Source organism: Rhinolophus hipposideros (assembly GCF_964194185.1).
Source record: "Rhinolophus hipposideros genome assembly, chromosome: 9".
NCBI lineage: Eukaryota > Metazoa > Chordata > Mammalia > Chiroptera > Rhinolophidae > Rhinolophus > Rhinolophus hipposideros.
The window spans coordinates 83214712-83286800 of NC_138055.1; the positions used below are offsets into that span (position 1 = coordinate 83214712).

The window sequence follows — 72089 nt, forward strand, 5'->3', positions numbered from 1 at the left end:
CTCCCCTGTCCCATAGTCATACACAAACACACCAATTTTTAAACATTTTATAATGGCCAAAGAAGGGGTTTACATGGATGTTAATTAATGGAACTCACTTTTTAATTCGTTTTTTTTTTTTTTTTTAAATAAGCTGTTAATCCAGTTCAGCCTCAAATCAGTTCCATCCCATTCCTCAATCCTTTTCCTGAGGTCTAAAAGTTAATGTCCATAAGGAGAGCTTCCTGTGGCACTTCAGGAATTATCTGACTGGGGCTAAAAAAAGAACAGTTCATAAAGTTCTCTCCCTCTTCTTCAGCCTCCACTAGGAATGATAAAGGTATTTGCAGAGGCAAATCATCCTCTTCCTCTCTCTGCTCATGCTCCTCCAGCCCCTCCTCTTCCGCTTCTATTTCCTCTTCTCCTTCCTCTTCCCCTTCCTCTTCCTCCTCCCCAGAGCCAGACTCCTCCACTTCCTCTTCATCCTGGGCCTCGGCCTCTTCATTTTCCTCCTCGCTCTCCTCCTCCTTCCCATCACACTCCTCTTGCTCACACTCATCATTTTTCTCCTCTTCCTCCACCAGCTGTTGGCAGGGAGACTGGTACTCCGCCTGGGGGGCAGGCCCGCCGCTGCCGGAAGCGTTCCGCACGCAGCTAAACAAAAATTCCGGAAGCTCGGCGTCTTCCTCCCCACCGACGGGCGGCGCGTCATTTCCGGAGGAGGAGCCCGCCGGGGAGGCGGGGCCCCCTGCCTGGGCCCGCTGTGCCCGCAGCGCCTCCTGCTGGCGCTCCAGCTCCTCTTGCTGCCGCATGTCCTCGTAGACCTGGTTCATGATGAACTGGGTGGTGTTGCGCGGCGCACGCATGCCGGGCGCCCGCCACCCGTACCGGTTGACCGGCCGCAGCGGCGTGCTCAGATCCACGGGCGGGTTTCTGGGGAAGGAACGGCGAGGGTGGCGGCGCAGGCCGCGGCCCCTGCGGCCCCAGCGCTTCTTCCTGCCAGGGGGTCTCGTCCAGCCGGGGTTCCAGGGCTCTTGCCAGCAGGAGCAGAAGCAGAGGCACAGCCGGTACATGCCACACAGGCGGATCGCTCGCAGCCGGCCGGGGAGCTTCCAGCATGCCGCCCGAGGAGGGCGCCACGGCCATCCCCAGCGCCGCCGGTTGGAGTGCACGGCCCTGTAGGGACTTCGCGGGGGTTGGAGCCATGGGCCCTGGCCGTGCTGTTGCTTCGGCTGTTTCCTCGGGGGCTCAAAGGCGGCGTTGGGGCCATAGCGGGGCCGCCGCCGCCGGTACCTCGGAGCGCCCCTGCGCCTTCGGTGGCTGGAAGACCAGGTGCGAAACGGGGCGGAGGATGACCAGCCGCCGCCCAGGTTAAGAGGGTCGATCCTTTTGTTGAGGGTCTGGGTCATCGTTCACGGAGCTTCGAGAGGTCTAAATGGAAGCGTCCCAGAAGCTGTCTTCAAACTTGGCCAGATGCCGCAGTCTAAAGGGTCTCGTCACCCTGTGTCTCTCCTCGCAGCGCCACGTGCCTGTCGCTGAGGCTGAGATCCCGCCTTTCCGCACCAGGGGGACCCCTCTTCTCCTCTCGCTACTAACGCGCTTTTCTGTCGTAATCTCTGGCCCTTCGCACCCGGGTCGTCTCGCCCAAGTGGGCCGGCTGGGACTGAGGCTGGATAAAGATGCTAGGGGGGGGGAAGATGTCGATGGGCTACGCGCAGCGAGGGCCGCACCCGGGTCCCATCGGCACCCGCCTCGCAGAGGCTCGGGCTGGGGACGGGAAGGCTGGGCGGCTCGGTCTCAACCCAAGTGCTTCACGGTGGCCGTCCTGGTGGGACTGCGGGGCGCAGGCAGGCAGCCTTTAAATACCGGCCGGAGCCCCCGCGTGCCCACTGCGTCCTTGGTCGCCCTGGGTGACAGCCAATTAGGGTCGATGGCTGTCGCTGTGCGTGGAGGTGGGGGTTCCAGCTGGAACGACGTGCCCTGTGAACATTCGCGCGGGGCTTGTGACGCAGATTTTAAGGGAGGCAAAGCGAGGCTGGGCTGTGCTTGTGGTGCCCCAGTCTGTTGGCTTGCGTCTGTTTGTTTGAACCCTTTGTACCACCTCCAGGCTTAGGGGTACAGAAGACGGCCCTTCAGCTAAAGTCACGGGTTGGGGTTGGAGGGGAGGTGCGACAATTGAGAAAGACATCCTACACCTTTGGGGGTCAGGGGGGGAGGCGTAAGAATAAAGAGAAAGCTCTTCCAGTCAGAAAACTGGGCCACAGCCTTACCTCATGGCCAGTGCCTACTTTTCTAACTCCTGGGAGCTGCAGTTCGCGCTACCCTAAACAAGACCGCAATCATTTATTGTGTTGCTGGTTGTGTGCAGGTGGACCCATGGCACATAATCGTCATGCCTACCCTGTGAGGTAGGCATTGTTGCCACTCTCACACATAAGGGAATTGTGAGGTTAATTTGCCCAAGGTCGTGGGGCTAATGAACTTCAGGGCTGGTATGTAAGCCTGGCTTACATACTTAAGGACATCGCTGCCCTGTAACTACACACACACCTTAAATAGGACTCTTGTGATGAGCAAATGGAATAGGTCTGAGAGAGCACTTTGCTGATTGTGATAGACCATGAAAATCTCCGTTGATTAAGCAAACGTTACCAAGATGTATATACCATGGGTTGTTGAGAATCCAAATATGTCAGTATGTCTTTCCTTTTGTCCCTTTATTTGCCAGACAACACATACATTGGGAGCCTTTACAGTATTATGGTTCAGAATATCACTTTGATTTGATTTTTTGATTTGATTTGATCACTTTGATTTTTCAGAATATCACTACCTACTCTGATAATACTGTATGGTGGATACATGTCATTACACATTTATCCGTAGAATGCACAACACCAAGAGTGAACACTAATGTAAGCTGTGGGTTTTGGGTGATAATGACGTGTCAATGTAGGTCATCAACTGGAACAAATGTACCACTCTGGTGGCGGATGTTTATAATGGGGGAGGCTATGCATCAGTGAGGGTAAGGGAAGATACAGGAAATGTCTGTACCTTCTGCTCAATTTTGCTGTGAACCTAAAACTACTCTAAAAAATAAAGGCTATTAAAAAATAGACATGCTTCAAGTTCAGTTCACCAATTATTAACCTCCAGTTTCTTACCCATGGCATGTTCCAGTACCTCATTTCATAGAGTTGTGTTAAAGATTAAATAAGGTACCGCATTAAAGCACTTAGTGCAGATGCCCAGTAAGCACTTAGTTGTCCCGTCCCTCGCAACAAGGGCAGTGAGGAGGCAAGAAGGGGCGGTTTGGGTTAAGTTTTTAAGCAAGAAACAACCAGAGACTTAGTGCAGTTAAATCTCTCCGAAGGCCAGGGGTCTCTCAGTCTCAGAGGACTGGAGCCCAGAATAAAGCTGGCTGGAGGTTTTTATTGAGAGGTCTACAACTACAAGAAAGCAACATTGTTTCTTACACGGTCTGTGAGGCTCAGACTTCCTAACAGAAAAATGTTTATTCCAATTACCCTTTGTCTGTTAACAGTCGAAACACAAGGTCCCAGGATGTTTTTACCTAAAGTATGTACCTTTTCAGGATCAAGTCTTTCACATTGTAACAACTCTGTTGAGAGAAGTGGAACCAGGTGCAAGGGGAAAGCCAGAGCCGGCAATAGACCTTCCCAAGCAGGGGGAAGGGGAGGCAAGGCCCCTTCCCATACCTGTCCAAGGCAGCTCGATTGGGGTCCCCACTCGGTTCCGCCTGGCTTAGGTTGTATCTCCTGTGAGATATCTTACCCATCTTTGTCTGCAAACAATCTTTTGGGGACCAGACAGAGAGACATAAGGTGTAAACAAAGGATGGAACAGAATCCCAGAAAGGCACAATTTCACAAACTCTTCTTTCCTTAAGGAAAGACATGAAGGGACATTTGGCTAGGCTGTTGTGCGGCAACACTTAGTAACCATTGAATATCATCATTATCATATTCAAACACTTCGGGACTTTTTAAAAATTAGTTTCAATATACAAAACAACATAGTGATTAGATAGTTATATACCTCATGAAGTAATAACCCCAATGCATCTGTTACCCATCTAAGACTGTACATAGTTATTGGAATATTACTATATTCCCTATGTTGCTATATATCCCTATGACTTTTTAAAAATTATAGTTGACATTCAATATTACTTTATATTAGTTTCACGTGTACATCATAGTGGTTAGACATGACTTATGAAGTGATTCCCTGACAAGTTTAGTACCCATCTGACACTATACGTAGTTTTTACAACATTATTGACTATATTCCCCATACTGTTCTATACATCCCCATGACTCTTTTGTAACTACCAATTTGTACTTCTTAATTCCTTCACCTTTCTCACCCATCCCCCCAACCTCCTATCTAGTAACCATCAATTTGTACTCTGTATCTATGGCTCTGTTCTTCTGTTTGTTCAACTATTTTGTTCTTTAGATTCCACATATAAGTGAGATCATACGGTATCTGTCTTTCTCAGTCTGACTTATTTTACTTAGCATAATACCCTTTATGTCCCTCTAGGTCCATCTATGTTATAGAACCTTTATGAATTTTAAAGCAATGGATACATTACATGTAAAGATAACTAACCCTGTGCCTGATGCAAAAATAGGCATCCCTGCCCTTGTGTCCTTTTCTTCTCCCACGTTTTGGAAGCATCAAGCAGTGCTACCAGGCTTGATCCTGGAGAAAACTGTCCCAGAGTATATCCCCTTATTACCTTACCATGGTGGATGAAACTGTGCAAAATGAAACAGTGCTCACTGGGAAACTGAGTCTATACATGCCTCCATTAAATGACATAGAAGCAAAATGTGGGAAATCCATGAAGCTTGCAAAGGTCATTTATGCATTCCTGTTGAAGACTGAGAACAGCATGGGGGTTCCTGGAGCAGGACTCCAACCATTGCTGTGGGACCTGTAGATGCTACAGGCTTCATTCAATGTTATGTGCTCTGTGGTTTGCTGAAGACAAACTTGCTTGACTCGAGTGTTTAATACTGACAATTTTAGCCTCCAGTGTACCTCTTTGGATATAGACTCACACATTTGGAAGTCGACCTCCCCCTGCACTGCTTATCTCAGAATGGAATGGTTATATTCCAGATTTATTTTTAGGATAAATACAACATTGAGTTTTCATTGAGAGCTTTAGAAATTGACCATGTTGCTATCGTGGAATTCCCATCCATTTTTTTCTTGTTTTAAAATAAAAAAATAGATAATTAAGGATATCATTTTTTTTGATCAGTTGGTGTGAACTTTATACCAATAATACTGGCTTTATATACTTTTTCCATGGTGAGGGCTACATCTTTCATATTCATCCTCCCTATTAGAAATATTAATGCTGTATTGTCTTGCCCCACTCTTCCTCTTAGTAGGAGAAGCTGCAAGTTACAATTTATGATTTTTAGTTTTTTCAACACATTGACATTATAATACAAATTGTTCATTTACTGGTAAATCATCCAATAAAATTAGCACCAGAATATGTTAAACACATCCATCAGTAATTCAATTAAGGAATATTTTTAAAGACATATTTTAATTCATCCATATTCTTTAAATACTGAAACATGAAATGTTCTTATTCAATATTGAAATATGACACATTTACCATATGTTTATATATGAGGCCTGACAATTAAGTTCACAAATTTGTTGCAATGATGTTGCTAACCTTTTTTGATATCAGGGGGATTACCATTATGAATTTGTACCAACTGGACAAACAGGTAACTAAGTTTACTATTTGGAAGTGTTGAAAAGACTGTGTAAAAAAGTTAGACAACCTGAACTTTTCATCAACAATTCATGGCTCTTGCATCACAACAATGCACCAGCTCACACGCACTGTCTGTGAGGGAGTGTTTAACTAGTAAACAAATAACTGTATTGGAATACCCTCCCTACTCACCCAATTTGGCCCCCAGTGACTTCTTTCTTTGTCCTAAGATAAAGGAAATATTGAAAGGAAGACATTTGGATGACGTTCAGGACATCAAGTGTAATACGACGACAACTCTGATGGCCATTCCAGAAAACGAGTTCCAAAATTGCTTTGAAGGGTGGACTAGGTGCTGGCATCAGTGCATAGCTTCCCAAGGGGAGTACTTCAAAGGTGACCATAGAGATATTCAGCAATGAGGTATGTAGCACTTTTTCTAGGATGAGTTCTCAAACTTAGTTGTCAGACCTCATTTTGTATCAGTTTTCTATTACTGCATAAAAGTTTCCCACCAACTTAGTTACTTAAAGCAATGTATATGTGTTATCTCAGACTTTCCAAGTGTCAGGGATCTAGGACCAGCTTAGCTGGGTCCTCTCTTCTGGGATCTCAGCAGGCTGTGATCAAGGCAGCTGGCGGTTTGGGTTCTCAGTCTGGGGCTCACTTCAGAAAAATCTGCTACCAAGATTTTTCATGTTATGGGCAGAATTTGTTTTTTTGTGGCTGAGTAACTGAGAGCCCCACCTTTTCGCTGTTTGAAGGATGCTTTTAATTGGCTGAAGGATGCCTTCAGGTTTAGAGGCCACCCACAAGTCCTAGAGGACAAAAGCAGTTCCCAGAAGCTGCTCACTGATCCTGTCCAGGTGTTTCCTCAACCTCACTTCATTAAGCCAGCAAAGAGGGTCTCCCGAGTGCTTCCTAGCATGATAAGTATATGCGCGCGCGCACACACATGTGGATCACAATCATGGGCTTGGCAATTTTGTTATTTGTGACAGCATTCAAAGAGAGAGGATTAAATAAAGGGATGAAAACCCAGAGATGGGAAATCACTGGGGGTGACATTAGAGTCTGTTTGCAACATATATCAAGTCAGTTTATCAAAATATGTCCTTTATATTAACTAGTTACAACTTTATTTAGGAGATTTTAATGAGAGTGTTGCATTTTGAAATTCTGATAAGAGCCATATGGTAGCATGGTTTTGCTATGCTTTATGTCATGCAGACCATGATGTTACATGGAAAACTCAGTAAAATACTGTGTATCCCCAAAAATAAGACCTAGCTGGACAATGAGCGCTAATGCGTCTTTTGGAGCAAAAATTAATATAAGATCTATATTATATTATATTATATTATAGCCAGTATTATATATTTTTATATTATATTATGTTATATTATATTATATTATATTATATTATATTATAAGACCTGGTCTTATATTATAGTAAAATAAGACCAGGTCTTATGTTAATTTTTGCTCCAAAAGACACATTAGAGCTGATTGTCCAGCAAGGTCTTATTTTGGGGGAAAAACGGTATTGCTATTGATTTTGTGCATTTGTGGGACTTGAATGCATTCTAACACTTGGTGGCAGTAGTCACTCATTCAAAACTCTGCCAGTAGGAGTCCCTATACGAAACAAACTGAGAAGTTAGGCACTTTGCTTTTATATTTTGTCATGAATACGATACTTAAACTATTCCAGGTTGCCAATATTAATTGTTCTTTATTCTGATGCAGTGGAATTAAGTATATTTATTAGATTTTAACATATTTCAATCAGCTAATTAAACATAAATAAAATTCTTTAGAGAGAAGTTGGATACACCTGATATATTTGATCAGGAAAATAAAATACAACAAATATTTTTAGTCCTATCTTTGTATCCAATGCAATGCTATTGGATTCAAAATAATAATAATAATAATAATAATAATAATAATAATAATAATAAACATAGAACGCATTTTATGCACTCTCAAAGGCTTACCTTTATCTTATTCACCCATACTAGTAATTGAAAACAAAAATGTCGGCGCCATCTAGTGGTCACAGAGACTAAGCACAAAGTATTAAGTCTTTCAAGCTTTCCAAAGTGAGATAAAGGGATTTAACAAGGGGATTAAAAATTACCCATTGCTTTCTCTTTATAATTTGGGAAGTTGTTGGATTAGTGAGACATATTGTGCATCTGGAAATATCATTGTGGTAGTTTTTCATTTATGAATCTTTATATTATTTAAGCAAATTATAAAAGTTAACTTTGCAATGAGATAACTACAAAGACAATGTTTCTACAGATTTCAAGAGAAATAGGATGTAAATTTTACACTCATAATAGTACTATGTGTAGATATTATTCACTATCATCCTTTGAAAATATTATTAATCCTATAACAACTCAGGATTTCCAGATGATTACCAACATATTACAGTCATGTCATCTGAAAACCATGTGTACTCCAAGCAAAGATTACTTAGAAATTTTAGTATGTAAATGTTTGCTTATTAATAGTTTTAAAGTACATTCTGTTATGGGTCAAAAGAATGCAGTGTCCTTTCCCATGGAAAATGACCTGTAATATTTAGAAAAAAAATAAATATTTGTATCAAATGAATATATGTAGAAAAAAAGTTATGTTATTTAAAAGGTACCGCATTTAATCAGGGGTTGGTTTTAGAATTAGAGAGTTCAGTTAAGAATGTGAGGATTTGTAATGGATATTTAAATAGGATACATTGAGAAGGAATACTAAAATCTTATCCTCACATTTGCCGGGTTACAGTAATCACTTTCTCCTTCTAGAGTTCATGGTGAATTACATCTGCAAAGCAGCCTTGTGAGTAGGCAGGCATAATGCCTGTGAGAATGTCAATTTGCCCTATAATGTTTGTATAATAATGGTCTTTTTATCCCTGTATTTTTTCATTCCTTTTCTTTCTGTTTTTTTTTTTTTTTTTTTTTTTTTTTGCTCAACTCCTGACACCACTTTCCATGATTTTATAATAATGGTGCACTGAGAGGCTGTGAGGACAGAGAGGTACTCTGTGCTATTTGCTGGGGAATCTGAGATCATCAGTAATGTTCCTCTGGGCAGGGCATTATGGCTTTCATGGGCCCTTTCCTCTATTAAAAAAAATAATAAAAATATAATTGATGTCTTAAACTATAGAGATTAATATATTGTAGGCAATATTCTCTACTGCATGCTTATTATTATATTATTATCATGTTTTCTTTTTATTTTAAAATAAAAACATTTGCATAGGTCCCTAAAATTGTCATGAGCCCCGGGCACTGTGCCTACTGTGAATAATGAGTAAGTCAGCCCTGCCTGCTTGGATTCTTCCTGTACCCTCAGGGCCCTGTGCATCGCATTCCATCCTTCTGCAGATCTTCCAGAGGCTGGGTATCTGGAGGGCTACTTTCCACCCCAGAAATGTTTCTTCAAATGTGACTCAAAGGCCCTTGGCCATTTGGAAGTCATTGTGACATACAAAAAGGTAATACTGAGCTTGGTATCTATATTAATCTGTTCAAGCTGCCATAAAAATATACCAATGACTGGTGGCTTAAACAATAGAATTTTATTTCTTACAGTTCTGAAGGTTGGGTCATTTCAGATCAAGGTCTCAATTGATTTGGTCCCTGGTGGGAGTTCTCTTCCTGGTTTGTGGGTGGCTGACTTCTTGTTATGTCCTCATATGGACTTTCTTTAGTACACACACACACACACACACACACACACACACACACACACCTATTTTTATTCTTCTCCTTATCATAAGAACTCCATCATAAAAACTCCATCTTCATCAGGTCATCTAACCTTAATTAAACTACCAAAGGCTCCATATCTACATACAGTCACATTGGGGGTAGGCCTTCAATATATGAACTTTGGGGAGACACAACATTCAGTCCATAGCAGCTTCTCTGTCCAGTCTGTACGCCATTTTCTTGCATTACAAAACAGGGGAAAGCCATGTCTGTGGTTTTTGAGGCAGAACAGTGGAGTGGAACAGAACTCCACGGGACCGTGACATCAGCCCTTAACTGACAGCAAGTTACTCTCTCTCTGATGTGTAACTTGGAATAGCCATACTTATTCCCAACTCCTAGGATGTTGTGAATTAATATATGTGAGTTAATATTAGGTTGGTGCAAAAATAATTGTGAGTTAAAAATAATTGCAAAATCCGCAATTACTTTTATACCAATCTAATACATGTGAATCAATAAACCTTAGTACATGCCTGGTACATTGTTTACCCCCAAGTATTGGTTGCTGTTATAACAATGTGTGTATATTTATGGACTAACTTTAAAACAAATTTATAGTATGCTTCAAAGTTAACCTCTCAGCCTAAAAATGATTTTCTGGCACTACTGGCTGAGGTATACACTCTTATGGTTTCTTGTATTTTATCATCTTTATAGCAATGGTGTCCTGTAGCTCTTAATATTTTAAATAAATTAACATTGTGTAAAGTTGTCTAATATCTCTATGGACATTCTGGGAATTATCAGTTTGTCTACTGTCAGTGTTAATAATTGAATCTCTTTAAAATGCATATGGTGATATCTAGTGGATGATTTTTCTTTCCTCCTTATTGCTTCCCCTCCATATTTTCCACAAATGCAAATAAAAGTAACACTAGAAGATAGTTTTGACTAAAACTACATATCTATATTAAAAATAATTTAGCAATGTGTTAGCAATGAGAATTTCACTAAAACTTCGAATTTTGGTAAAGATGGATGCAATTCTTTTTCTTGAACTATAACAAAAGAATCAAAACCAAATCATCAATTTGGCTGCCTCATTGGCATACAGAACTGGAAAAGTTAGGGCCACTCTTAGTCTGTTTCTTTGTCCAAAAAGAGGATAACTATTTTTATTTTAGAAATATAATAGTAAAATGACTTCACTAAATATTACAAATATTTCATTATTGTTATCAATGTCACCACCAATATTTTCTATATATTTCTAAGAAGATTTAAGCGTAGAGAAAAAAAGGTGATAATCTATGGGGAGTCACCGTTTGCTTAATCCTACCAGGATTTGCAGAAGGTGGTAGGTAGAATTTTAAAGACCATTCTCCAAGATGTCTGATCTCTGGTTATTCAACATTTATCTAGGTACTGCTGCTAAATTTTTTTGCAGATGTCATTAAAGTCTCAGATCAGTTGACTTTAAAATATAGATTACCGAGGTGGGTATGACCCTATCAACTGAATGCTTTAATAGCAGAGAGTTTTCTTGGGATAGCAGCACAAGAGCAAAGCAATAAGATCAGAAGTATCTTAACATAACGTAAGATCTAACATGCCATTGCTGGCTTTGAATATGGAAAGGGCCATATATTGAATGTGGGCCTCCTCTAGAATGTGAGAGGGGCCCACAGCGAACATCCAGGGACTGGGGACCTCGGTTGCACAATCCCCTAAAAATAAAGTCTTCCAACAAACTGAATGAGCTAGTTGAAGTGGGTCAGTTTGCATGTCTTCTGTGAAACTCGCAGAGGGCAGCGCTTTGACTTCAGTCTCATGAAATCCTAAGCAGAGAACCCAGATGAGTCATGAAGGACTTCGGACCTACACAGACTATGAGATAAAAATGGGTATTGTTTAAGCTGCTAATTTTGTAGCAATATGTTTTAAGCGGCCATAGAAAACTAATATAGAGATATAATGTTAGGATTAAATTCTACTTTTAGTCTTATTCACAATAATGTAGTTGTGAGGGAGTGTATCTAAAAATTCACAACCCAAACTTTTACAATTTCTACCTATATCAGATTGTAGTGCTTGATGGTTTTCCTATTGTAAGCTTTTAAACAAATTATGATTAAATGCATGACTAGTTTTTCTCCATAGTTCTCAAGCAAATTGACATATACTTTTCTTATTAAATATATATTTGTGTTCATACTTTTTAACTGAAATGAGGAAATGCATATGCAGTTCAAGTGCAGAGATATTAGAACAATTCTCTTTAATTGTTACACTACAGAAATTCTACATTTAGCTATATTGTTTACAAACAATGGCATATGATGAATGATATGGAGCAATGAGAAAAAGTTTAGCTATTTGAGATGAAGAAATATATTTGCCTAAAAGAGATAGTTGAAAATAAAACTATATATTATGTTTTTAAATGTTGGAGATGTAATACCAAATAATTGTCTCACTTTTTACTTTAATATATAAGTTCAAAAATAGATAATGCAGTGAAGAAAAAGCTTGATATTAAATCATCTTATTGCGGTTGTAGAGAACCATGCACTCCCCACACTTTTGGTGAAAATGTAAGTGGGTGTAACATGTGTGAAAGGCAATTAAGTAACGTTTATTAAAATTTAAAACAATACACTCTTTGATCCAGAATTTCGCTCCTATGAATTTATTCATAGATGTATTCTCACATGTACACAAAGGATATCCTTTGCGATTTTAGTGTAAAAACAAAAATAAAATGTACATCCTTATAATGGGCTGATATGTGATTTCCAGAATCAATAAAGCTGTATTCGTATGTGCTGATATGGAAAAATCACCAAGAATAATTTTTCAGATGAAACAAGCAGACTAAGAATAATGATTATCTTTCGTATTTAGAAATCCATGTTTACATGGATAGATAAATACTGAATGGTGATATGTGTACACATATAGTGCATGCCCATATATATTTGTGTAAAAAGGGGGAAATTATCTATGTGCAAGTTTTTGTCTCTCATGGAAAACTTTATAATGGTATGCAACAAGCCATTGACTAGTTATTTCTTGTGAGTGGAACTTGGGGTGTGCAGCTATTAGTAGAAGGAAACTCAACTTTCATTGTGTATTTTTTGTTATCTTTCAGCTTTTAACCATATGCCTGTATTACAATCATACATTTCAGAAAGAGCAACTTTACTTAGAAGACATTCCTGAACTACTTCCCTAGAATGGTTATCATACTATCATCTATATTTTCCAATTTTGTATTTTATTTTTTTCACAGGCACAGAAACACACCAACTAACTAGTCAGTTTAGCAAAGGTCTCAAACGAGTTGACAGGTCTTTAAGATGACAAAATATTACTATTCAAAAACTGAAGCTGTGTATTATTGTTATGGTTATTTGCATGTTGTAATTATAATGAATATTTTCCCACAAGACCATTGTAATTTTCAAATACTTTTATTATTTTCTTCATTTTCTTTAATGAATTTGGAAATAGAAACATGCTTTAATAAAAAAAGGAAATAGAAAAGTTTAATTAAAAAAATCTAAATTCATAATAAACTAAAGTGTTCATTTTTAATTTTTCTTTATTATATGATCAATTTGAAATTATATAAAATATGAATCCCTAAAACTTGCAAATTACATGTGATTTATAAGAATATTTGTGAAATATTCACTATAATTTAGTTTTGCTCTTTCTGTACATCTTTCTAGTTTATTCCTGACTCATCTCGTGTTTTCTAAGAATAATTAACTGCCATCACATCTTAAAACTTTGAGTTGTATTTTATGTTATGATATCATTTTTCAGAACAGAATGTGAAAGTATCATGCTGACGTTTGTTTGAGAAGAGAGCAGTAAGAATTATTTTGTTATAGTAAGCATGATAATGCTAATCATTATCTGATTTAGACAAGACTCCCAATAGGCAAACGAGGTAGGCACATATATGCTTGAGGAGTTTTGCTGAGATTGATAGGGTTTCCGTCCAATCGAATATCTTCTAGTGCTTTACGAATATAAGTCAAGTTTTTAGCATCGCAGAAGGTATTTTCATGCAGCTCCCAAATGTTGTTATTCTAAAAAAGATGAAAATAAATTATGAGACAAGATATAACACATTTTTGGTATTGATTAGTAACATAGTCCATTTTACTCGGCCCCCCATTTTTACCCTTTTTGTTCTTTCCCTCATTCCAAAATGTACTGTCTGTAATTATTATACATCAAAAACCTTCTAGGCAATGGGGATAAACCAATTAACAACAGAGACATGTGCTTGCCCTTGTAGGGCTTTTATTTCAGTAATGGGAATATAAAATAAGGATGTGAAAAGATAAATTTACAAAAAATAAATTATTTCCAAACACAATAAGACCTATGAAGAAAGGATGGTGGCTATGAAAAGTTATCTTAAAGGGTAGCAATGGAGCTGCGAATGGAATGACAGGAAGATATGGGCAATGAAAGAGCCAAAGTAAGAATATCCCAGGTAGCGAGAATACCAAGTTCAAATTCTAAGTAGCATGGAATGCTCTATAATAAGAAAAGAGTCAACATGGTTGAAGAGAAATGAAGGAGAGAGTGAGCAAATATCAAGAAGACAGCAGGGCCCAGAACTAGATTTTTTAAAAAGTAGCTTTATTGAATATATTTCACAAATCATAAAATTTACCCAACTTAAGTATAAAATCCACTTGCTTTCAATATATTTACAGACTTGTGTAAGCATCACCACAATTTAATTTAAGAACATTTTAAACACCTCCCTAAGACACTCCATAAATATTAGCAACAACTTCCCATTTTTCCCTACCTCTAGCCCTGGCAACTTCTAAACTACTTTCTGTTCTATGGATTTTTCTAATCTGGACATTTCATATAAATGAAATCATATGATGTATCATCTTTTGTGACTGGGTCCTTCCACTGTAAATTGCATTTGCAAGGTTCATACGTGTTATAGCATGTATCAGTACTTTTTTTTCTTTTTTTATTGCCCAATAATAGTTCATTGTGTGGATATACCATAACTTGGTTTATTCATTCATAAATTAATGGGAATTTGGATTGTTTCCACTTGTTGGCTCTTCAGTGAACATTTGTGTACAAATTTTGTGTGAACATATGTTTTCAATTCTGTTGGATATAAGTTTAAATTTAAACTTGCAATTTAAAAAGCCTTAAAAATAAAGACATCCTGCCATTGGCAATGATATGAATGAGCCTAGAGAACATTAGTCTATGTGAAATAAGCCAACACAGAAAAACAAATATAGTATAATTTCACTTATATGTGGAATCTAAAAGTGTCAAATTCATAGAAACAGAGAGTAAAATAATGGTAGCCAGGGCCTGGGGAGTGGCTGATATGGTAAAATGTTGGTCAAAGTGTATAAAATTTATTATTCAGGATGAATAAGTTCTGGAGATGTGATGGACACCATGATAACTATAGTTAATAACACTGTGCTGTATACTTGAAATTTGTTGAGAGTGGATCTCAAGTGTTCTCACCACACACACACGCACACAAAGTAATTATGTGAGGTGATGAAAATGTTAATTAGCTTGATTTTGCTGGTCATATACTAACTCTATGTTTAACATTTTGAGGAACTGCCAAACTGTTTTTCAAAGTAGTTGCACCATTTTACACTTCTACTAACAATGTTTGGGAGTTCCAATTTTCTCTGCATCCTAAACAACACTTGTGATTGTCAAACTCTTATTTTAGCCAACTAGGTAGGTGTGACATGGTATCCCATTGTGGTTTAGTTCATTACTAGTGTATAGAAGTACAATGATATTTTACACTGATTTTATAACTTGCCATATTGCTGAGCTCATTTATTAATTCAAATAGTTTAATGGATTGCTTATGCCTTTCTATATAAAAGATCTGTAGATCTGTTTTGGGAGTATTTTTTTCTTAATATTAAGTGTTCCAAACCACAAATGTGATGTCTTTCCTCATTTAGATCTCTTTCACCCTAGCTTTATTGAGGTATAATCGACACTTAAACTTGTATATACAGAGGGTGCCAAAAAATGTATATGCATTTTAATTTAAGAAAGGAAAAAAAAACATATTAAAATTGTAATACAATGAATGGTGCTAGCATTCATTGGATTAATGCCATCTTTTGAGCGAACGTCATACTACACATTGCGACTGTAATTCAATTCAACTTCGAAAAATAATACATAGATAACATCTCTTAAAATGTGCACATTTTGTGGTACTACTGGTATTTAAGGTGTATAGCATAATGTTTTGATATATGTGTACATTGCAAAATGACTATCACAACCGAGCTAATTAACATTTTCATCACCTCACATAATTACCTTGTGTGCGTGTGTGTGCATGTGCGTGTGTGTGGTGAGAACACTTGAGATCCACTCTCAACAAATTTCAAGTATACAGCACAGTGTTATTAACTATAGTTATCATGGTGTCCATCACATCTCCAGAACTTATTCATCCTGAATAACAAATTTTATACCCTTTGACCAACATTTTACCATATCAGCCACTCCCCTTTCCCCCAGGTCCTGGCAACCATTATTTTACTCTCTGCTTCTATGAATTTGACACTTTTAGATTCCACATATGAGTGAGATTATACAATCTTTGTTTCTCTGTGTTGGCTTATTTCAGTTAGAATAATTCTAACTGAATTCATCCACATCCTTGCCAATGGCAGGATGTCTTTATTTTTAAGGATTTTTAAATTATATTTTTATTATATTGCATTATACACATATACCACAATTTCTTTATTGATTCATCTATTGACAGACATGTAAGCCATTCCCATATCTTGGCGACTGTTAATAATGCTGCTATGACCACGGGAGTACAGATACCTCTTCAAGATACTGATTTCATTTCCCTTAGACCCATAAATGGGATTGTTGGATCATATGTAGTTCTGCTTTTAATTTTTTGAAGAACCTCCATACTCTTTTTTATAATGACTGTACCACTTTGCATTCCTACCAACAATATACAAAGGTTTCCCTTGCTCTACATACTCACCAACACTAATTATCTTTGGTCTTTTTGATAATAGCCATTCTAAAAGGTGTGAGGTAATATCTCAGTGTAGTTTTGGTTTGCATTTCCCTGATGAGTATTGATGTAGAACACCTTTACAATATACCTGTTGGCCATTTGTATGTCTGCCTTCAAGGAATGTCTATTCAGGTTTTTTTACCAATATTTTAATTGAGTTATTTGTTTTTTTCTATTGAGTGCTTGAGTTCTATATACAGGGATGCGAAAAAAGGTATACACATGACTTGTATTCATCTTTTGTTATCAGTATATACTGAGTATTACAATTTTAATACAGTGTTTTTCTTTCTTAAAATGTGTATACATTTCTCTAGCACCCTTGTATATTTTGGATATTAACCCGTCATCAAGTGTATGGTTGCCAAATATTTTCTCCCATTCTTTAGGTTATCACTTCTCTCTGTTGATTGTTTCCTTTGCCTTGCCAAAGTCTTTTAATATGTTGTAGCTTTCAGTATACAAATCTGTGCTTCTTTTGTTAAAAATTATTCTTAGGTATTTTATTATTTTTGTGACTTATAAATAAAATTGTTTTCTTAATTTTATTTTAAATCCTTCATTTCTAGTGAATACATATACAATTAATACTTGTGTATGATGTTATACGCAAATATAAATGCCACATTGATGAACTCATTGATTAGATTTCTTCTTTGACCCATTGCTTATTAAGGAAAGGGCTGTTAAATATCTATATATTGGTGAATTTTTCAATTTTTCTTTGTTGTTGACTTCTACTTTAGTTTCACTGTAATCTGAAAACTATTTTGTATAATTTCAACTCTTTTCAATTTTTGAAGCCTGTTTTGTGGTTTAATATATGGTATATCCTGGGATATGTTCTTTGTACACTTGAGAATAAGGCATATTTTGCTGTTTGGGGGTGGAACGTTTTGTAGATGACTATTAGGCCTAATTGATTTGTACTGTTGTTCAAGTCTTCTCTTTTCCAGTTGACCTTATAGTTAGTTGTTCTACCCATTGTTAAAAATGCAGTTTTGAAGTATCCAACTATTGTTGAATTGTCTACTTTTCCCTTCAATTTTAAACAGTTTATTCTTCACACATTTTGAGACTCTGTTGTTAAGCGCATATATGTTTTTATATTCCTGATGAATTGACTCTCTTATCATTACAGAGTATTCATGAGGAATAATGCAGATTTAGTGCTAAAGCACTATATTGTTCCCTTTGATAAGTAATATAATAGATACACATTGTTAATAATAACTGTGCCTCACAAATAAGTATTTATCATGTTCCTGTAACTGTACTACCCACTTTATAAACTAAACCTGAGATGCAGGGAGGTTCAGGTACTTGTCTAATCATTAAATAGTGTTGGAGTTGAATTTCAGCCTAGGAAATTTGGCTTTGCCAAAGCCATCAACCTTGATTACTATACTAATGTTGGCAAACATTTTAAAAAATAAATATAAATTGAAGACAATGTAAATGACAAGCAGTTTTATATTAGATATTGGTGAAAAAGAAATATTTTAAAAGGTATATGTAGTGCCTTTTTAAACCATAAAATAGGAAACAAAAAGCCAGTAACTTTAAAAAAAAAAAAAACTCATATTGTATATATATGAGCACATCATGTTTAAATATAACATGGGCGACCTGATTACTTTTTGGAGTCAATACCATCACAGACAATAGTATTATAATTTAATTTACAACTGCAAAATACATTCCAAGATTTCGTTGAGGATTACCTTGAAATCCTTCTTCCAGTCATAGATAAGGCAAGAAATCGTCATATACATAAAAATTCACCCCCAGAAAAAAAGACCAACAGAGAGCCATCCAAAAACAAGATGAAGACTAGAAGGGATATACATGGAACATTAAGAAAGTAAACACAGGCAGAAAAATTCTCAACAGAGACGTATATCCAAGACTCAGAAACAGATATATGTAAAAGGACACCAGAAAAGTGTGGAAATATATATGTTAATAGGAATAAGAGAAAAGACAGAGAGGTAAATATTTACAGAATCCACAGAGAAAAACACAGGAATCAGAGACCTGCTCTCATATAGCAAAATCATTTCTTGTGATGGTTTACATTTTTTCTGTAAAAGATTGTAATGTTACACTATGATATTGTTTCTTTGAACACACAATGGATGTATTCTCTACAGATTGATTCCACAGAACAGATGAAATTATTGCAGAAAGTTGATTATAGCTGTAGACCAAAAGTTACTCACATCCAAAAGAAAAATGATTTTTCTTTGTTTGAACAGCCACAAATGTTGTTTTGAGCATATTTTTAATATATTTAGATGAATTATATTAATATTCAGAAAATATTAGATCAAAACAATGTGTTTTCACTCGTAACTTCAAAGCTTAATGGGATTTAAAATAACATAAATTTTTAAATGTTTTGGTTTAGGAAAAACTGCATATTCTTAATTCACAGAGATGGAAGTGTGTCATCTCTCAGCAGATAGGAATGCCCTAGGATTGAATTTAATTCACTATATAAAAGCTAAAATTAAAAAGCTAAAGTTAAAATTAAAAACTGAAATTGACACTTTTCCTCTGGAAGCTAGAAATCAAATTAGATTTTTATTTCTCTCTTTTTCTCTTCCTTTTCTAATCCTCACACACGTCTTTAGCAGACAAAGCTTTCAACTGTTTTCCAAAAAAAGCTTTGTGTGCTCACAAATGCATTATGCTTTGGCAAATAATGAAAATAACCACTAAGATTACCATAAGTAAATCAACATACGGTCACGAATGTACAAATACCTTGCACTCAGACTGAGAGATAGGAGCCAGAGAAAAGAAAATTGTCACCGTGTGTCCTCATGCCGTTATAGACAGCTTCTTATGTCCCAACTTACTCCTGTTTGTTTCTGTTTTCCATGGAGCTAGTGGGCATATCTTACTACATAGAAGAAGCTTACCTGGAGATGAAGGGCCCGTAAGTTTGGTGGCAGTGGCAGAGGGATGTGGTCCAAGTTGTTATCAGTGAGGTAGAGATGACGGAGATCATACATGTCCTGTAAACATTCCAAACGTAGGGAGTTAATACAAATCAATGGTGCCACAGTTGTATTTCCCATTACGTGTCCATGCAACTAATTATAAAATAACACATGCCTTTCCAAATCTTGCTTTGTAAAGTTGAGGTAAATTCGTTTTCTGAGTCAGTAGACAATCCAAATGAATTTTGGAAGAATTGAGGGCAAACAGATATCTCTTGTGAAAATGAAACATGTTTCTCAATCTCTGAGAAGAAACTTGCTTTGTCCACTTTAACTTTCTCAATTGAAGTAAGGTAGGGAGTTCTCATTCTCTATTCTGCAATAGAATTTTGAGGATATTGGAGAGGCATAGCAAGAATTTTCTACGTGTGATAGAGATGGAGAAATCAGAATTTCTCCCCAACCAAAGCCCGCTCTTTCTAGCCTGAGTTCCAGGGAAAGGACAGCCTAGCAAGACAGAAAAGTTTAGACAATAGCAGGTGCACTGTAGCCAAATGCCACAGAACAAACTGTGACTCACCACACCCATGACAACAAAAGATGAGTGAAGAGACTAGACTCTAATGAATCTTGCCAGGCTCTAATGAGGTGCCCTAATTCTCTGCCCAACAGGGTGCTGTCACAGAAGGGCTAGTGGAGAGACAAGATTTTCATCATGGCCCAGTGCTAATGGGTTCACATGACTCCCCGGAAGTAATGGGATATCCCTTCTCAGTATTTTTAATTACTTGTTCACCATATATTTAGAGAAGCATCTTGAACAGAGTGAGGATGGGTAAGAAAGCCAGTTGGTTACTCTTCTCCGACCCTATGTTCTTATTCCAAGCAAGTCACTCTAGCCCCAAACTTGCTTCCTGCACTCAGAAAACAAAATTTGTAAGATGAACTGAATCCATCCTTCTATAAGGTAATTTAGAAGCCTTCTATCCTCAAGGCACCAAACCACACCCTGTACATGTAGTTATCCATTTAGCCACATTAAATACTCTCCTTGAGTGGAATACATTTTTGTTGTTGTTGTTGTTGTTGTTGTTGTTTCGTTTTTATTAAGGAGGGCGCAGCTCACAGTGGCCCACGCAGAGACCAAACGGGCGGCCTTGGTGCCACCAACACCACTCTCTAACCAACTGAGCTAACCAGCCACACCCTCCTTGAGTGGAATTCTTGGTAAATACAAATTATCTGGCTTACACCATTTACAGGTACAATTTATAGATTGGTGATGCAGACAGAGACCCACTTATTTCGGTTCTGCTTTCGGTTCTTTGTTCTTGACTAGCCTCAAAACATACCAGAACACAGTATTTCCTCAAAGCATGGTAAGTAATGTCATAAAGTTTATTTTAGTAGTTAAAAGTCTCATCAAAGTGAATTTCTTTATAGAAATAAAAAGACTAGTCATTGACCACAAATGGGATGGGTAGAGGAAAGTCTTTCATATGAAAATTTAAACTCACTTTAAATGCTTCTTGCTTTATTCCTTTCCTTCCAAGTCTGTTGTTGCTAATATCAATGAATGTCAAAGTGTTTGGCAACTCGGGGAGTTGCCTTATTTTGTTGTCACTTAGGACAAGCTCTCGGAGTTGAGGCAGCTTTCTGAATGCATCTTCATCGATCTCAGATATTAAATTTGATGTCAGATCAATTCTTCTTAAATCATCTTGGAGAAAAAAAATGAAGGAAGTAGTTAAATATTCTTGAAAGATTTTTGTTCACATCAAAATATGAATGTCAGTTTCCCACATACAAGCCAATATAAACATGAATTTAACTAGCAATGAACAGCTAATGAAATAATTATTTCTAACTACTTAATAAAAATGTAATTGTTTCCTCCCACTACCGTTCATATTTATGTATTAACCTTTTATGTAACTCAAGCAAAGAAACTGGTACAGTATATTCAAAATAACTAGACTTTTTCCTATATTCTAAATAAACTTAATCTGGATTTTACTATTTAAAACGTTTTCCTCAGTGATGACAGATTGTCGTGTTTTCCAGTAGTCAAAGATACGTTAGCATTGAAATACAACGGCATTAAAAAGGAATTTCCAGTGATTAAAACACTTTATAAAGACAGGTACAGAAGTTCTTCTAAGTTAGCAACAAATATAAAGTCAGAATGTAAGCTTGCGTTCATCAATCATAAAGTTATCGTACTTTAATGGAAGTCTCTTCAAACAAGCCAAATCCTAATAAATATACAACCATGACATTTTACTTTCAATGTTATAACATAAAATACAATTATTTACGATTTCTATTTAGTTGAAAATAGTTTATTTGAAAATATCAACTATATAGTTTCAAAATGACCTTTAATTATTCATCATTTTTTTCTGATCATAATTAAAGCAAACTTTCAAATAGTTAAATAAGAAAAAATAATTGATTAACAAGGCATATTTTATATTCAGCTATCATTTTTAGTACCAACATTTTATAGCATAAAAATTTTAGGAAAGTCTAAAGAAGAGAAGAACATTGGAGCTGTCATCCATACTTAGGTTTGCAAAATCATTTTTGTTGATCTTTTTAATTCTGTTAAAGCGGGAATAGAAATAAGCTACGTTCTTGGGCAGTGGAGGAATAGCATCAAGTTCATGGTCATCACAGTATACAGTGGTACTTATACAAGTACACAGGAGGCAGGTTGGAAAATCTGAAAGATAGAGGCAAATAATTATAAGCAATAAAAGCAATGTCTAACAAATAATGTGATTAGCAATGTCTGTTAAACAAGATTAGAGTTTCAGACAGATCATCCTAGTATATTTCATATTTTCCTATAGAGCTTTCTGTAAATTAGTCAAATATACCAATTAAAGATGGCTCTATAATTAGTATAGTCTTTGTAATGTTTTAAAAGTTTATTTTAAATCACTGAGTTAATACTGCACAGTTGTTGCTTTTATACTAATTAGAAATTCTATCTTCAAATGTGAATATTAAGATCCTGGTTTCTATAAATTTAACACATCGCATATTATGTTTTTATTATGTCTTTGGTTCAATATTTAAATACCCCACTGAAGCAAAATCTACCTCAAGAAAAATACAGGGCAACAATCATTAATATTAATTCACTCAGTATGTATTTACTGAATCCTTTCTATGTAAATGGCACTACGCTAGCTGGTGAAACATTGGTGGGCACAGAGAGACAGAGTTCTATTTTATGATCTGTTAAATGAGATACATGGTAATCACCCAAATAAATAAAATGATGATTGTAGTAAATGTCATGAAATACCATATAAGCATAAAACAAGGACATTTGATCCAGTCTGAGAGTCCTGGTTTTCTGAGGAAGTGATAATTGAGTTGAGATAGAGAAGGAGTTGATTACACTGGTGGAAGGAAAGTATATTCAGGCAGAGAAGCAGCACGTGCTGAGTTTCTTCACTTTGGAGAGACTGAAAGATGGTCCGTGTAGCTAGAGCATAGAGAAAGGGAATATACAGGACATAACATGCACACCCTTTAAGCTGTGTTACAGGTTTTGTTCCTTACCCAAAGGATAGGTAGGGGTATAATGCAATTGAATTTGCGTGTGAAGATATCACTTAGCTTGAAGGTGTGGTAGAAGACTGAGGGAGGCCAGTGGGCAGAGTGGAGATGAGTTGTCTGGAGATGATGGTTGCGAAGGTAATGGTGATAGAAAAGGCAATAGATCCAAGAGATACAGATTAAGCTAGATTATATCTCAACATATTAATCTAATTTTCACCATCTATTACACACACACAAACACACAGACACACACACACACACACACACACACACACACACACACACACACACCCCTATTCCTCCTTACTCTCTGTTTAGTGGTCATGCAGAAGACAATAAGCTTCTAAGGGAGACAGAGAAATAATGACCAAAGAAAAGGAGGAAATATGATGGAGCAATATTATGGAGCCCACTCCTTCTGTTCTTGCAGATCTTAACTCAATTATCACTTCCTCAGAGACCCATGACTCTCAGACTAGAGAAAGAGTTTGAAAGGACAGAAAATGGAAAACAATCTAAAGCTGCCGAGATGTCAAGTAAGTTCAGGACTGAAAAAATGTCTCCTGGATAAGTTATCGTGGTGGTTATAGGAGCCTTCAGTAAGAGCTGTGGAGTGATGAGGTTGGAAGCCAGATTACAGTCAATTAAGGAAAACGTTGGAGGTGAGGAAATAGTTACAGCAAATACAGACAATGCTATTGAGATACTTGACTGTGAAGGAAGAAAGAGACAGTTGTAACTCTAAGATGTATTTGTGGTGCGTATAATGAGGGATATTGATTAACGTGGGAGAGGTTGGCAGAAAAGGATCCAAAGGAGGAAAGGTTGAAGTTAAAAATGATCCTGAGAAGACAGTAGGAAATGAAGCTCAAAGTCCAATGGGAAGAATGCCCGTCCCCCAAGTGGAAGGACAGACAGTTCCTCTGCTGCACTAGGAGGGGAGGGAGAGACGGTCAATGGATGCGGAACTAGGTCAATTATATGTCTGAAACAGACAAAAGAGCGGCCAATTGGAAGTTTGTATTTTCCTGTGAAGCAGGAGGCTAAGCTCTCTGAAAAGCTTGAGGAGTAAAGGGAGGAGGAAAAGAAGGGTTTTGAGAGGTGAGATGAATGGAGAAAGTGCAATAAGCTATGAGAAATATAGAAGAAAGTGATGGAAGCATATTCTCGGGATTGCTGAAGTGATCAATTCATCACTGCTGAGCTGAGGCTTTCCTGGCTCTAGCATTGCAAGTGCCCTGTCTCAGGAGCCCCTCACACTCAGGCAAACCAGGACACTTGGCTACCTCAGTTGAAAGATCCATTTGTGGTTTGTGATCTAGAGCTAGTAATGCACTGACTATGGTCTTACTGCTAGCATTAAAGAAGAAAATCATTTACAGTAACAACTTCAGGAATCAAAACTAGTTCAGGAATGGAAATCTAGGAAAAAATTTAGGGGGGAGGGAACTGTAAAATATTTAATGTTTATTACTTTCTCCTGTCACTATAAATTAACACTTGTCATTTATCATAACATTTTTAAAAAATAAGGTATTTGATTCTTCTATATATTCATGGCGGTGTTAATTTAGCAATAATTGCTCAGGCTAATTATATATATTCACGCTGGTTATAATTTAATTCTAGTGATTCCACTTAAAAACTCAAGCCTACTTTATATGGCTTCAGAATATTATTTTTAGAAATTTGTATTAATTGCAAAAATGCATTTGGCTTTTTAATGTTCTAAATTTTTCTAAACTATTTAACTGATGAATTTATAAGATTGAACTATAATTTTAAAGTTTAGAATTTTTAGTGATGCTTCTTCTCTGGAAATTAAAATGTGATTAAAATTTAATTTTATTACTCACACTCAGACTACTTTAGAGACAAAATGTTTTGAAACGTCATAGATTTTTTTTTTTAATATTGCTTCACAACTGACATTATTGAGCCATAATTTTGACTAAATCTTATAAAAATATTGGTCATTCTGCATTTCTGTTGTTTCTGGCTCAGTTGAAAGGCTCAAATTCAGGCAATGATGCCAGAACAGTCAACTTTTGAAGGTTCTGGAATTACTTAAAAGTAAGTAATGTTCCTGGGATATTTAATTTCCCTATTTTGAGGGCTTTCTGCTGGGTACTTACATTTCCTTGTTATTGTGTGCATTTCCGTGGTTCTGTTTGTAGAATATTCTACTACTCCATAGTTAGCCATGTGTAAAAATTATGATGTATTCATTAGAGACTTAGGACGTAGTAGTCTCTGTTTGCACCCCAGCACCACAATGTACTACCTCTAGGATCTTGGACAACTTTATAGTATGTTGGGTTTTAGTTTTCCTATTTATAAAGCAGAGATAACAACACTGAGTACCGAGTGTTGTTGTGACTCTTCAAAGAGTGAATGTACATAAAACAATTTAGTGGCTGGCATATAGGTGGCATTTCACACACACGCACACAAAAACAACTTTTTACATAAATAATTGGTGAACAGTTAAAAACTCAGAATCAGAGAGTTGTTGGGTGGTTACCAGGGGCTGGTGAGGGGAGGTAAATCAACAGTTATTGTTCAACAGGTATAAAGTTTTAGTTATGCAAAAATGGGTCAGTTCTAGGGGTCTGCTATACAACATTGTGTTTATAGTTAACAGCACTGTGTTGTACCCTGAAAAATTTATTGAAAGTGACAGAAGAGATAAACTTTTATCAAAAATAGAATAATGAGAATAAATAACACATTATGTTTACTATGGGTCAGGCATTAAATTTATTCATTTAATCCTTACAAATCTGTATAAGGTAAGATCTATTATTAATTATCCCATTTTTTTAGATGAGGAAATTAAGGCAAGAAAAATATCAAGTGCTTTGGTCAAGACTGTATATCCAGCAGGTCACAGCATCAGATCTGAATGCTGTCTTCTTTCTTGTGTTCTCTTACTATATTCTGTACAAACTTTTCTCATATTACCTGTAACACATTATGACCTCGAAATTTGTTCACGTTTGTCTTCCTGTATTAGATAGGAATATTCATGAGAAGAGTAGTCATTTTAAGAAAAGTTTTGTATCTCCAGAATTTAGAATACAGATACTTACTTAACGCTAACTAAACCTTTGCGGTGGGAACCCTACTCAATTTTTCTAACCCACCTCACCACGCCATTCCCCATGTGTGTTTGTGTGTATGTGTGTGTAAATATTTGAGTGTAAATCCACTTGAATACCCCCAAGGCTGACACTGATAAATTCTAACAAAAAATATAGGCAAATCACAGAATCACATTTAGCACCAGGAATTTCTTCTCATTAACTAGAATGCTTTGATTTAGATCACCTTCAGGTCATACAAGATGGAGTCCAATGTAATGGAACGCTTTCCTCTCTTTTCCTCTCTCTGCTGCTTCCTAGGACTGAGAAGACGCCTGCTTTCCAACACATATACAGACAAGAATCAGAACAAGCTCACTTCAAACACAAGCTACTAGTGTGTGAAACTAGTAGCTACAAGTTCTGACCTTTTGAGCTAGTTTCCTCCATAATAATGAAAAGATTAATAATAACACTTTTACAGAGAAACTGTAATGGTCAAATGAGATAATGTGAAGTGCTAAGCCTTATAGCCCACAGATATTATGTACCCAATCAATGCAAAATATTATTAGTACTCTTACCACCACCATCACCACCATCATCATCATCCATCACCTTGTCAACTTGAACTGCTGTGGCCTGATCTTTCTGATATAAGTAGATTCTGATTTTGTGAATAGTGTATTCCTTATTCTAGAATGCATTCCACTGGAAAAGTTTTGCATAATGATGCCAGACTAATATTCCCAATCTCTGGTTATGTGAAAATTTCCATCGTGCCGGAGCTGAATTATCGAAACTACATTATACTTGACTACAAAATACATGTAGTCCTATACAAATACAAATACATTCAACCTAGCCAAGTGCAAAACTTTCTCCTTGGGTCATGTGGGTTCCCCGTGGAGGTGGAGCTTGTTAGTTTTGAGGGATGACCAAGTGGACTTAATTACAGTTCAGCTTTGATGGACCTGACCTTCATTGGTGTTTGGACCCAGAACCCCAGTGAATTCGGGCTCCTGTGGGGAAGAGCCGTCGATCAGCCTGGGTGTAGACTCCTCCTCCTCCTCTTCAGCCTCCTCGGGCTGGCGGGGCGGGGTGAGGAGCTCTCTGTTCCCTGAAGGCATCACTGTCGCTATTTCAATCTGAAAAAGAAGCAGAATTTTATCAGGCCACCTCCTCAATCGCCCTGTGTGCCCGGGACACGAATATAAGCTGTATCCATCTTTGCCACAAGAGGTCGCTCGTGTTCTGAAGTTCAACACAGCGAGACTGGTCCGCTTCCCTGGGCGAGCCCATGAGGTTCCGGTTACTGCTAACGTTATTCTTAATTAGTTTGGATTCTCAAATCTTAGTAATAGTGTCCAATGCCCACCTCCCTTTTTTGGTCTTCTCGCTCTTTTAAACATCTTTATATGTTTGTTCATTTCATAGGCTTAAAAAAAAACCTCATTGTTTTCTAAATGCATAGCATTGTAAGAATGCATTATTGTTGTGAAAGATTCAAATTAACTCGGAAGTGTGAAAAGTGAAATTCAAAAATCCCCTTCCCCCTACAGCCCTAATTCTAGATAATAAGTAGTAAGAAATCGAGTGCATGTTCCAATCCTTTCTAATCCTTGGTGTCTTAGATTCAAACATTCTGTTCCTTTATAACTTATACTTCCCCCAACTGTATTTTACTGAAAAGTATCATTTCTACTAAAATAAAATATATGGGGACATGAAAACTACATGGTTTGATTATGATATGCCATTTCTCAATAATTTTCAATATTATTTTGAATAACAAAGTATTACCAACAATCTCTGGGTATGTTAACATTGACCTTTTTGAGAGCTTTGACAATAGGAGGCATTTACAAAATTGAAAAAATGCTCAAATAATTTTTCAGTGATCATATTTTACATCACATTTGCTTTTCTCTTCTTACTTGCATAGTTTAAGTAATGAGTTATTGCTTCTAAGACCACTGTATGCATTTAAAATAATCCCTTACTCTCAGTTCCCTTCTTTTGTCTCAGTGTCTATCCCTTTGTATTACTTGATAAACATCTCCCTGCCTGATGACCTTGTGACATCATGAAATCTGCCAAGACAATTGGTTGACAACATGCAAGACCCACCCATTGGGGCCTACTTTTCTTGTAGCATCTTCAGAAATCTCAAATTCCCCCTTTATCATCCTGATATGGCCTTTCTATGCTTTTCACCTTTTTTCTTTATTTGCTTTCATTAAACAAGCAAAAAAACACACAAATGACTTTCTAACATTTAATATCAAAATGATATACAAGCTATTATTTTCATGTGTAAAATAATTAGGCCAGATATTTCTGGATATTTCAGATACATGTTTTAGATAACCATAACATTTTAAAGATACATATTATTTAACATCACTTAGATAAACTTGAATACATTGCTTCACCAATGAAAATTATCCTTAAAAACAAAACAAAACAAAACCCTAAACTTGCTTTTGTCAGTTCACAGCTCTGAATTGTGTCTCCTTCCATAGTTCTGTAGAGTTTCTCTTTCAGGCCTTCCTACACTGTATTGTATTGGTTCTATCCCTTTCTGCCTATCCACGCCTGGTAAACTCTCTCAGTCATGTCATATATTTTTGTACCTCAAGGCTGTAGCATAATAGATGATCATCAAGTACTTATTGATTATAATACAAACACTTTGCTCGTCCAAAATATATCTAATTCACAGCTCTATGCTTCATTTTAGAGATTTTGCTGAGAAGGATCAATGAATGTGTTAATGCTTACTTTAACACATTTAAAACATGAAATCAAACCAAAAGTAAATTATACTGTATTTGGTGCATTAGGAAGCCATACATGAAGATATTATGGCCAGAAATCTCCACTTGAGAAGAATGGGCACACTTCCTTAAACAGACATATGGTTTCCATCTGCAGGGTCAGAATGAGGCAGATTCAGAAAGAATGGATTTGCAGAGACCAAAAGGAGGCTCCAGAAAGAGCGGAAATTGAGACAGATGTTTCATGGAATGAAGGCAGCTTAAAGGGAGAAACACATTCCAGACACGTTGCCTTGAATCTTTAGCTTTAAAGGAAACATGTTTGCCCATATTTTTTGCACATAATTGTTTTTCCACTGATTTGATGCGAAGCTGTAAGATCTCACTTGTCATCCAATATAATGAGGCAGAACAGCTTTTGTGTTTATCAGAAACTGTTTTGTTCATGCTTACTTATTATTAAAATGGGAATGTTAAACGACTTTTAAGATCAAGGAAAAGGAATGCCTTTCAGTTCAGTAGACTTGCAGAATTGTAACCTCAAAGGACTGTGCCTGGAGAGCCTTTTGCATTGTAGACACATTTATTCTCACTAGTGAATAGAAGTGAGTTAGGCTCCAGTCTTTTTTCCTCTCTTACCAATTTTCATACTGTGGTATGAAGTTGTGAGGCAATGCATGCAAAGAAATGAGGCCAGGGAAACATGAACAGCTGGCTCTCTGTGTGGAAGACTTTTGTGCCTATGCTGCAGAAACCAAACTTTGGGGATAAACACTAATGGCCAGAAAACATGGCTGCTCTTTTTTCTCAAGCTACAATTGGTAACACGCAAATGCAAATATATAACTGAGCCTCTGATATAAATATCCATCTTTTCCCCCCATTTTTTTCACCTCTTTGTTTTACTCTGACTTGCTTCTTATTGAATTGACTTTTAAATTTGATCATTGTAGTTCCCTAACGTTTAAAAACACAGTACGAAAGTTTACTTCTATATAAGACGTTAGCTTAGTCATTACAGTACTTCCATATGTTCTTGACCTAGTACCAGCAGGGTACGTGTTTGAGTTGATTGGTTTGTGGTAAGTTGTCGGTTTCTATTCTCATGTTTACCTGGTCTGAGAACTGTAGATAATTTTGTCATGGTACATTGTGCTTAGGTGTACATTCCATGTCTATGAAAGGTTCTGTATATAACAGAGATGACAGATACTTAGCCCACATAGACTGGCCTGGGTAGGATGAGATCCCACCTCTCAGTGAAGTCCATGTCAGCCTGGAGAGATAATAGTGCCAAGAAAAGAGTCCTTTGGCCTGCCTCAGTCTGCCAGTACCTCAATATAGTCTCAGGGTAAAGGGGACTGAAGTGACCCTGAAGTGTCTCAGAGTTTCTCTTCCTGGAGAAATAAGGACTCTCAGTAGAAAATATTTCAGTTACATTCCTTGTACCCGATTAAGTGTACTGAGACTTTTACCATTAATATTTATAGTTTTATTAATACTACTGCAAAAGATTTGAGACTTTCATTTTCCCATAATTGGCAGAGTTATCCATAGTCCATAGAAAAATCTTTCTGTACAGGTACTCAGTACCATTTTAAGTGACAATCACATTTTGGTTGAAAATAATTTTAACCAAAAACAATTTTAACCAAATCCATTCGTCTTTTAGCAAAAAGCACATGTAAATGATCTATATAGCCTTATTGCTAACATTAAGTCTACCTAATTTGTCTTAATTTCAGAATAAAAACATGGAAAAATAGTGTGTTCAGAAACAGCAGTCACAATCACAATCTTCCTGATTGCCCCATTCACCACTGAACCCCTTCAGCACCAGATTCTCATCAAGCATGCTGATCCCTCTTGTTTAGAATGGTCACAAACCATTTGCTCCTGTTAAGCACTGTGTGTGAACTAATAAAACTTAATATGTTTTCTTTCTTGATATATGTATTTTAAATCTCAGCACTTAATCTGCAGCTAAGTTTCCAATGAGAAACTTCATGACAATGTAATAAATATGTGATAGAAAGAATGCTATGAAAGAAGAATTCAGGTTACTCAGGTTTGATTATTACCTTCATGAAGGAATGAAAAGATCATTGAATGAGTGAATTGTAAATGATGAGAGGTTTGGCACACTTTATAATTATTGAATCAACCAAGTCTATTCCAAGCATTACACTTAAGTTATGATTAAATGTTCATTTAACCTGTCAATATGATTTTCTAAACATCACCAGTACCATTATTTTCCCTCTCTGTCTACTAACATTGCCATAATCTAAGTTACTACCCACTCTTGCCTGAAATACAAGAGTCTACTTACAGGAAGTTTGAATCTCCTGCATTATATATATACATATATATGTATATGTATATAGATATATATACATGTATGTATGTATGTATGTATGTATGTGTATATATATATATATATATACATATATATATATATATATATATATTCACCCTTCAGTGAGAATAAACTATTGAAAAGACAAAACTCATCCTGCTTAAAATATTTTAATGGTTTTGTATTGTCCTTAATAACCACAAGGACAATGGCCTTGCAGAAGCTCTGTAACGTATTGGTTTAGAGGAAGGATTCAGAGTAGATGATTTGACTCTAGCCTAGCTGTGAGGTCTTGGGCAAGTTACTTTACCTCCTTGAACCTCAGTTTCTCTATTTGTAAAATCCTGATATAAATAGTATAGCTGGGTTAGGATAAAAATGTTAATACACATAAAACACTTGGAATAATTTCATACTTATAGTAAGTGCCATGGAAATGTTTGCTATTATTTTTAGAATACATTCAAAACTCTCTTACTTATAGGGTCTTCATGGTTTGGCCCTTCTAGGGTTCTCTTCCTCAGTCTCATACCAATTGTGCTCTTTTACTGCACTGGTCATCTTTAGTTCCTTATGTGCTCCATGCTCCATTTTGTATAGGACATTTGCACATGCTGGTCATTCTGCTTGAAGCGCTCTCCACTCTCCATCTTTTTTTAAAAAGTTTATGTTATTTTATTTTTTAACAGCTTTACGGAAGGTATAATTGATATACAAAGAACTGCACTATTTAATATGTACATATAATTTGATAAGTTTGAACATACACAAACATCTGTGATAGGCCATCACCACAATGAAGGTAATAGACATAGCCACACCCCCCAAAGTACCTTTGTAATTAACTGTGTATTGAGCCCTTTATCTGGTTCAAGTCTTACTTCTTCAGGGGAATGCCTTGTGATCTGATATAAACAAACACACTTATGGACTTTCAGAGCATGTGTACTTCTTGTTGGCATATCAACTATTACATTTGTGGTAGATTATTTTTTTAATTGTTGCAAGTATTTCTTCCTAAGATCCACATCCCTTTGCAATATAATTTTTCAACTCCTACAAAATCAAGAAGTAGAGATTAATTTCGCATTCTTTGAATTTTGAATTTAGGCTGGCTTTCTGATTTGTTGTAGTGACCAGAATGTATTTATGTTGCATCAGTTTTGACGGTTCTCCAGAAACACTGCATGTTTTCATTTGCTCTCTAGGAACCCTGTCCAGTCATTATACGAACAAGTTGGGGTCAGCCTGTTAAAAGCTGAGAGATCACGTGGAGTAGAGGAAAACCATATAAGCTAAGCCCAACTTAATCCAATGAGCCCTGAACTAACCCAGCAGCAGGTTGCAAATACGTAAGTGACCTTAGTGCAAACTAGGAGCATAACACAACACAAATTGCTGAACTACAGAATTGTGAGCTAAGTAAATGGTATTTTAAGCCACCTAAAATTGGGATTATTTGTTACACAGCAAAAGCTAACTGACACAGATTTTTTTGTTGTATATGTGTATATCTGATTAATAGATATCTCCCCATGAGGGTAAATATATACATCTCATTATTTTTTTCACCATTATCTTCCCAGCTCCTACCCAAGCATGTCTTGCAATTCGTAGGCTGATAAGTATTGTTGAATAAGTGCAAGTAAACAGTGGGAATTTTAGATACTTTACGGGGAGTTTTGGATATCAGAGTAACAAAATATTTTAACATACTAAAAGTGCATGGGAGAACAGGTGTGAAACGTGATTAGTTATGGATCAGACATCTCCACATCTGCCAATGGACCTTCATTATAGTTGTGAACATGCTGTGAAAGGAAACTAAATGAGGTATGCTTTGCCTTCATTAGGCGAAACTGGTTTTGGCCGTACTACTGATCCAAAGATTTGGTTAGGTATAGTCTATATCTGAGAGAAAGGTGAGATTATATGCCCAGAGTCAGAGTCATTCCACACAATTCTGAGAGGCACTATTCATTTGACATTTTATATGAATGGTGCTCCCTGGATTTATAAAATGTAATGACTCTGCTAAGTACGTGTTAAATAAGACATCGGTTAACTAATCCTGACACTGAGGTTTCCCTTATCTTTTTTCCTATTCTCTTTATCTCAGCTACATTTATTGCAATTTTGGCTTAACAAGCCAACTTAGGCAGAGATGAGAAATTTTTTTGTTAATCTTGTCTTTGCTTGTTTTGTACAATTTGGAAAAAAGGACAGACATTATAGTAAATCCCTAAGGAATGAGAAAGCATGTCTACACTGAGATCCTAGTTAACTTATTAATATTCATTGAAAAATAAAGGTAAAATAATTGTTCTTATTAGAATAGGAAAAATTCTATTTTCATACATAAAATAGTATGAAATAGCAGATTTTCATACATAAAATAGTATTAGAAACAGAGTCACAGTGAGGTTCCCACCCCAAGAAATGAAAGTTACTTTAGGTTTTTCTCATGATTGAGAAAAATTGGTCTTAAAAATGCAAACTGGGAAGAGACCATTTCTCCCAAGTCCTTGGGAGCAGCATCTTAAATCTTGACTCATTATTGATGACAACACAGCTAAATAAAGGTAAAGTAAAATAAAGAGCATGGTAGCCTATGGAAGTGGAGTTTAGGGAAGAAGAGTTTAGTGTTAAGAACAACACTGTATGTAGGAGAGAGATATTAAATTTGTTGAACATAAACAGTATAGTCACTAAAGAGATCATCTCTGACTCAGAGAAAAGAAATTTCACTTGATTTCATCATGACTTAGCTGAAAATAGTCTGCATGGATTGAATACTCACTACCGTGTTTCCCCGAAAATAAGACCTAGCCCGATAATCAGCTCTAATGAGTCTTTTGGAGCACAAATTAACATAAGATCCTGTCGTATTTTACTATAAGACCGGATATAACATAATATAATACCGGGTCTTATATTAATTTTTGCTCCAAAAGACAAATTAGAGCTGATTGTCCAGCTAGGTCTTATTTTCGGGGAAACGGTATGTAGGAGAAACTGTTAAGCTCTTTCCATTGATTCCCATGTCATTCTCAGAACAACCCTATGTAGAAGGTACAATAATTGGGCACATTTGATAGATTTGCAAAATGGAAGATGAGAGGTGGGAGGACTAAATAAATTCCCTGAGGTTACACAACTTCTAAGTTGTTAAGGCTAGAATTTGAATCTAATCAGTCTTGCCACAGACTTGCTCAACTTCCTTAATTTTGATGCTGTAGTCAGCCAAATAAAATTCTGCTGAATAATCTAGCTTCTTAGGTACCTTCATTCTGAGAAAAAAGGGCTCTGGGGAGGGAAAGTGAGCACTAGCATCACTGAGAAATGACTATTCACATTGTAAACTCATAAATGGGCTTTGTTGCTCATATTTTAATCCTTATATAATTTTTCCCTGACATCACTCATCCATCTGCAGTCTGATCTGATCATGACTGATTATGTACGACCCTGAAGGCTGAACACTCAGTGCTGAACCCGAAGGCTGACGACCATACGGAGGTCATGTAGCCTTGTGGGAGCACTTGGCAGTCAATCAAACTTCCCCTGAAATTGACAAGTATCAAAAATATCACATAACATAACATAGGTAGATTGTAAAATTTCAGCAGCATTAATTTTCTCTCACTTTTGTGAGAAACACGTTTTATATCAGAATGAAACTTAAGCCTGGTTAAACATGGTGGCTAAGAAAATTCCATGCATTCACCAAACTGTTTCATTTTCCTCCTTGGTATTTATATATTTAGCTAAAATGTATTTTCCACTTTCTTTGAATCTAGATTGGGTCATGTGGCTAGTTCTGGCCAACTGATTGGGAGAGAAAGTAATATACCACATCTGGTCCAAATCAGTGAAGAGCAAATATACTTTCTCCACATTCTTTTCCTTTCCTCAGTCTGTCAACAGAAGATACCATAGTGACTTGAAGTCCCAAAGTGAAGATGGTGAAGTTCTAGCATGAAAGAAGTTTAGATCTCTGAATAACTACTTTAAGGACAGTAAACCTGCTGCCTGCAGCAGACAGTCCTTTCAGCAAGATATAATTTTTATTGTGTTAAGCTGTTGGGATTTTGGAGTTGTTTGTCACAGCTGCTAATGTAATTTGCCCTAATATAGACCTTTCCAACTTTTGTTATCCATTTCCTAACTATACTGAGGGAACAATTTTTAATACTTTTATCTGTTGATTTACCTAGTACATATCATTACCATTAGAAAAAAAATAAGTACTTTTTTTTTTTTGTCTCTCTTATTCACTCTGACTTCTCTTTTGCAAACAATTGTTCTTTAATCTTGGTATTTTGGTGTAGTACTTCCTGAAATATTATACCACCAAATTTGAATAAATTCACCATATTGCAACTTACTTATTTTTACATCTCAGCAATTTATTAACTTGATAAGTCAAAATTAATAAATGTATATAATTAATGAATGTCTTCAGATCAAATATCAAAATTAGTATGTTTTGGTTTACATCAAAATAGTATAAAATCATAATAGTTAATATTGACTTGCTAGAATTTTATATATGTATTTATGAAAACATTATGTACATCTTTTTTTGTTTTGTTTTTTAACGATCTATCCAGATTATGGTTACTCTTCATAAATTCATAACTCTAAATGGTAATGCTTCTTTGTATTTAATGCAATGTTTAAATGAAAAATTCAGTGCAAAAGAAACAAGCACTCATGATTTGAAGGTTTCATTTAATCATACCCTCTCTAGTCTCTTGTGAGACCTCAGCATTTTTTTGTTGTTGTTCACGTTTATTTTCTCATTTCCTTTTGTTGCCAGAAAATGGCAATATTACATTTTTAGCTGTCAGAAAGATTTTTCTCCTTGAGTTTTATCCCAGTTTATTAGGGATTCCATTCATCATCTTTCCCTTAGGCTCTAAAAACTTAATAGGTTTCCAGTATCTAGTCCTGACAAATGTATCTTCTAGTTCTAATTGAATGTCCCCAAATAATATTGGTAGGGAACTTTGGCAAAGGCTGTAGCAACATTATCTCATAGCAAAGTCAGTTCATGTTCCCTTTCCCCTTATTGCCCTTGTTCCCCCAGTAAGGATGCCAGAAGGACAATTTAGTGTAGGCTGAAATCAGTAATCTCATGAGAATGGGGATCGGGGGAGGGAGTCAATCACAGTAATTGAAAACAAAGAAGTTGGGCTGAAAACCAAGAAATCTGAACCTTCCAAGCTCTAGCTCTTTATTTTATAATGGAGTAATTTAGTATTTTTTAAGTTTCAATCTTTTCCACCCTAACACAAAGCAAATTGTTCCTTCTAATACAGCCTTTATTGAGGCATAAAGTATAATAAACCATGTCTTTTAATATGTAGAACTTCTCTGCAAAAAAATTGCTGTTCACTTATGATGATGATGATGATGATGATGATGTATATAAGGTATTCTGAATAGAAAAGCAAGTGCATTTATAGTAGATGGCCCAGGGAGGACCAGCTAATAGCTAATTGCCTTTGAAAGAGATAATCATTACCTTAAAACTTTTTTCTGTCCTTCACTATCAGTGGTAAAGACTTGCAAAATTTTGCAAATTTAGAAGGCTGTCTTTATCTCGTAGAGGCAGAATTACTTTAACTGGAATGCTAACCTGAACCCTCTTACTGCCACCGATATAGTCTCTGTAGTTTCTGCAGTCTCACTTGGGAACGAAACTGTAATCAAAAGATTGTTGATGACTATAGAACCAGAGCAAAGAACTCTAGGTAAGTCAGCTCTATAATAGCATAGGGCAAAGGAAGGGCTGTTTTCTAAGGGCCAAAATATCTAAATTTGTTGCCTATTGTAAGTCATTTTTGCAGTCATTAGCATGATGGAAATCATCCTGCCAATAGAAGGCTGCTGAAGAGTAGTTAATTGGCTTTGACCACATTTGATTCTATGATGTTCCTTTTTTCTCTCAGTACCAAATGTAATCCGCTTGAATCTCCATTCTGTACATGTTGTAGATTCAATATAGTTATAGTAGATGTGTTTTTATCTTAAATATCTTGGATTTTATTCTTTCATATTTATGTCTTTAATCAGAGTTCTAATAACTCCAAAGAGAACACACTTATAAAAATATTTGATCTAGCCTTAACATCTTTTTTAGAGGTCTTTTCTTCTTCTCATGTATGTTAAGAAGTGTAGTGAATAGTATATAGTTGCATGCATAGCATTTACCTCTTTAAAGCCCACATTAAATCTGATGGGAGAAATTGGCATGATGTCACTGTGATTATCCTTTAGGGCCTACCTGTCTGTATCTTGTATCGGGTGCACTGACATCACGAGCCAGTAATTGCACAACCTGATGGATGACAACAATACCACGCATGAATCTTGAATTATTTCACCTACCTTAATAAACACACTGTAAGCCTCTCTGTTCCTAGCAGACTCTAGACAGAGTTTACCGTAACTTGCCCGAGAAGTGTTAGAATGAGAAATTTGTGAAATTAGGAAAGATCTGGTGAAAATTAGGCAGATTAAAGAGGGCTAGACAGGACAATAGCATGTCAAGTTCAGTCGTGAGTTAGAAATTAGTATGATGGCAGAACATATCTGAGGTAGGATTGTTCAACTCAGAAATAGGGAAATTTCTAAAACATTCTTGAACAATGTTACTTTAGGCAGATTTATAATTTACTGATTTTTTTTTAATCTGTCTCTATGGAAGATGCTACAAGACTGACTCTAGAAGACTCTGTCAGAAAGACAAAAGTCCAGACCAGAAAGAGAAGAGAAGGCATTAATTTAACACATAGTATTAGAGAAGTAAAGGGACCAAATTAAAAAAACATGTTAAACTGGTTAAACAAAAATAGTAACTGAATCATAGTGAAACGATAGCAGGGGCAACTCAAACACCAAATCTGGATCCCACCCCCAGAGATTTTGATTTCAATAGTCGGGGTATGGCCTAAGCATTAGGATTTTTGAAAATTCTACAAGTGATTCATATATATGGCCACTCGAGAGGGGAAACTGATTCCGCAGAATAGGATGCAGGAGACAGAAATGCTAATGAAGTCCTGGAACTTGTAAATATTGAGTAAAATCTTGATGGGAATATAATAAAAGCTCTGCTGTTCACTAGGCCCCCAGGGGCCACAGGCTTCAGAAACAACAGCAGTGTTCTTTCAGGAATCTGCTGAGGTTGGTTCTCCAGCTGAAACAACAACAACAAAACAAGGGGAAGAGCAGAGACTCTCTGGGAGGTACATTTCCTAAATTCCATAGCAGAAGGATAGGAGCCACTGGGGCACATAGCTTCTGGGCTGGAGAATACCCCTTGCTGAAAGTATTGCTCACAAGAGCATCTCTCATTTAACTGACACAAAGCAGCATCAGGTGCCAGGAACCCCGGGCTATAAAACAATGGAAATTCAAAGGTTTCGAGGATGAAAGGGAAATAGAGAGAAAGAGAGGCTTCAAGTAGACCTGGTGATTGGGCTAGCATATTTAAAAACTGCACTAGTAAGCAGGGATATCTCAAATGCTACTGAGAGTAAAGCTATTACGTTAGGAGTCATTTCTTAGTGCAGTGCTGCTCATATGATAAGTGCATCAGGATTGCCTGGAGGATTTGTTAAATCCCCTGATCACGGGCCCCCTCTAGAGTTTCTGATTCATTAGGTCTGGAGTGGGACCTGACAATTTGCATTTCAGACAGGCTCCCAGGTGATGAGGATGTCCTCAGTTCAGGTACTAACTACACTTAGAGAACAGCTCCTCCAATAATGGTGAAACACTGCCATAATTTAACTCCTAGTGGGAAATGTCTCCAAATTGTGTTTCGCCTCAAAGTTTGCAGACGAGAGACAGTGAACATAAGCTGAAGAACACCTGTATGAAGCTATACCAAGATTTCTTTCATCTTCTGACATCTCAGTTACCACCAAGTCTCTTTTGGGGTCTTTGGCAATACTATGTACTCATTTGGGGAATATTCTTTTGCCTAGGAGAAATATTTTAGGGACTCAATATTAACTTGGTCTTTAAATTTGATGGGGGTTAGGGTCAGTGTTGTGATAATAATGTGTGTGCAATTAATGCTTCATTTTTTTTTACATAGCAAGGCCATGGGAGAGTTGGTAATGAACTAATAACAGTTTACGTGCCTCTGTTGAAACTACATCTGTATCTGTAAGGGTCCACTCAGGTGGCGTTCCTGAAGGGATCCAGCTTGACCCAGGCACTAAGAATCCTTCTAGCTGAGGTGAAGCAGAAGGAATTGGTGATGGGGCATTTTGGAGTGCATGTTCTTTGGACTTTTAAATCACAAGCCAAGCAATTCTGATTTTGTACTCAATCCTTTTAGATTTACACAAGTTTAGACTTACATTTGCAGGAGATGTTAATCTGTAGTCTTTTATTTTCCTCCAAAACTTCACAGAAGTAGAGGGGCTACATACAAATTTGTGCTTCTGGAAATTTATTTGAAACAAAATTTTCTGTTTCTGGAATTGTATTACTGGAGTCTATTTACTTAGTATTTGATTCATTGCAGAACCTCTCAGGAGCTCTGTTATTAGATAATGTGACTTGATATAATTTGAGGTAGAACATAGAACAGATAGTGAAATTTCAATCTCAGGTACAGAGAGGTATTTGAAATAAATTATTAATGTGCTTGGATCCATTTCAGAACCTACTGGGGTCAACATCTACAGACTGCCAGAGGACATCTAAGACTGGTGTTTGGCATAGGAGTAGGTCTCAGGAAGTTGGAACATGACTGTCCTAAAAATGGGCTGATTTTCACTCTTGAAGGAGAGAAAATTATGTTCTCTCTTGAAGGAGAGAACTCTTCAGTTAAGAGTTGAACTTAACAGTTAAGCCTAATGGAGAGGCCACAGTCCTGTGGAGAGGATGCATTCTCTGTTGGCCCCTTTCCTCACACTTCAAAGGGAGGAAGAATGACTGGGTAATTGGTGAGTAGAGGGAGTGAGGCCTGGGTGGGGGGAACTGCTTCCTTGTCAAGAGCTTGCATTTTTTTTTGTCCCTCCACACACATAATAAGACTTACTGAATCAGGCACTGTCCTAAGGCCTGTGGTTGACCAATCTTGCCTGCAACTGCTGACTTAGTCTGTTTCTGGAGTATTATGAAGTCCATAGGTGCTTCAGACTTAAGTCATACTTTTCAACCTAGATTTTATCAGAAATAAAGGGGATATTTTGAACTCATTTGTCTGAGTCCCATTTCTGTCTCTCTCAGTTGATTCTGAAATGAAGTAGGTCATAGGAGGAGCATATATGAGATTCCTTAAAACCTAACACGTATTGCCTAGAAAAATTTGAATATTATATATATCCATATGTGTTATAATAAAAATAATATAAAAAAATAATATAATAAAAATGCATAATTTTCATATATGGACCTGGCTCTTGGTTTCAGAGTATGTTCCCAACTCTTATTTTTTCTTTGCCTCACTTTTTTATTTTATATTTTAGATACCATAATGTAGTATAACAAATAATAATAAATGATACAAGATGCAATATTGTGGAGAATATAATACAATATACTTGATATTATATATTTTATAAATTAGTTTTATAAATTATATAATACAATATACTCAATACTATATATTTTATAAATTATTTTATGAGCTAGAATTGCATATAGATATTTTATCTATATTTGTATTTATTTGATATGTTTATAAATCTATTTTTGTACACATTTGTATTCATGTAAGTAGCCTTAAGTACTGTTCAGAAAAGGTATGGATAAATACATGAATAGAATAGTTTATATCTCAGATTTGCTGTATATCTCAGGTCTGAGACTGATGACAGATTGGGGGACATAATCTCTCAGCATATGTACATATTTTGTGACTGAACTCATACAAACCTATGTCCCAATAGATAACTACACATCTTGTTTATATATATATTTTTTTACTTCCTCTATTGTGTTGCAACTCTGTTTTTATAAGATGCCTAGACTGGGAGGTTCTGAGGGAAAAGAAGGGATTTGGCCTAATTTACCGGCCCCTATTCCTCGTCCTCAGAAAAATATTTCTATGTGGAGCTAAAGTGAACCCATGCCGAGTCAGCTCACATCCCATCGCGTCCATGAAGACTTTTCTGGTCACCAGTGAGTAAGCTTCAGTGGCTATTGATTGAATAAGTCATTTGATACTGAAGCTGAAGTGTATTAGAGATTTGCCACGTGCCAGGCTCTACATGAAATAGTCACCACCATTTGATCCTCACTAGGTATCTCATAAAGAGAAAGCTGAGGCTCAGAGGGGTTGCATGACTGCCCAAGGCCACACAGCGTGAAGGACCTGGACTCCCACAAAGGGAGTCAGCCTCCAGAGACCACATCACTCAACACTGTGAAAAACTGCCTCCCGAGGATAAAGCAAGTGAATACATGAGCAACACCCAAAGCCAGTGGTTTTTCCCACCATTCTTTGCAGTGTATATATATTAATGATTTTAGTGCCCAGGCAAAGTCATTTTGGAAAGCATACCTACTTATTCTCTTCGTTTAGGATCTCCACGGTGCCAGTAAATTTTTAACCAGTAAGTCCAGATAATATTTAAATTATGGGTTTGTCTCCCATTTTTATTTAAGTTTTGAAATCCAGAAGTTAAGTTTTGAAATCCAGTTATTTGGATTTTTATTCCAGCACAGACTCAAGTTTTTACTAAACAAAACAGAATTTTAAGTTTATATTTCTCCCAAATTAACCCACTAGGTGATTATAAATCTTGAAGCTATTCTGTGTTGTTCCATGATGTTATGTCAACAGTTTGTTTCCAGATACGTTAACAGGCTCTGAGCTGTTCAGCCTGGGTTACTAAAGAACATTCTTATGGGTTTCACATACTGACATGTAGATACGTTAAGTGCAATGGAATTCTGCTCTAAACATTAGTATTCAAATTGATTTAAGTGATCCATATTAATTATGTAAAAAAAATGTGACCATGAACACTGGCAATGAGAGCTGTATCTTATTTTCTATTTTATCTTGAAAATGGATGAGGAAGAAAGGGGTTTGGCAAAGATTACTCAATCCCCATATTCCTGACAAAGCAGCTTTCAGTTCAGAAGGATCATCTTACCTCTCTCTCCTTTAAATACTTTGACAGCTAAGAGAGTTGCTTAGATATTGTATTCATTATAATCACTTGAAAATTCTTGTTTTTCTGATTCCTAATAATCAAATTACTTAATTTCAGAGAAAAGAAACCTCAGTATTGGACACAGCTAACAAAAGTAAAGATTAAAGAGAAGCAGAAAAATAATGGAGCTTTTTATCGCCAAAGTCTCTCTGGTTTGACATTAAAAGGATCTGGTTTAAATGTTACTCTGAAATTTACTAGCTAAATAACCTTGGGCAAAATTCTGACCCTCAGTTGTTCATAACAATACTAATAGTAATAATAATCATGTCTTACATTACCAATTGATTACATTTAGATAACCTCATTTTAAGATTCTTCTTAAAAATCATTATCTAAAATAGACATTGATTTTTATAAGTAGTCCAAAATTAGTTTGATTCTATTTAAGTAATTTCTGGTGTAACAGGGTATTTACATATATTCTAAAATTATTTTGCCTGGCAACATATCATGATGACAAGAGAAAAGAAATCACTGATCAATTGTTCATTGGTACAGCTGTCTTCATTGAGTTCTCTCCCATCCTTACAGATCCACTAAGTTTAATTTTCATCCCTTTGACAAAGCTTATAGCTTCTTCATCTATAAATGTTATTTTTGAAGCTGAATTTATTTCAATGGAATTTTCATTATAGGGATGATTTTAAACAAACTAGCTACTTGTTTTACGAAAAAGAAAAAAAATGGCCTTAATTTTAAAATCAATGTGCCTTATAGTATATATCCATTTTCTCATTCAAGAAATTTCCTATTGGTCAATTATAATCAACATTTTTTATTAGTTATTTTTATTTACTTATGAATACATACCTTATCTCATTCCAGACAGTATTTGAGGCAGTTTTAAAAGCTTGTATGCTAATACTATATGTATAGGCTATTATATATGGAAATATAATAAAATAATAAATATATGTATTGAAGTGATTGCCCATTACTTAGATATATGTTGGAGAATGCCTAGTCACAATTATTCTTTGAAGTAGTTAGTTTTAAACTCTTCTTTCTTATAGTAATTAGATTAACAGTCAGGTGTCTATAAAGGTTGCTTGTAGTTCACATTATTTACCCGTAGAAGAATGATTTTTTTTTTTCTCTTTCAGGAGTGTTGGAGCACTTGACATTGAGTTTAATAAAACCAATATCAAGTTAAAAGGACAATTTGGAAAATGGTAGAAAATGGAGGGCGTATAGTACAATCTTTAATTAATTTGCTGAAGATTATATTGTGATATGAGAAGATAACATCACTATGATTATACACCATTAGTAACTGTGTAATCTTAGTCCAGTTACTTAGCTGCTCTTTGTCTCAATACCCACATCTATTTATTGGCAATAACGATATACTTTATAGTTTTGTTGTGAGAAATAAATAAGATAATACATATGCTATGCCTGGGACTGATCAGGTACTAGCACATATCGGGTAGGGATATGCCTAGAACAGTACCTGGCACACAATAAGTGCTCAATCAGGGTTAGCTATTAGTCATCAGGAAGGAAAAAGTCTATATTGTAGTCTCACCGCTTAGAGTCAGTTCCTACTCATACCATTAAAGTAAAATAAAAGCTCAGTAAAAATTGCAACAATGTTACCTCATACCAACAAATGTATCCATTGGGTAAAATAGAGCATTGTGATAGAATTGCTGGGCTGAAAGCTGCTCCTACCACAGAATCCAGCAGGTGCTGGGTATTCTAGGTCATCAGAAATCACAGTCACAGACTGGAATACTATTACTGCATATAATTTTCAAAACCAGAAATGCTTTTGTGACGTTTCCCCAACACTAGGGAGGTAATGACCATACTACCACCAGTAGAAATCAATAAAGCTCTATTGAGATTCTAAACCTGAAGATGGGGGGAGGGGGGATTTGGCTCATTGCCCAGAAAAATCACTGGACTCACACATGCAAGCTTTGCAGCAGTAAATTCAAATTTGGGTTCCAGAAAAAAAATATTTAATTATTACTTATTTTAGTTTTCTATTGCTACGTGATAAACTCCAGAAACCAAGCAGCTTAAAACTACTATATGCATTTTTTTAGCTCTCAGTTTCTATGAGTCAGAAGTCCAGGGCTAGCCTCAGGGTCTCACAAAGCCAAATTAAGGTGATGGTCAGGGCTTTGTCCCATGTGGAGCTCGGGGTTTCTTGTATTTATAGGACAATGGTCTTTCTAAACTTGCTGGCTGTCCGCATCTCAGCATCTAGAGATTTCTGCATTTGTTGCTATGTGGACTAATTTATCTTTAAAGCCAGCAACAATTTCTCTTGCATTGAATTTCTCACATGCTTCAAATTTTGTCCCCAACCTCAAAACACTGAAGTAAAGGGCTTGGAGTTTAGGTCAGGCTAACCAAGATAATATCCTTTTCAAATTTTCAAATGTGCCATATAACATAACCTAATTACAGGAGCGATATCCCAATGAATTCATGATGTTAATTAAGAATTATAGAGGGCATGGACACACCACGGGATGGGTCACTTAGGGGGCATTTAGAATTCTGCCTATCACGTATGTCAGAAGCATTAAGGATTAATCACTGAAAGTCTAGACCAAAGGATCTATACTATTGGCCTAAAATGCCAAGGCTTTGAATTTATAAGAAAGAAACCGGCATTTAGAAACATTGTTTGATTATCCCATAAATTTAAAATTTTAGAATATAAGTTGCCTTTTCTACAGATAACATAAATTCTAGGCTAAAACAGACAACCATACTCTTGGCATTAAGGACAAAAAGTAAAGAATCTGATCTCACCATTCTCCATGTGCTTCATTTACCATCAATTATTTCATCAGCTGTACCCTCTATGGGTGTGTTATCAGTGTTCCTTCAGAAAGTATTAAATAGGATCAAGAACATGTGGAACAACTGCCCTTAATTTATAAAGATAAGGCAAATAATCTTACCAGGAGTCACCAGAATCTGAATTTCCAAGACTGCATTCGAGAAATTAATATCATGAGTAGCTATATTCTAGAATCATTCACATGGCTGGGTCTATGGCTCTATTTCATATCTTCTCATAAGGAATTAAATACTAGTTCTTTGTTTGCTTGGAAAGCACTTTATAAAAGAAGAGCTGAAGTTTTTCTGAATTTTGTCCCTCATGTCATCTTACTTTACCATATTGTTTTTGGATTTTCTTTTTCCCCATAGGTGATGGGTGAGTGGGTTGGTTGGTTGATTTTTCCTACTGGACAAAACTTGTAATTTAAAAGAAAAAAAATCGTGTATAGCTTATGTTTTCAAATGCGTTATGTTATCATAAGTATATATATGTGTGTGTGTGTGTGTGTGTGTATATCATCTAACTATAAATTAATTTTCTAATATGATTTCACCACAAATAATTGTTAAATCAGGGAATCAGGGATGATTATATATTTCAATAAACCACAGTGATTGTCGGCGACACTCTGGAGCCCTCAGTTGCTACTAGGATTCTGAACTTGGCTAGGCCCATGTGGAAATCAGGGATGTGGGCATGAGGTGGGGGCTGGGTGTATAAGGAGACAATACCGCATATTTGGTACTTTGAAAAAAGGTTGCTATTCCAACATTAAAAACAAAAAAATACTTAATAAAGTTGTACATTATATAAGTATATTTATTGGGTTATATTTTTTGATGGCAGAAAGAATTTCAGAATGTTTTAAGAATCTTTAGGGCCTACAGAGAAGCGAAAAGGAAAAGCAAGAAATGCTTAAAAGAGGTTTGCAGATAAAGCTCATTGGCGTCACTATTCAGTCCCTTGACTTTACTCCCCAGCCCTACTCAAAAAAGAGTGGATTCACTTATGGCATTCATCCAACCTCTTTAGTCCTACAATTTTTTTTTTTTTTTTGGGAAATGACAAAGAAGTTTAAAATATTTTATTTGGTTGATAGCAACAGATATGCACTGAATTATTATTTTTTTAACATGTACGCAAGATGCAAAAAGGAGCAGGGTAAATGAATTAAGCATTAGAGACTTTTCTTCTTCTACGTTGCACTGATGCCTTCAGTTAGAGAAATAGAGATCGTGTATAGCAAGATTGGTATTAATGACCATACATTCTCAACAGAGAATCTCCTTAGCATAACAAAGCCATAAGGGAAATGAATCAAAGAGTGATTATTAATGAAGACTTTGAAAACAGAATCACAACCAATGTGCAAAAGAAAAGTGATCTGTTTGTCAAGCCTGAAAATTTACTGAAGAGTGGAAAAGAGAAAAGGGGCGGGGTGAAAAAAATGAGGACAAAAGAGAGAAAGATGGAGTGAAAAAATAGGGTAAGGAGAGAAGACTTGAAAACTATTGTACTTTGAAAGTCTGATTCTTGTATTTCATAAGGCACCATAAACAATAATGAAAACATTTACTATCTTAATGAAGATATACCTAAGTTCCGTACAATTTAAATATATGCTTTTGTCCAAATGTCTCATTTTCCTAGTTATAAAAAGTAGTTATTTTAAGATTTACACTTGAATGACTGCCCAAAATATGTTATGATCCTGAAAAAATGATGCAATTTCCCTTTTGGTTTATTTATACTTAGTTTTTTGTCAATGTTGTACTTTAATTACACTCCAGCATTTCAAGGTCTGTTTGTTTTCTGATTCAGAAAAATTAGTCTGTATCCTTCAGTTATGTAAAAAGCCTAGTATTGAATTAGGAGCATGTCATCTCAGATTTATGACAATGCCTGCATCACTGTTGAGAGACAATCATTTAGGAAAGCACATTTGTTCTTGGAATTGCAGTGAAGTACCAAACCATTGTCCTTTCTTTGCATTCTTTTTATTTTCTTCTAATTTATTTTAATCTCACATTGTTTTCCTTTACCCCAAACTTCCTCATCATTGCGTATGTATTATTTTAACTTTTCTTTTCCTTGCTGCCTTTTCTTCTATTGGTTCTCTGTTCTAACTTGGTAGAAACTCTTTGAAAAGGAAATGAAGTGAACCATGAGAAAGCGAAAGAGTGTCTTAATGTTTATATCTAACAGATTGACATGCTCTGGAGAAAAGGTTTGTATGAAATTATTAAGATAGAACATCTCTATTTATAAATAAACAAAAATCTGCTTGAAGAGAACAACCCCCAGTAATTCCTCATAAAATCCTTCCAAATGTTACCTCAGCTTTACCAATCGGTATGTTTTCATAGTTGTATAAATTATCCAGGTCTTCCACGGTGGCATCATAAGCTTCTGAGTCATAGTTGATGGGCTCTAAAGTTGGAGCAGTCACAGCAGCATCAAAGATGACAAGTCCCAGAACGAGCCTTGCTAATGCTTTCATTTTTTCAAATTTTCCTAATCATAAAATATTAAAATGCATAAATATTTCATTGATAATAAGTCATGAATAGTTTGCACTAAATAGGAATGATAGATCAATGTCAGCACTGAGGAACTCAAGCTGGTAGTTTTCTTTACATGGATAATTTATAAACATAACACAAGAAATTGTATGACTTCTGAGGATTATAGCTACCAGACGTTCACATTAATGCACAAATCTCTCCACGTTTTCACAGTAGGTATTGTAATTACAGTGAAATTGATTTTATTTTATAGAGAAGCATGGGGAAAATGGGATGCAGAAAGACTGTGATACACTTATTCACAAAAGTCTTTACATTATCTAAGATTTTTACCATTTGCTAAGCATTAAGATTTTTCATCAACTCTGAGAGGCAGGAATGAGGATGGTGAGGATGATGGTGGTGGTGGTCGTGGTGGTGCTCACCATAACTGTTACACTATTTTGCAGATGAGGAAACCAAGACAGTTGGTTAGTGTTACAACTAGGACTCACAGCTGTTTCTTGCACATTCAAGCTTAGGGCTTTTTCAGACAAAATAATTAAGTTTTCTTTTTTTCTTTCTTTTACTTCTTTGTTGCCTCTGGGTATTATATATATATATATATATATATATATATATATATATACACATATATATATATGATTTAATATGTTCATGCTTTAAAATTTCATGCAATATTTTTCAAAACATGTTCTTAACTAAATGGAGTAGAAAAGAGTGTTATTTTTCCTTTAGTCTTTAGTGTTTTGTTTTAATTCTTAATAGCTATCTAAGGTTTAAACTCAGAATTCATAGCAATTCATGTCTGAAAGGCACTGTTTGGCAAATTTCCCTTAAAGGAGGATTTGCACACATGTGGAATTAGAGAAATATTTTGTTGTGTAATTCTTTAATAAGCACAATTATTTTCCATGATAACATTATGCTTTTGGGAGATTTAATCAAGATAAGATTTGAGTTATTTTCTTTTTTATATATACTCCTTTGAATGCATTTTAGTTTAGGAAAAAACTCATGATTAATTTTAAACGTCTAAGTTGGGCCTATCAAAATGTCACCTAGTGATTATTTATTGAGGAAGCAAAGTATTTGTAAAGCTTTTTATCATGTATGTCTACTTTTAAAGGTTTTGTATTTTGGGTACACATCTTGGGTTTACTTTAAAAACAGTACTTATGATGTTTGTACCTATGCACACATATAAAGGGAATTCAATGTAAGCATTACTTTTAAACTTGAATGCACTGGCAGACAAACTGACCTTCAGTTACTTGAAAGAAAGTCTTTATGAAGCAGGTTTAGGCAGAAGGATATGAAATTCCCCTGAGAATAAGAAGCAGTACAAGGAGCTCCTTTTTATCCCCTCCTATGATTTCTTCAAATAAATTTTTTATTCACACTGGATAAACTAAGTCTCTGTTTTATTTGCCTTTGCAGAGGCCTTTGCAGGATTGCAGATTTGGAACTGTTCTATGCAATTACCAACAAAGTCTTACTTAATAAAACAGCGTGATTTGCAAATCTTCCAGGAACCATTCAACCATTCTCCCATATTGAAGTGGGAAGCATTAACAGTGGTCTCTCTCTCTCTCTCTCTCTCTCTCTCTCTCTCTCTCTCTCTCTCTCTCTCTCTCTCTATATATATATATATATATATATATATATATATATATATGCATGCATATATTTGTATATATATATTTGTATTTATATACATACATATATGTTTTTTCTTGTACACTTCTGGCAACTCTCATTGTTCAAATAAATTATGCACTTGCTGATTCTTTTTCTCACTTCATACTTGATATTTGATTATAAATGTCAACATAAAAGAGTTTACCTACATTTGACATATCCCCTAAAATTACCAGCAACAAGGCAGTCTGTGTGAATCTCAGACATATGAAGAACAGACATCCATATGTAGTTAAAAAAAACTATGTGTCTTCCTTCAAGTAATTATATTATTATTTAATGTAGTGTCTTTGTTGAAACTTTGAAATTGTTGTCCACCTGACACCATTTTATGATATTTTGAAAATATATGCTTAAAATGTATAGCTTAAAAAGACATTCTAAATGCATAATTCTAGTATGATCAGAATATTTTTTAAATACCTGAAATCTCATCATTTTCTTCTTCTGACTAATATCTCAATCAATAACAATCAATAGTGCCTGTCTACACTGGCAAAGAATGTGGTCTCTTTCAGGGCACTTCATTTAAGGAACATATTGGAAACTGCTATAATTTTATTGGCATCTGTCATGATTATTAAGATCAACGATTTTGCTGTATGTTATTCATTCCTAAGCTAATTCAGACTTTTGGATTTTCCAAGAATAATGTAAATATCAACATAGAAAAATTAGACCCAATCCATTGAATCAAAGTTCACCATGAAATATTAAAGCAAGTTGAATTATTTTTTTAAAGGTTGTTTTAGTAGGGGAAAAAAAAAAGGTCTCTAACCCAAGAAGAAAGCAAGTGTAAAAACTTACCTTTGGCTCCTACTTGGTGAAATGGCACGAAGTGACTGAGGACACAGAGCCAGTGGTATTTGCCCCTGACCAATGGCTGTGAATTCTGGTCTGTGGGAGGTGGAATTTGTAACACTCAATTTTCTGTTTGGAAAAGCTAACCTTGAGAAATGCTTCACAGTCTTTAAAAACCCCAAACTACTTTATAGTCACTCAAGCAGTAGAATCCAAATTACGTAGTATATAAAGCTCTTGAAATTATATTATAGAAGTTAGAATTGCCAATGTGTCACCTTAAAAATTTTATATGGAAAATATTGGTTTTAACATATTTCATCTATATCAAAGTCACCAATTAAGAAAAGAAGTTAATGTATGCAGTAATAATATAGATGAATATTTCAAAAATATTCTAATAAGAAATAATTTTCCTAAATCTTGCATGTCTTGAATTGCTTTCTTCACTTTTTATTAATGTTAACTGAAATTCAGTAAATATTGCAAAGCCTTACCTGTTTAATGCTAGGTAAGTAAAAAAAAACAAAAAGTATATATATATATAAATTATTTTGATTGCTTGGAATGCTTTGAGAGCAATGAAACAATGAACTTTTTGTATGAACATTTACAAAAAATTATGTTTAGAAATAATCATAAATATGATCTGAGTGTTTTGGGGGGAAAAACACTCTTTTTCCTCTTTTTTATCTATCAGAGCCAAACGAATCAAATTACATTTAAAAAAAAAACCACAAAAAACAAACCTTTTTCCAGAATACAAGATTTGTTGTAGGTTCTTGAAATCTGACATGGTTTGTGAAACTGGGTTTTATTACAGATTAGAGAGAAAATATATTTATATTACATTTCTATTCTTCACTTCCATTCATACAGCAAACATTCTAGAAAAAGATGAAACTTGCATGTTGTGTTCTGGTATGCTTTACATAAATCTAGGTGTCTAGTTCTCACCTCTGCATCAGAAAGTGAATACTGCATTGTTTGGTCTTGGGCAAAATGAGAGAGTGGTAACTCTCACTCTCCTTTCTGTTTTCCTCCTATTTTTCCTCCCCACAAAACTTCTTTGCCCATCTCTTCAGGGCTCACCATCCACACCTGCTTCCAAATGACTGGGTCTCAGTGTGCATGAGTTTTCCTGGGTTCAGTTTTATTTGTAACAGAAGCAGTGGCACTAGGTAAAGTATGAAGTCTACCAAGACTTCTCAAACAGGAGAGAGTCCATCTTGGAGGTAAGGACTTCTTCCCAGCATACTTGCAGTCTCATCACATCATGTAGGGGCTACTTTCAGAAACTTTTCTAGAAAGGGGCCTGATCCTGAGTTTCTTGGCTGGCTCTATTTAGCAGCAACGTCCCACACTATGTGTTAGATGATTTTATATATTGTGAATTTTCTCAACACATTTTCTTTATCATCTATCTATCATCTATCTAGCTATCATCTATCTAGCTATTTATTTATTCATTTATTTATTTATTTTATGAAGTTCACACGTTCAGCCTTTATTATAAAGCACATTGGGCCGACCTGACCAGGTGAACTCTGCCGTCAGCGAGGTTAGTCATGAAGGGGCCCCTCACAGAGCCTGGATCTCATCACCTCATGGTCTTCTTAAGGACATGTCACTGGAGTCAAGCCTTATCCATGAGCATCATTGTCATGGGCCAAACAGTGCCTAGGGCCCTACGTCCCCCCCTAGGCTCCCCACAGCAATTGTGACTTGCACTTGGGCCAAAGGGCTGGGGATCCTTGGATGACTGGCACCTCAGTTTGAAGAAGCTCCCCTTCCTCTCAACAGATATCTCATCTGCAGCCTAACTTACATCTGGTGGGTCACTTTCCTAGCAGGCAGCCCCCTCAGGCAAGGCTGAGCCCCCTCTGACTGTTGCTGCCAGGTCTCATCCCCCTAAACACGGAGATCGGGTGGTTTCAGCAGAAGCCTGCTCATCTTCCCATCCTCAACGCTTTCCTTTCCCCACTCACTGCCAAGCCCACCGATGAGCTCTAACAATGACCATGTCCAAGGGCCACTTTTTGGAAGAGCAGTCACCTTCACCACCTTGAGTATGCATCAAAAGACTGAACAGGCAGAACAGAGGTCGATGGCTTTGTCCCCAAGCGCTTCCCAGGCTTCAAGCCTCCCCACGCCTTGGCAGGGAACGTGTACTACTTGAGGGCAAGTTTCCAGCTTGCAGACAAAGTGAAGTTGAAGGAATTCCAATATCAACCAAGTTCCCCCACACCCCTCTTGCATCATCCATCACCTCAATTCTCAGGTCATCACACACCAGGGTGGGAAGCTCAAATGCCCATGGGCCCAGCAGATAACAGCAATGAGGGGCAGGCTGCCAAGTGAGGCCACCAGCTGGGGTCCACTGAAGCATTTCTCACACAGAGACAAACTCTGGTGTCTTTCGCAGCAAGCCTCTGGCCAGGCTGTTCCATTATTTCACACTGAGCTGAGCCCAGGCAGAGGGGTGAGTTTGATCCTGTGGCAGTGCTGGGAGAGGGCTCTGGGACAACCCAGGATCACAATGACTCTCTCAAAACATTTCCAATCAGAGTGATTATCATTCTTCACAGATGGGTAAACTGACACTAGATATTAAATTATCCAGTGTCACATATGATACAAAGAGAGAACCAATTAGGTTAAGTTTCCAGATGTTACTGAGCCTAATATATTGGTGAAGGTAAGAAGGCAGTATCTCTTAGTTTCTTAGATTCTAAGACTGTTTACCTATCATTAGTTTTTTTGACTGTTTCAGATGCTTTAGAACAAAAATGGATGAATAGAATACCCCTGAAAATACCTAACATTTCTTCCCCATCCTGCATTATCTAATCTAGTACTTTGCACACATTGTCAGATGACAGAAAGGTGTCTCTACCCAGTCCCTTGCTTTCTGGATGACTCTGGCTGAACACATAAGACTTTATATCCAGAAGTAACATTTCCATACTATCCTTTGGACTGTTGGTGTTTACAAGATGTCTTCCTTCGGTTTCACAACACTCTACCAATGTAGTTTTTTGGTGACAATTTAATAACCAAGTAATTTGTCTTAATATAGAATTGAAAGCAGTATTTATCATTCCTGAGTCTTCTTCCTTTCATCTTTCTTTATAACAATGGGCAATTTTAAAAATTGATTCTCTTAATCTTATTTGGACCCTCTCCAATATTTCAAAATCTATTTTGAGCTGTGGGAGCCCAAATGTGTAACACTCTCATGAGGACCTAATCTCCATTGAATAGTAAGGAAAGATCAGTTAGCAGTTCCAGCATTTCTTATCCTTGGTAAATATCTTCTAGTTTCATGATATTTTTTCTTAATAGAGCCTGAACCTGGTGATTGGATACACTCAGGGGATCAGTTATTATAATTAGTTGCATTATCTGGTAACTTAGGCTTTGTGGCTTTATTCCTTTAAGCCCTCAAACATTTTATAAACCCTTTTGGCTACAACTTACAAAATTACAAAATTAATTAAACAACATCCCGTGTGCCTAAACAGAAGTAATTTTAAAGAAAATGGTCTTATCTTAATGATTACCTGCTTTTTGTGCTGTAGCAGTGGGAGCAGAGAGGAGTAGTCACTCTGACAATGCACTGCTACCTGCCCTTGTCCCCAGCCCCAAAAGGCCACATCTGTAAGAGTTGCAGCAGGGTATACATATCCCACTCCAATATAAGGAATAAAACTATTGCCTGAAACAATTAGTTTACTTCCTATGAAGAATTCCCATGTTGCCTTAGAGACTTACTTATCAGAAGTCCAAAACTCCAGGTCTTCCAGCATCACCATAAACCCACCTACACTGTATGATCTGTAACTTGTCTTATCCAATCTCCTACTCCAGGGTCTGTCAAGCCTGCTCTGCAATCTGCAAACTCCTTTGTTTCCTTTAAGAAACCTGGCTTTCTCCTGACAAAGGTTTTCTACTGTGGTCCTTTAAAGGAGTACCTTATTTTTTCTTCTTCACTCACATAACTCAAAGATGGAGGGATTTTTCTTGCTCTCAGTTTTCTCTTCCAAGTGATTTATTCTCTTTACGCTTTTAAAAACTTTATCCGTTTGGAATCTTACCGGTTTTGACTAAATTATCTACAGCCTCTTCCCTGTCATTAACTGCTTCCCCTCCAAGCCTCTTGTTGGTGACTTTTGCTCCTGGCTCACACAGATGCTCCACTCACACCCTGGCATCATTCCTAGTGATGCCAACCTCTATTTACATGCCACCTATCATGGTGACCTGGTAGTTGCTTTATCTTCTCATGTATAGTAACATTACCACTTTCCTACCCACTTGCCATCATTGTCACACGCTTTAGCTTGTCATCACTAGGTATAACATAACACTAAGCATGGGGTACTGTGGTCATTTCTCTGTTGGCCTCATGAGACCTTCATTTTATAGGCTCCATCACTTTTTCAGTATTCATTGAACCTCTTATCTTCAAATGCCTCCTTAACTTTAGATTCAATAGACCGTTATCATAACTACTTCCTTTCAAGCACTTTCTGTTCTCTTTCTTCTTTTTCCTTCCATCATACCTGGAAAACGTTCACCTTTTGTTGAACTCAACTTCATACTCTCTCTTCTCCTGCATCTGAGTAGCTATATATACTACTAGTGAAATCACACACAATGATGATTTGTGTCACTTTAAATTCTTAAAGATAAGCTTCAACCCTAGCCAACAGATCTGTCACACTTCTAACACTATAAGATGACTATTTGATAACATGTCCTGTCTTCAAACCTCCTATGTTCATTTTCTCCTCACTGAAAGTCATCATAGAATTGTAGAAATCATCAGAGAAATATTCAATTAACTTTCTACTATGAAATCCACCTGTGCTTATATACATCTTCTTTATTTTCCCTTCTGTGATAGTGCAAGATGTTTCAGTTCCCCAAATGAAAGCCAGGATCTTATTCCCTTTCCTCTTTTCAAAGTCTATTGTTCTTTAATTATTTCCTCCCTCTTTGTCAGGTCAATTCTATGTACAGACATATATGTTCTGGACAAAGGTCACACAGGCATTCTATATAACATAAGTGAACTGAAAGTTCATAAAAAATGACAGTTTCATAATATCTGTGAGAGCACAAAAATGTATTTAAATACTTGATTCATCCTATTAATCCTTCAATTTTAACTTCTGATACCTCTTCTTTCAAAAATAGTAGCCCTTGGACTCCACATTTTCATTCTCTTAGTACACCATTTGTCTGTCGCCTTTTTTCAGAAAAAGTTTCCAAACAAATGGTATGCCTTGGCTATAACCTCTTGTTCTGTTCGCATTCATTCTTCATTTCACTGCAGTTTGAGCTATGAATGGGTAATGTTCTGGCTTTCTCTTAATTGTTGTCCTAGCAGCCTATGTTGGTTTCAGTGTGGTTTTTCTCCTATGTTATTGGCTATGCCTTCTTTCTTTCTTTCTTTCTTTCTTTCTTTCTTTCTTTCTTTCTTTCTTTCTTTCTTTCTTTCTTTCTTCCTTCCTTCCTTCCTTCCTTCCTTCCTTCCTTCCTTCCTTCCTTCCTTCCTTCCTTCCTTCCTTCCTTCTTTCTTTCTTTTTTCCTTTCTTTCTTTCTTTCTTTTCATCAGTCTCCTCTGTCTCTATCCAGCCTCTAAATTTTGGAGTGCCTCGGGTTTTAGTCTAATGTAGTTTCATCTTTTCTTTATTTATCCTTTCTGCTTAGGTGACTTCATCTCTTTCCATGGTAAAATTACAACAAAAACTAGAATAGTTATAATACTAAGTAACATTTTGAATGCTCACTGTGTGCCTGACATTGTTTATTCTCTTCACTTTTGAGAGAGGAAACTAAGGTCCTGGAAGGGTAAGTGACTTCAGCTAGTAAGAGGTAGAGCCAATGTGAAAGCCGAAACCATCTGAGAGCAGAGTCCAAGGTCTAATCCACAACCCCGAACCACCACCTCACATTGACATCTTCCAGCTTTGCGTTTCCAGTTAACTCAGTTCACTCTGAGCACTGACTCTTTTATGCCATTGACTACTTAGAACCTGACATCTTCACTTGGACGTTTAATTGGAAAATCGCAATATGTCTGAAAAAAATAGCGTTTGGATTCATCCTAAATTTTGTTGTACTCTTTGAATTTTATTAAGTGGCATCACGTTGCTCTAGTTGGTTCCAGTTCAAAGTTTTAAAATTATTAAAACTTTCTTCCATTTCCCGAATGTTTCTTCCTCCCTCCATCCAATCCATCAAAAGAAGTCAGTTCTACTTGAAATAGATCTCATTCCACCATCTTCTCTCACTGGAAGTACAGAAAAAAGGCATACTAATGGGTTTCCATGCTTCTTCTTCTGTGCTTCTATTATTCACTTTCCAAACATCAGGTCATTTAAACTGTAAATCCTAAAATTCCACTTTTTTTTAATGGAAAACATTCAGTAGCTTCATGTCTCTCTTTGAACACAATTAAGCCTTCTTAGCCATGTCCCAGAAAGCTCCCTGTTATCTAGAGCCTGCCTGCTTCTCCAGCCTTAAATCAAGTACTCTCCCTCAGACACTCTGCTCCCATCACGTACATGACCTTTCTCGTTTTGAATCATGCCAAGTCATTGTTTGCTCAAACTGTTGCACTTAATATTGCCACTCCTCATTTTAGAATGGCTGGCTTGCTTTTTAAACTGTTTAACTTTCTGCGTAAATATCACCTCAAAGAGGTTTTCCCTGGCCGCCTCCCTATCGAAGGCGATCCTCTTCCTTCCCATTCACTCTAATGCCTCGCCACATTTGTTTTTTTCATAGCACTTACCACAGTCTGTTATTATGTCTCTCTTCTTATATATATGTCTCCCAGGTGAATATAAACTCTACGATGCATAAACTCGACTGGTCATATTCACAGCTGTATCCTTAGTGTCTAAAAAAGTCCTTGGCCCATATTTTGTGCAATGTTTTTTTTTCAATGAATGAATCAACTAATGATTGCATAAATCAAATGCATAGTAATTCAGAGTAATAGATAATTAATAGCATTATGATGTGCTTGGGCTATTCTAAGATACATAGGATTATCTGCACTTATAATAACCGGTTCTTGGTTTACAGAATACATTAATTCTTTTTTTTCCGTCTGTTACCATTTTTCTGTTCTAGCTAACTGCCAGCCTATCCAGTGACACCTTTCAAGCCATTGCCCATGGGCCTCTTGCAGCAAGGCTTTATATTTGCCTGCTGCTAAGACTTTCTTGTGTCACGTACATAAGAAATATTGGTATGGACTTTTGATGAGACTCTGAGAGAGTTACTGTACCATTTAGGACTCCTTCAAAATAGAAATGCAGAAAAACAAAAATCAAATTGATTTACGAGAAAGGGAATTCATTGGCCCTAGTAACTAAAACGTACATGTTTCTCCCTTTTCAGAGAACTCCCTCTTGGGAGAGGCCATTCTCAACAGGCTTCCACAAAGACAAGATGGCTATATTTGCTCCATAACTTAAATCTGTTCAATTTAAAATCGAGAGGGGGGAAAGGAGAATTCTTTCTTCTAGAAGCCCAAGAAAAGATTTTCCTTTATACCATTGATTCTGATCAAATGACGTGTTCATCACTGAAAAAAAGAAAGGTAGAGTGGGAGAATTCAGCTTCTTTTCGGCTGAATCCTCACCTCCTTCAAAACTCTGCTCAAATGTTATCTCTTCAGTTATTCTTACTTTGTCGCTCCATCTAAAAGAGGACCAACTTCGTAATACTTATAACTGTTTAACATAATTGCACACATTTTGAGTCTATTTATTTCTTACACCAGAATGTTATCTTTATTGAAAACATCATTTATTTGTTTGATTTATTGATGTGTTTTCAGTCCATTGCACATAGTAGGCATCCAATAAATATTTGTTGAATAAATTAATAAATTGCTTTAGAATTTAGGCCAAACGCCTTATCCTTAAGCTCATAATGGACTGAAAAGGGAGTGGAGAGTGATTCCCAGCAGGGACTAGTGAAAAAAGAGAGAACGGTCATGAGTAGCAAAAGCCTTTGCCATCAGTGCATGGACTTTCTGAAACCTATTTCGTCTGAGCTGAAGCTTCTTTTCTGAATTTCTGATTCTTTGCTGTCTTCCAAATGAATTGCATGTAAGATATCAACAGATAATTGATGAAAAAGATGTTACGATAGTAGTATTAAATTTCTGCTGCAGGTGTAGCTTATGGTATAAGCTGTATAATTATACCATAATTTTCTGTATAATTTTCAAACTATTCATGCTTAATCAGTAATAATTAAAATAACAGTTATAGACAGCATTAATGCTTAACGTTTTAATTTGGACTCAGAATTGCTACTTTTTATATGATCTTTTTGTTACTTTTTTTTTAAAGTTTATTATTTTGGTATAACTTATACTTGTCCACTGTTATAAAATTCAAGGATTACAGTTAAGTTTTGAGAAAAAGAAAAAATAATCACCCAAATGCTTACCACCCCAAAAATGTTATTATCTCTGAATATCTATATATATAAAAGAGATGATACAGATAGATGTAAATAATATTATAAAATATGATAATATGATATACTTTATTTAAAATATTTAACTCTACTTATATTTAATATGAGAAAAATTTACTGAACTTTTCGGTGAAGGAATTGGTGAAAGTCAGATAGATATTTCATCACAAATATATTTGTTCAAAATCATCCATTTAAAGATTAACAATTGTGAAAAACATTGAGTTAAATCAATTTGAAACATTTCAAATTTATCTGTGCTTGTTTACATTTGCATTTCTCCCCACTTTCCAATTTAGTTATGCTATTATTTTGCAGAGATTAACGATTTTTTTTCTCTGAGTGCATACTGTTTGCTTACTTTACATAACATATTTTAGGAGGTTCTAAAGTCTCCTAGATTTTTATTTGCATATTATTACACAATTAATCTTCACAACAACCTTATGCAGTACTTACTATTATTAATTTGATCAAGAATATACACCTAAAATATGTCAGGACTGAAATTATAATATGAGAATTTGGATCCAGACCATCTTTGTTCCATTATATAATATGGTGTTACTGATATTTGACCTCAGATATACACAAAATGGTATTTAATGCTTATTATCTATTATTTTTCCCACATCTGACTAAATTTTAAATGTACAATTTGATGCAACTCACTTTTTTTATTAAATGTATTGGAGTAACAATAGACATAAAATTACATAGGTTCCAAGTGAACGTGTCTATAATATTTCAGCAACTCTTTTTCATGTCCAAATTTTTCCTCACAAATTCTCATATTCCCTAAGTCTCTGCATCCTTGAAAATGTCTCAACTTTTTACTCTAAAGACAAATAGTTTGGTAGGATATTCTTGGGTCATATTTTATTTTAGAATATTGAGACATTGCTTCATTGTCTTCTGGCTCTGAAGGTCACAGTGGAAAAGTCTGAAGACAGTTTAATTATTTTCCACTGTTTAGATCCCTTGCTCTTCCTCTCTGGAGGCTCATAAGATGTTTCCTAGACCTTGAAACTTGGTAACATCACCAAATGATCGCTTGGCTTTTATGATTCTCTATCAATCTTTCTTGGAGGAAAAGGAACATTTTTTATTTGCAGATTAATTACTATTATTAATTTTAGCACAAATATCTTTTAGCAGACCTTTGAAACTTTATTTCTGTTTAATTTATTGTGATCATTTTTATGATTTAATAATTATGTTATATTGAGTCTTATTTTGCTTTTCTCTATGAATTTTTCACTCTAGTTAATTTTGTTTTATTATTTTTCTAGATATATTCTTTATCTTGCCATGTTTGTTTTTAATAAATACTTTGAAATATACCCAAAGGAAAATTAACAAAGACCTGTTGTCCATGGGAAGCTGCTATACAAGAAGAGTCTTATTTAACCTGAATGAAAGTGAATCAGGCAAGTATAGCCCCCTCTAGCTTTTTTATCTCACAACAGAGACTTCCCTCACCCCTTTTTTAAAAATTAGTTTCAGATGTGCAAAACAATGTAGTAGCTAGGCGTTTACACCCCTCACAAAGTGATAATTGCCCCCTTCCAATCTACCACCCCTCTGAGATTGTATATAGCTGTTACAATTCCATTGACTCTGTTCCTTATGCTGTTCTCCACATCCTGTGAGTATATACATATACATATACATATATATATATATATATATATATATATGTATGTATGTATATATGTATGTTTGTATATATATGTGTGTATATATATTATAGTTGACATTCAATATTATTCAGCTTCAGCTTCAGGTGTACAGTGCAGTGGTCAGGCACCTACACCATTTTAAAAAGGGCTAAGGAATGCTTCTGAAGATCACATTCAGGAACTCAGGTCTACTGAAAATCTGAGGTTTAATTATAAGAATATAGAATGTTTACCCACCCAACACCTTACCACCAACCACATCAACAGAACTTTAATATAAAAACAACAGATTACAACTGAGAAAGCTTCAAGACAGACTCTACTTAAGAAGGAGTTCTTAGGGAAATACAAAGAAAACATAAAGAAAAAACTCCAAGGAAAATAGAGAAGGTTGAAGCTTTTGTCACCTATACCTTTGGCAAACATTAAACACAATCCAATTCCTAGGCAGATAAACATAAAACCTCACACTTAAAACTAAATTATCTTAGTTTGTTACCCAACATATCATGCCCAGCTTTCAACAAAAAATTACAAGGCATGCTAAGGCAAGAAAAACACAGTCTGAAAAGACAAAGCAAGCATCAGAACATGACTTAGATATAACACATTTTGGAATTATCAGGTAGAGAATTTAAAACAATTATGATTAATATCTTTTTTTATTTTTTTATTTTTTATTGGTTTATTTGATCACATCTTTTTTTAAATTTTAATTTATTAGTTTCAGGTGTACAAGACAAGGTAATACTTAGACATTCATCACTTATATCCCTCACACTTTGAACCCCCCCTCCCCCCATCCACTATCCCTCCCACCTCACACCGAGCCATCACATTATATATATAAAATTATATGATTAATATCTTGGACACTAACGGAAAAAGTAGACAACTTGCAAGAACAGATGGATAATGAAGGCAGAGAAATAGAAACTCTAAGAAATAATTAAAATGATTTTCTAAAAATCAGCCAATGTAATAGAAATGAAGAATGTTTTTGGTGAACTCTTCAGTGGACTGAACATAGCCAAGAAAAGAATCACTGAGCCTGAAAATATGTCACTAGAAACTTCCAAAAGTGAAATGAAAAGAGAAAAAAATGTTTAACGAAACAGAATATTCAAGAACAGTGGGACAATTATAAAAAGTGTACTATACATGTAATAGAAGGAGAAGGAAGACAGAAAGGAGCAGAATAAATATTTGAGTGACAAAACAAATTTTTCCCAAATCATTGACAGACACTAAACTACACATCTAGGAAAATTAGAGAACACCAAGCAAGATAGATACCAAAAATGTACACTTACGCATATCATATGCAAACTATAGAAAACCAAAGACAAAGAAAAAAATCTTGAGAGAATCCTTACAGGATGGAGCAAATTTCTCTTTAGAGGAACAAGAATAAGAATTATATTGAACTTCTTGTCAGAAACCATGCAAGTAAGAAGAAAGTGAAAATATTTAGTGTTGAGGGGAAAAGGACCCCCAAACCTAAAATTACGTATCCATTGAAGGTATCTTTCAAATGTGAAGGAAAGATAAAGACATTTTCAGATAAATATAAATTAGGGAAATCTGTCACCAGTAGATTTGCTTTACATGTATGTTAAAAGAAATTCTTTAGAGAGAAGGAGAGTGATAGAGGTCAGAAACTTGGATATGCATAAAGAAAGGAAGAGCATGAGAGAAGGAATAAATGAAGATACACATAGTCTTTATTTCTCTTATTCTTAATTTATTCAATAGATAATGCTTTGTTCAAAATAACAGTAGCAATAATGTATTAGGTGATTATAGTATATGAATAAGTAAAATGAATGAAACAATGCTATAAAGGATGAGAAGAAGGAGTTGGGAATACCCTGTAGCTGTTTTATTCGTAATCACCAAAAACCTGAAAACAATCAAGATATCCTTCATAGGTGAGTGGATTAACAAACAGTGTTGTATTCACTATGGAACATCAGTTATAAAATTTAAGGAAAATGAGCTATCAAGCTATAAAAAGACTTGGAGAAAAAATTAAATACATATTGCTAAGTGAAAGAAGCTAGTCTTAAAAGTCTACATGTATGATTTGAACCATATGACATTCTGGAAAAGGTAAAATTACAGAGATAGTAAGAAGGTCAGTGGTCACCAAGAGTTAAGAAGGGGTGAGTAGGGATGAATGGATGAAGCACAAGGGATTTTCAGGGCAGGAAAACTATTCTCTATGACATTGTAATGGTGGGTACATGTCATTATGCATTTGTCAAAACCCATAGAATGAGCAACACAATTAGTGAACCTTAATATAAACTATGTGTATCAGTTAACAATAATGTATTAATGTTGGTTCATTAATTATAATAATTGTACCACACTAATGTAAGATATTAAGAAAGGAAATATGTCCAAGGGAAGGGAGAGGGTAATACGAAAATCTCTGTACTCTGTTCATTTTTCTGTAATTCTCAAATTGTTCTAAAAAAATAATTGTCAGTCTTTTCATTTCAAACCAATAAAAGGGGTTAATATGTTCATTTGCTTACCAGTTTGCCTATTTTTATTTATTTTTTTTATGTACCTACTATACTCCAAGCACTGTACTTGGATCATATGCCCTTGTGGAATTCTTCTGATGTAGTAAGAACCTAGATTAAACATATAATATACTAGATTAAGACTAGACCATGTGTTAAAATAGTAAATATTATTATGGGTACTACCATTCTCTCTGTCACTACTTCTAGTTATGGATGGGTTCCTACATTCACCTGCAGAGATAACCCACAGTCTGTGTATATTATATGTGTATTTGAGACATTTTGTCTCCTTTAGCAAATAGTTTCTGCTGAAGAAAAACACTTGAAATTAATCGAGGCTTTTATCAGAGCAGGGGACTGTATCGCACAGTACATTTGTGGTGTTCTTAGTACAGAATGTTTTCTGACTTTGAACTTTATGGTCTACACATGCATATAAATGTCGGCAGTATTAATGCTTTGCTCCCAAGTTTCCTAACTCTGATGTTTGTTGGCCCTGTTGTAATTAATATCTAATCTTCTGTTGGCTGAAGTTACTTTATGTTGTCTCACTTGGTTAAATCACTTGTTCTGAATTGAATAAGTTAATCCATGTACTTGTTTAGAAGACGATATGCTTTTCATCTTGGCTTTCACAGTTGGTGTAGGTGAATAGGCTTTTTGCTCTAAGCTTGATTCTGATCCCAAAACATCATCCGACTTTAACTCTTTCTATGTCTCAACTATTTTTTTTTTTACTTTTTTTGCATTAGTTTCAGGTGTACAAAACAATGCAATACTTAGACATTTCACCCCTCACAAAGTGATAACTTCCCTCACCCATCTATGCCTCAATTATTAATTTCACTCTGATGTTGCTTCTTGAGACAGCATTCAATACAACTTTTATAAGTTCCTGCTAAGTTTTTCTCTCCTTGTCACATAAGTGGCCAGAGTCATACTCATTTTTTAGACTTCAGGTTTTTAATATATAATTGCCCAAATTATTAGTGAATAGTTAGATAATAAAAAAGGAAAACAAGTGTACCTAAGAAAGAGAGTTAAATGGAATCTTGGTAAGTTTGTTAATAATTGATGAACTATTTGTAAAAACAGCTTTACCGTGTATTGGGTATTTATTGACACCAAACCTAGAGATTTAGTTCTATTTAGTCTCTTTATTACAATTTAAAACGACAAGCACATATCTCAGAGAATCAGAAAGGCTTCTCTTGTACAAGAGAAAACATAGACGATCTGTTTAGGACAAGCAGGAAACTTTTCCATTTAAAAGACTATAAAATTTTGTATTCCTATTTAAAATATTAAGTCCGGGTTTCTTTAAGTTGCCCGTAGTGCATCGTTTTAAATCATTGCTATCAAAAAATTCCTCTGATAACATTGTTGATATCTGCAACAAAACAAAGAGACTTTCTTGTGCTTAGAATTAAGTAAAACATTATTAATGTAGCCGAAATATGTTTTCTGATATGGCCTAATGCTTTTCCAACCTCATCTTAATCTGTTGTGTTTCTTGTTCACCAAAGATTCAGTCACATTATTTTTTCACTGCCTTTAATAAACCAAGTTCCTTCCCACTTCAGGTTCTTCACATCTGTTGTTTTGTTTTGTCTTGTATATACTTTCCTCCCTCTCATAAAGTACCACTACCAATCATTTATGTCTCAGACAGGCCTTCATGACTCCTCCAAACTAAAATTCCTACTATTTTTATTATTATCCTCCTTAGCAACCTGCTTTATCTTTCCATATTTTTTATTGAATATTTTGCATTTATTTATTATCGAGATTAATTTCCACAAAACTAGGATTCCACTGGGACAAAAATCCTGTTATATTTTTTCACCACTGTCTAGCTCTGTTTCTGGAGCAACGGAGGGCTCTAATGTTTGTTGTATAAAGAAAACGTAGTTTCAAAATTTATATTGTATGACCCTTCAGTTTCATTGAGTCAAATTAGTATAGAAATACACAATATCCAATTAGAATTCAGGAAGACCACTTGGATCACTGTTTCCACATGTAGTCAAAGTGTTTCTTGGTGGAAACAGTACTTGGTGCTGGTGATTGTTCAGCATGTCTTGTGTCAGCCGTTGAGATGGTACTACTTACTGAACACTAGGTTGCATGAAGTACCGCCATAGCCCCTCAGTGGGTAATTATTGTTGAATGTTCCCAACTTTTATCCTTTTAGCATTTCATAAGAGCCCACCCTTCCTTCATTCAAGAAGTCTTTATCCAATCCTGATCTGCTAATCACTGATAGGTATTAGGGAATAAAAATTAATCAACATGATAAATTTCAAAGCTGGAGAGGTTGAAAGCAGACAGCAGAAAGATTATGATACCAATTCTTCACTAGTTGTTTATCTATATCCCATCCTGTATAAATGTACGTACTCATACATACACACATACACATGCACACATACAGAGACAAGATTGTGGGAATGTATGCTAAGATGTTAATAATGCTTATATATGTTAAAATTATAGATGATACCATTTTTCTTCATGTTTTACACAAATTCCATTTAAAAAAATACTGTTTCATAAAAAGTGTTATCTGTCATCAACCCTACCAATGCTGGGTAAATTATCTATTGAATTATGCTACTTGGACAAGCCATAGTTCTTGACATCGGTTTTTATGATTATAATTTATTATAGTATTCCTATCAGAATTAAAGTCAAAACTGGCAGTTATTATTTTATCAAAATTATTGTTTATTATATCAATAGCAAGTGTGACGTTTTACTTTCCTGTTTCATTTAGCCTATAATTATACCTTTTAGTTACTAGTCACCGTTGCTAGATTTAGCAAATAAAAATACAGCACACCTAGTGAAATTTGAATTTCAAATAAATGACGTTTATAGTATCAGTATGTCTCATGCAATATTTGGGATATATTTACACTAAAAACATTACTCATTGTTTACCTGAAATTCAAATTGAGTGTTCTGTATTTTACTGTCAATCCTAATAATCAGTTCACAACTTGAGCAGAAAAAAGGAAAGTCAATCTCTTCAAACCCCAACATGTCATTATTACAAAGGTTTCTTATAGAACCTCCGAATCTCCAGAATGGCAGGGAATTTAAAGGTCACCTAGGAAAGTAAAATGCACAATACTTAAATACCTCTCCTGTGATATTCAAATGTGGTGTCATTGAAGAAAACTGAATCTAACTCAATCAAGTAGAATTCGGGAGAATGTTTGTAGAGCCTGGGGCAGTAAGAGTGGGCCAGGGGAGGATTATTTATCCTTTGAAATCTAAGATGATATCCTTGAAGTTGCCTGAAATCTCACAGGCATGTGTAATTTCAAGGCATAGCGGGAGCCTAGGATTTCTAAACATGTGCATGAAGAATGGTGATGGAAAGAGAACTGACTCTGGGTGGTGAACACCCAATGTGATATGTAGATGATGTATTACAGAATTGTACACTTGAAACCTATGTAACTTTACTAACAATTGTCACCCCAATAAACATTAATTAAAAAAAAATTTTCTTTGGTTTACAATGGCCAGTGTGAATCAGCACGTAACATGAGAAGATGCCATTTATGGGTTCTGTTATAGCAGTCTATTTTAAGCAGGTTTGTGACCAACACCTTGCCGTGTTAGCTATGCCCATCAGTCAGTCAGGGTTCTCCAGAGAAACAGAACCAATAGAATATATATGTGTGTATGTGTGTGTGTGTGTGTGTGTGTGTGTGTGTGTGTGTACATGTATATATGTATATATCCTATAGAGATTTATTTTAAGGAATTGACTCAGAGAATTTTGGGGGCTGGCAAGTCCAAATTGACTAGCGCAGCCTAGCAAACTGGAAATTGAGATCATCATTGATGCAACCTTACGTCTGAATTTCATAGGGCAGGAAGACATGCTGGAAACTCAAGTAGGATTTCTGCATTACAGGCCTGAGGCCGAATTCTTCTTCCTTTGGAAAACTCAGTTTTCTCTCTAAAGGCCTTAAACTGATTGGATAAGCCTCATCCACCTTATCAAGGGAAATCTCTTTTACATAGTCAACTGATTATAGATGTTAATTACATTTATAAAATACCTTCACAGAAACATCTAGACTAGTGTTGTACCAAACAGCTGTGCACCATAGCCTAGCCAAGTTGATACATAAAGTTAACGATCTCATTACTTTATGACTGATATTCATTTCCAGGTTTCAAAGCGTTTCATTCCTAACACAGAGTGAAGAGTCTTGGCTTTGGAATTAGATGGCTTCTGAATTCAATGTTTATTGGCTGTGTAACCTGACAAACTCACTTAATTTCTCTTTATTTCAGATTTTTGCTGTGTAAAACAGGAAAAATAGTACATTTGTAGAATTAATATGAATATTGTATATTTAAATGATATATTGTCAGTAAAAGTGTATAGCACAATTTCTAATGAACAGGAAGCATTGAATAAATAGTAATTTTTAAATGTATATTGATAATTATCATTATTATTCTATAACTTGTAATCAGTTTTATTAAAAATAATGCTACTTTTTGGGTTATTTAGCTAGATATCCAAGGAATGCTGACAATCTGTCTTGACCACTATTCTTCTTCCTGGTAGATTTCCCAAGGAAGCTCCACATACAAGGAACACAAAGAAGTAAGAAATTAAGTACAACTAGTTGTTACCAACTAATCTTTTGTCTGAATCATTAAGACAGATCTCTTTGGTAAACTATTTTGGTAAACCAAGTGATTATCCTGAAATGTGATTATTCTGAGAAATAATTTATCCTTTCAGGGGAAAAGAAAAAGGTGTGGAAGAAAGTATGAGAGAAACTTCAAATGCACATCCTTAACAGAGAGATCTGAGAGTAGGTCTAATCAGGAGAAAGGGAACCTGTACCTGGAGGGAAAGTAGGACCAAAAAAAAAAAAAAAAAAAATTCAAAATCCAACTCAATTCTGCCTATCTTTCTTAAGCATACTGCTTCCTTTAAAAAGAAACTAAGCCCAACCTTTTAGGAAAAATTAGTTTTATGTAAGTGAAAATGTAAATTTTAAATAGATATTTCCTGAACTATTAATATTATTGTTTCAACAAATACATATCAATTATATGTCAGGAGCTGTTCTAAACACTGAAGATACAGATAATCGAGGCACTTAAAACTGTTGTTTTCACTGATTTTACTTTCAAGTGAGAGTGACAAAAATAAAGTAAATTTTAAATAATAAGGCATGTTATAAAGAAAAAATAAACAGGTAAAAGGTAATAAAGGTTACTGGAAATGTGAATTTTTATTTTAATATCGCTGAGTATCCCCTTCTTTGTCTTGGCAAATATCCAGAGCCAAGAAGAAGAATAAGAAACAGAAACATAAAACCTATCATAAAATAAATAAAAATAAATGAATAAAATAGCAGATGTATCAGCAAGCAACCTTGAATTATTAAATGAGACAATTATCCAAACAGTGAAGATCAACATGTATAGAGAAAGGATGCTTGTGGTTGCACAACTCAATTAAAAAGCTATTAACACTTTTTTCTTAAGTAGGTAGCATAGTCAGCTATTAATACTTTTTTCTTAAGTAGGTAGCACAATCAAAAGCAACAATGTCTTGCAAAAATGGCAACAGTGTACCTGGACTGATGGGGTGGGGGTGGGGGGCTTCCATAGGCCTGGCTCTATTTTGAGGAAGAGGATGAAGAAGGATGAATGGGAAATCCCACATTGCATGTTAGTCTAAGGAGAGGTGCAAGGCAGCACACGTCATTATGAGCTGCCCGCCAGTTGCTAACCTCAATATTTTTGGATAAGTAAAAGCTAATAAACTTCTCTCACAGACCAGCCTAGGGTACAAAAACATTTCTCACCAGCCTGAAATATAGCACTAGTCCATTCTTCAGGAAAACCACCTTCAAATAATTAGGCAAGAAAAAAATTATTGTATTCAAACACGAGTTATCAAAATGGAACCAGCAACAATATAATTTCTAAATAGACTATGAAAATTTCAAGATGCATAATCTGATTTCTAGAGTAATCCCCAAAAATATAACAAAAGGAGATATACAACTAAATAATAGAATTCTAAAACACACTCAAATAATCAAAAAAGATAAACAAGAGAATAGAGGATCAAAGAACAGAGACTACAAATAGTAAAATGATAGACTTAAAACTTATGAGCATCAATAATTCCATCAAATGTTAGTGAACTAAAGAAACAATAACGAAAAGCAAAGGTTGTCCAAATAGAGAAACAAGAAAAGCAAACTACATAGGAATGAACAGGAATGGACTGTTAATATACCCACAATGTAGAAAAATCTCAAAAATATTATTCTAAATAAAATAAGCTTTATACAAAATATGTATACTCTGTGATTCTTTTTATATCGAATCCTGGAACAGGGGCCGGCCTGGTGGCTCAGATGGTTGTAACCGTGCTCTTAAGCCGTGGTCGCCCATTGGATTCCCACATGGGCCAGTGAGCTGCGCCTTCTACAGCTAAGATTGTGAACAACAGCTCTCTCTGTAGCTGGGCTGCCATGAGCAGCCGGAGGTTGGCCATGAACTGCCGCAGGCTGCTATATGCTGCTGCAGGCTGCCGAGGGCTGCCATGGGCTACCGTGTGCTGCCAAAAGCGACTGGTGGCCAGTAGCCATCGTGAACAGCTGGCAGCTAGCGTGAGCTGCCATGGGCTGCTGTGAGCAGCCGACTGACAACCAGCGACTGACTGTCTCTGCTGTGGGGAATGCAAGGCTCATAATACCAGCATGGACCAGGGAGCTGTGTCCTACACAACTAGACTGAAAACCAATGGGCTTGAACCGAAGTGTGTGTGGGGGGGAGGGGTGAAAGAAGGGGGAAAAAAAATTCTGGAACAGGCAAATTAATCTATAATGGAAAAAATCAAAACAGTGGGTGTTGATAGAAGAGTGAGGTCAAGAGTTGGCTTTTTAACTGACACTGATGTTCATTATCTTGGTAAGGATTTGTAGAGGTGCATGTTGAAAGTCAGTAAATATGCACTAAATATTAATATAGTTCATTGTGTGTAAATTACATATATAAAGAAATAACTAAACAAATACTGAACTCTAGATAATGAATTATTTAGGAAGAGGAAAACTGATATCTATAATTTATTTTGAGAATTATCAAATAATAAATGGATGATGAATGACTAGAAGAATTTATATATGATAAATACATCAAAATACAAGTAGATTAGAATGTTAATTATGAAATCATATTGGTGAGTATATGAGTGTTCAATACAAAATTCTTTCAATTTTCAGTCTATATGAAAATTTTGTAATAAAATTTTGAAACACAGTTGCACCAACATAGAATCTATAGAAAAATAACATTTGGACATGTTGCTAAATGCAATATTTCTGTAAATTAAATCGATAGGAAAAAAATACAAATATTAATAAAGTTATAGAAGATCTCAGCAACATAATTGCAAGAGCTACCTATTACTGCAGTAACAAACTACTTGAATCCAGGCTCAATCTCCTCTCCACGAACAGTGTAAGGTTGCTATTAACTGAGTAGCATCTTATGAGCTGCACATTGATAATGATTACATACCTGTGGCCTGTTATTAGGGTGAAGAGATGGAAACACCTCCTTTGCCACATTGTCAAGGAGGAGGCTGAGATGAAGAGGGATATGCGAAACAGTTCCTAAGATATCTAAGAAAACAGGTAGGTAGCATTTTCCTGCCTGTTGAGAGGGATGACAGAGAACTAAGGAAGTGGCTTTCAAGCCCTAAAACCTGCTCTGCAGTAGGAGAACATATTAAGCAAAGTTCTTACTTTTGAGAACACTGGAACCGATCTTAGACTTCCTAGGCGAGTTCTTGGATAAACAGAGACTATTTGGAATATCAAATTGCTGATCAGAAGGAAATAGATGAGCTGAGCAGGTCCAGCAGGAAGGCCTGTTGAAAAGCCTGCTGAGGCATCAGGTGAAGACATAACCACTGAAGGCAGCACAGCAAGTCTTCCTTTTATAGTTGGTCTCAAAGTCAGCTGCTTAAATGTCTTGATCTCCATTTGCAGAAGATTGCTTTCCTTTTATCTAGAATCCTAATCCTCATTGTTGTACATGGAACTAAATCTGCTTTGCATCAAAATGATTATTGACAGTAAATACCACTCTTCAGACACTTCTGGCCTTTGCAGTTACCTGTTTGGTATAGTTCACATTGCAGGGAAGTTTAAAGACACAGATGTCACTTCAGAACTAAAAATAAGACATTGGGCGCATTAAGGAATCCCCCAAAACTTTACGTATTTAATCATCATGGTGAAATACCTTTCTAGTCTTTGGATACGACAAATTCTTTAAGCAAAAACTCACTGTCCTCTAACACAACATTGAAATTACAAAAACTTAAATCACTGTGTGGTTAAGATTTTTGCAAATTGTAATAACAGGACAAAACACTGGAGTTCAGGATATAAAACACGCCCCCAGCCCACCCACCCTCAGTATCTATTTTGATCTTTCAGTCCTAATTGAAATAAAATCTTTAACCCTTTTGTAGACTATTTATCAAATCATTAATGCAATATAAGTTATCTGTGAAATGAGTCTTTCATCTTTCATGGAGAGAATTTGTTTAAAACAAATTTACTTCTTTAGAAAAAGCCATTGTTTGGAACACATTTCTTTAAACACACACACACACACACACACACACACACACACTGATTTGTTTTTATATTTATTAGGTGGCATTAGTTAATAAAAGTATACAGCTTTGAAGTGTGCAATTCTACACTGCATCATTTGTGCATTGCATTGTGTGTTTACCATCCAAAGTCAAATCTTCTTCCGTCACCATATATTTTATCTCCTTTACCCTTTTCTACCTCCGCCATCCTCCCTTTCCCTCTGGTAACCATTATGCTCCTTTCTATGTCTGTGAGGTTTTGCTCGTATTGTTCATTCATTGCTTTCAGTTTTACATCCCACATGAGTGAAATCATA

At 35.8% G+C, this 72089-nt stretch overlaps 2 protein-coding genes across 2 annotated transcripts; both read right to left on the bottom strand.

Moving 5' to 3' along the window:
* Positions 1 to 194: 194 nt before the first annotated feature.
* Positions 195 to 1388, bottom strand: CCER1 (coiled-coil glutamate rich protein 1; the record flags this gene model as incomplete). The annotated part of the gene is made up of 1 exon (XM_081058992.1): positions 195 to 1388. The coding sequence occupies one exon, from the start codon at positions 1386 to 1388 to the stop codon at positions 195 to 197; it is 1194 nt and encodes a 397-aa protein (XP_080915118.1).
* An 11846-nt stretch (positions 1389 to 13234) lies between these two features.
* Positions 13235 to 47844, bottom strand: EPYC (epiphycan). Its single transcript, XM_081058889.1, has 6 exons — positions 47677 to 47844; positions 27181 to 27349; positions 22109 to 22267; positions 21060 to 21262; positions 19522 to 19617; positions 13235 to 13592 (listed from the first exon to the last, which is right to left on the bottom strand). Exons 1-6 carry the CDS (start codon positions 47839 to 47841, stop codon positions 13422 to 13424), a joined length of 963 nt encoding a protein of 320 aa, XP_080915015.1. The 5' UTR covers positions 47842 to 47844; the 3' UTR covers positions 13235 to 13421.
* Positions 47845 to 72089: the final 24245 nt, after the last annotated feature.

Bases quoted from the DNA above. Each gene is read 5' to 3' on its own strand.
- EPYC (XM_081058889.1), bottom strand. From the start codon at position 47,841: ATGAAAGCATTAGCAAGGCTCGTTCTGGGACTTGTCATCTTTGATGCT. The intron at 27,350-47,676 runs GTAACATTTGGA...CTTCTTTTTCAG, and splicing joins TACCGATTGGTAAAGCTGAG to ATTGAAATAGCGACAGTGAT. The intron at 22,268-27,180 runs GTCAGGTCCATC...TCTATCTTTCAG, and splicing joins GGGTCCAAACACCAATGAAG to ATTTTCCAACCTGCCTCCTG.